Source organism: Pseudopodoces humilis, chromosome 17, assembly GCF_049639895.1.
Source record: "Pseudopodoces humilis isolate 2021_Gansu_Grassland_sample_001 chromosome 17, ASM4963989v1, whole genome shotgun sequence".
Lineage (NCBI taxonomy): Eukaryota > Metazoa > Chordata > Aves > Passeriformes > Paridae > Pseudopodoces > Pseudopodoces humilis.
Genome location: NC_142216.1, coordinates 8,949,893 through 9,020,646, shown reverse-complemented (window position 1 = coordinate 9,020,646; position 70,754 = coordinate 8,949,893). Strand labels below are relative to the sequence as shown.

At 46.3% G+C, this 70,754-nt stretch overlaps 2 protein-coding genes and 1 non-coding gene across 3 annotated transcripts; 1 reads left to right on the top strand and 2 right to left on the bottom strand.

The window, feature by feature from the left end:
• Positions 1–22,546: 22,546 nt before the first annotated feature.
• On the bottom strand, positions 22,547–23,077 carry NEUROG1 (neurogenin 1). Its single transcript, XM_005523746.1, has one exon. The coding sequence runs from the start codon at positions 23,075–23,077 to the stop codon at positions 22,547–22,549; it is 531 nt and encodes a 176-aa protein (XP_005523803.1).
• Positions 23,078–38,902: 15,825 nt separating this feature from the next.
• On the bottom strand, positions 38,903–47,257 carry CXCL14 (C-X-C motif chemokine ligand 14). The gene is made up of 4 exons (XM_005523519.2): positions 46,964–47,257; positions 46,001–46,106; positions 41,508–41,618; positions 38,903–39,995 (listed from the first exon to the last, which is right to left on the bottom strand). The coding sequence occupies exons 1-4, from the start codon at positions 47,025–47,027 to the stop codon at positions 39,980–39,982; spliced, it is 297 nt and encodes a 98-aa protein (XP_005523576.1). The 5' UTR covers positions 47,028–47,257; the 3' UTR covers positions 38,903–39,979.
• A 5,304-nt stretch (positions 47,258–52,561) lies between these two features.
• Positions 52,562–52,653, top strand: LOC148182951 (U6atac minor spliceosomal RNA). Its single transcript, XR_015774060.1, has one exon. It is a non-coding gene; the product is annotated as a U6atac minor spliceosomal RNA (small nuclear RNA).
• Positions 52,654–70,754: the final 18,101 nt, after the last annotated feature.

The window sequence follows — 70,754 nt, the reverse complement described above, 5'->3', positions numbered from 1 at the left end:
AGCATTTTCTGTCTCCTTTTTAAGTCATTCCCCAGTTGGTAGGGGATGACAGGGGATCCAAAGAATAGAAGCACTGCTGTCACTCAGTGGCCTTTCAGTTAGGAAAGAAAAGAAAATAAATAGCTAAGAGATTATTTCAGAGCTTTGCTGAGTGGCCTCAGCATGTGCAGGGTGGGACATCCTAAGTGCACAAATCATCAGCCCAGGTCTTGACATTTCCCCACTCAGTGTCAGGACTACTGCCTGAGTGATACAGAATGCTTCCATTCCAATGCTTTCCATTTAAGATACAGTAGATTTTCCACAGTCTTATGCTCAGTGTCTGCCAAACAGACTCTCCCTCCACTAGTTGCATTTTGGTTTATGCTGCCAAATTTAGATTTCTGTGCTTGGGCTCCCTTTGGCTGTGGGTGCTGCTGCTGGGGTTGTGCCTGGCAGACACTTGCCCTGGATGCTGCAGGTTTGGAGTGCACTGAGGCAGTCAAGCACAGGCCCCAGGAGCACATGTCCAGAAGTTTCATGTTGCTCTTTTGTTCTGTATGGGCATTTTGCCCATTTGCAATTTCTAAGCCCTGCAGATTCTCTTAGAGGTACAAATTAATTTCCTGTAACGACTGGAATTGCACAGGAGCATCTTTGCCCCTCTCAGAGCTGCAGTGCCATACCCAACTTGCCTCAGCAAAAACGAGTCTTTGTAGAATCTCAGAATGCTTTGGGTTGGAAGGCACCTTAAAGCTCATCTTGTTCCAACCCCCTGCCATGGGCAGGGACAGCTTCCACTAGGTCAGGTTGCTCCAAGGCCTGTCCAGCCTGGCCTTGGGCACTTCCAGGGATCCAGAGTCAGCCACAGCTTCTCTGGGAAACCTGTGCCAGGGCCTCACCATCCTCACAGGGAAGAATTTCCTTCTAATATCCAAACTAAATATACTCTCTTTCTGTTTAATGCCATTCCCCCATGTCCTATCACTATCTGCCTGTGTAAAAAGTCACTCTCCATCGTTTTGGTCAGCTCCCTTTAGATCTCCCTGGCACTGCCTCTTCTCCAGGTGAATGCCCCCAGCTCTCTCCGTCTGTGTCTGGAGCAGAAGGGCTCCAGCCCTCGGAGCATCTCCAGGAGCATCTCTGGACCTGCCCCACGTCCTTCTCGTGCTGAGGACCCCAGGCCTGGGTGCCGCAATCTGAACTTTTATTTATCCTCACGGACGGAAGTTGTTTCTCCTCTGGGCTCCAGTTTCTCTCTGTACCAGAGGGTGGTGCTCGATGCAAGCTCTGCCTCCCTCCTCCCGCTGCGCTCCGGACCGCCGCTCCGCCAGGATGCTCCTGCTCCTCCCTGGGCACCACAAACTGCTCGGGATGAGCCACTCGGGGAATATTCCCCCTAAACTCACCCTGAACCGAGATCTCTGAGTCTGGCCTGTAAAGCGTTTCTAAAGTTTTTACTTTCTACAGGTTGCTTGTCATGATCTGCCTCATACTAATCAAATTTAAGGATATATCATGTATTAAATATGTTTAGAATGATTGTTTCAGGTTTGCAAACTCTTAAGTGTTTATTATTATGTCTTTAGTTATTTTTAAAAAATAAATAACACAGAACCACAGAATGGTTTGGGCTGGAAGGGAACTTAAATTTCACCTCTGTCCAACCCCAGGTGTCCCCAGACAGGGACACCTGTCATGAGACCAGGTTGCTCAAAGCTCCATCCTGCTGCTGCAGGATCAAAGTCTTGAGCAAACCAGAATAAATTCAAATGCAGAAACAATTTCCCAGATTTCTGTCGAGAGAAAGATGGGCAGAGGATCTGACTTTTGTGGCCAGCAACCCATTATTTCCCTTACCCACAGTATTTCAGTGTTTCCAAGGACATCCCCATGATGTTCCAGCACAGGCAAAAACTTCCTCATGGTCATGCATCCTCATTATACCCATCAGTGTAATTAAGTAGATTATAAATTGTTATCCTATTTAAAAAGCAATTTTTACAGTGGAAAAAATTGATGCTCTGAACAAGCAGCAAAAGATTTCCATAGCTACACTGCTGTTGCTTTAACTAGACATCAATTCTGAGCCACCAGAAGAGAGTGAAGTGAAGCAAATGAGCACTTATGCTCACTGGAAAAGCTGCAGAATTTAATTCTGAAATTCTTAGAGATTCACTAAAAATGTGGATAATGAATTCCCAACCGTTTCAAAAGGCTGAGGATATCTAATCCCGCAGGCATCTTGTGTGTCTCACCTCCTTTCCCTACTTCATTGCCTCTCCACATATAAATCTGTGCTTCTGATGTGTGAGTTACAATTTTTGAATGCTTGTTTTGGCAATGTGTGATGGTGGGATGTTCCAGCATTGCCTGGAGGCCAGAGAGGGTCTCTCTCCTTGGAGATAGGTATAAACATGAGAGACTTGGCCAAGAACTTCCTGGAAGAAATCACTATTCTCTCAAGCAGAACTCTTTAAGGAAAAAGCCAGGAAGCCAATTTGGACATCTGTATGGTTTTTGACTGAGATAATTGTAACCACGGGACAGTGACCTGAGCAAACAGCAAAGCAAACCACAGATGATCTGATTAGTTTTCTGCCGTGGACATTTTATCTGTATGTTCAACACAGAATGAATGACCATGCTTCAAAGCCCTCAGAGTCTTTGGGGAAATCTTCTGTCATTAGTCCCCATGGTGATGTCAGTCAAGCCCTACCCTGGCTCCCAGGCAGAGAAATCCACACCTTCTCCCAGCCAGCCTCCTGCCTTGGCCAGGGTGAGTGGTTTCTGCAGGAGGCTTACAGCAGATATGATTATACTGCTAAGCAGCATTCCCTTGCTGCTGGAAGGCACTTTGAAAGTCTCCAGCCTCCTCTTATCTCTTTCCTTCCTTAGGGATAGACAGGAGAGCTTCCTTCTTCTTCTAATGGCATTCCTAGGCAGATCTGGGAGTCTCATAATCATGGAGGGACATAACTTTGTTGCTATTAAAATGCAAATAAATTGCATTTATTTTAGTCATTATAAATAATAAAAAAAAAACCCAATACATTTATTTTGGTCATTATGAATAATAAAATGAGGTGATAAAGTATGAATACTTCTGTATATGTATATATTTATACTTTTTTATGTGTCTTTTCAGGACTTAGAAACCTGAGTTTGATTATAGCAGAGTTTTTAGTATCTCTTAGGCTGGCAATGTAACCTGACCCAATGGGATGTGGTCAAAAAGGTATCCATGTCCCATGGATACAGAGATTGAAGGCTACACTCTTCCAGCTCATCATGGGATGGTAATGACTCCATTAAGCATTTAGTAAATTTAAATAGCTTGCTAAATTTCCAGCAACCCTTTGGCCAAGTAATATATTTTATATTTAACATAGGCAGCAGTTGCACCATTTAAATGCTTTCAACATGCAGGATCTGAAAATGCTGTGGGATTATTTTGCTTCCATGTCCTGCTTTTAATGTGCAAACTGTCAATGATGCACAAGAGAGAAGGAAAAGCCTGGGTTTTATGGGCTGGCAGTCACAGACTACCTGGAATTCTTGGAGAATTGGCAGGTCCTTCCCTAAAGAGCCTCACTCTCCCTTGAAGGTTATTTTTTGGCTCTTTATCAACACCAGCTTCAACTTTTCACTTCTACTTTGCCTTCAGAGGCAGTTATTACTAAATATTCAGGTTGGTGCATTTACCGGCTTGTCGCACAATATTGGCCTCAAGACAGCAGCTTATTTCCAGCAATTTTCCACTTTAACTTTGCTCCTTTTATGTCCTCCATCATGAATTACAGCTTTGGTCACCCATTTTTCCTAGCCTAGGAAAAAGTTGGGTGAGAAATGAATTATAGGCTCAAATTTCAGTGCCTTGAGAAGTCATTTGGTTCCGACTCGTCTCCAAAACCATGAGCACATCTCCTTTGTGTGTGAGGGCAGGCTGGAGTTTGGTGTGGCCCGGGAAGATCCCATTCTGACGGGTGCCATGACAATAAACATGTTAATTAAACTAATTAATTTAAAGGGGCAAAGGTTCAGTGGGCGGGTGGTGCTTTTGTATTTCCAAACCAGTTAACTCAGCTCAAATTCAAAGCTGACCAAGACAGATCTGCTTTGACTGGCAAACCCCAGCACTCTGCGGAGCCACAACCATGCTCTTTGTACAAGCCTGGCCCCTGCCAGGCCTCTGTGGCTGGGATGAGGCATGGCCTTAGGTTAGCAGAAATGCAATAAGATATCAAATTAGTTGGGGCTCTGTGTCCTTTTTGAAATCACTGGGAGACTTGTGATGCGCCAGGGCGCAGAGTGCTATTCTTCCTATCTCTTAGCGCCATTGTGCGGGGCTGAACAAAGCCAAGAGGTGTAATTTAAAGGTGCTGTGACCTCCCATGAGCAGCTCTCCCCATTGTGAGCCCGGTTTTGTTTCCTCTATGTGTTTTTTTTCTCCACTGAGATCTCCTGATCATAAATATGCATGAATAAAAGAGCCAGGGGAGAGGAGGGGAGGGGGAAGGGGGCTCATAACCAGCTTGGATAAAGTCCTTTTCTAAATTTTCCACTCTCGGCTTCCTGACGTCGAATGAAATAAGGGACCACACTGCCGGATTAGCTCAGCCGGAGTTCCTATTTCCAATTGTAAAAGCAGAACCCTGGCATCATAACAATCATTATAATTATCACTTGCAGAGGGGTCTTATCATATAACAGCTCCTTTTTATTCGGGATGGAGTGGGACCAAAGGGGGCTGGGGGAGATAATTCCAGCCACGGGGGTTTGCGTCTTCATTCATCACTTTCCAAACAAGCCAGTGGTAAATTGAGGTCCCTGAGCAATTTACAGATTACAGCTCTCTCCTGGTACAGGGACATGTGTGCACACACACACACACATGCCCGCTCCACACATCCAACATAGACCAGGTACGCTGTGGGTGACCACCAAAAAAAAGCATAAAAAACTCCCCCCGCCCTGCTTTTCTGCTCCAAACTCAGGCAGAAACGGACGTAACCTTCCCTTTTAAGCCTAGCAACTCCAGCCTGGCCGCACAGCTCCTCCTGGATTAATCTTTCTTTTTTTTGGCTCAGTGAATTGTGGTCAAGGCCATTGTAACGTGAGTGCTGCCGGGGCGCGGATTGGCTGGAGGAGGCTCAGAGAGGCCCCTTTTCACAGGGGACTAATTGCTTTAGACCACCAGTATTTGGGAGCTACAGATGTCTTCCTTAATTTGCCTAGAGAGCACAATCGGCCCCATCTGTTGCATTTTTTTCCCCCCTCTGTCTCTCAAGTCGCCTTCTTCCCCCTGTCTGCAAAGGCCTAAATTGAAAACTCATCAAAAAGTAATACAAGAGCAGTTTGGCTGGGAAGCTGCTGCCGTGGGGCTTTGCCTTTAATAAAGGCCCCCCTGCTACTTTTACACATGGGTTGGGGAGCAGAGAAAGGAGGAGGAGAAAAGCAGAAACAACCTAGAAGGAGAAAAAAAAAGCTAAAAACTAACAGCCAGATGGGATATTTGGAGGCTGGATAATTTGATGTGTCATGGCTGGAGGAGAACAAGGGGCAGCCCCTTGTTTTCTGTGTGTACACACAACAAAATAGATGACTTTTAGAGATGGGAAGGGAGAGGAGCTGGGGGCTGGCCGGGGGATCTGCACATCCCAGTATCGCTGGCCTGGGGCAGCGGTCAGTGCCCCGCAGTCCATGACTTTCCCAGTGCACACCTCCAGAAACAGAGGGAGATGGAGAAGGGTCAGAAGAAGGGATGGGGGAAGAGATGTGATGAGCCTTTTCTTTCCTGCAGAAGCCTTTGCCTTTCTGCAGAGACAGAAATTTGTCTTGGCCTGGAGTTGTCTTGGGGTATTTGTAGGCTGTGGACTGGTGATGCTGCTCTGCACCCACCCATACCCAGGAAATCAGAAGAGGGTGTTGCTCTCTTCTTGCTTGGTCAGTTCTTCATCTCAAATTCAGCTGTGGAAAGAAAGAGATGACAAGCCTAAAAATAATTTAAAACATTAATTGGAGAGGTTGTGGGGGAAAATATATCTCATGTTTCTTCAAAATTCCCATTTTGGCTAGCTCAGGATGCACAACTTATGAGAGTATCATAAATCCCCACACTCCTTAATGCAAGTAGAAATGGTGTTTCCTTCTGGCAAATTTGGAGCTGGTGCTCTGTGGGGACATGGTGAAGTCACCAGCCAGCCCTGACTTGCTGTGTGCTTGGTCTCTACCCCTGCACAGAGCAGTGGATTTGCTCACAGCCTGTCTGGGACAGAGTAAATGTTACCCCATCAGTGACATGAGTCAGGTGGGAATTTAAATCTCCTAGTCCCAGCCTGACAATATTGCCACAGGGACACCTGAAAACAACTGCCTGGGCTTGAAGGAACACCCCATTTCCTCACCTGTGATTTATTTCATGGAAACATTGAACCACAGAAGGGTTTGGGCTGGAAGGGATGTTAAAGATCGTCTAGTCCACCACCCTTCCCTTGGGCAAATGCTAGACCATTTAGGACTGAAGATTTTTCTCTACTTTCCTCTCTTGCCTTAAAAAAAACCTTTTTGGTGAAATAAGTCTAAGAGAGTGTGGCAGGCTGGTTGTTTGCTCACCTGTATGCTGAGAGAGAAATCCTCCAGTGATGGAGAAAGCCCCACACCTCCTGCTTCCACCCAGGCAGTGCCTGTGTGGCTGTCCCAGTGCCTGCTTTGCCAGGGATGGCTGCTGCAGGGGCAGCAAACATTTTGGTCACCCTCTGCAGAGGAAGGCAGGGACGGCGCAAGCAGCCCAGTGTGGCAGCTGTGCAGGTGAGAGGGGCTTCCTTACTGGGCTCTGTCCTGAAACCTGAGCCCGGGTGCCAGTGCTGTGACCATCAGCGCTTGATCAATCATTCCCATTTCCTGTCTGCTCATCAGGTATCTCCCCCCCCCGAGTCCTCGGAAAGGTTTTCTTTAGAAATCCAGTTAGGGAAGAAAAAAAATGTCCATTTATCTTGAAGGACCCTCTGGAAACAATGCAAAAGAAATCACCGGTGAAGTTTTGTGGTACTGTTGGGAGTCCTGCAAGGAGCAGCCTGTGATCTTGAGACCAGCAGGATGGAGCCAGCAGCTCCCATTCTGCTTCCAGACAGTGCCACCACCTATTCCCAGCTTGCTTACACCATCAGTAGCTTCTTTGTAGCAGAGGTTTCCTAAAAAGGAGGGAAAACAGTGTTAAACTTGCACCTGTGAGTGGAGGCAGGGGAAAAGGTGCTTTCACTGTTGGCTAGTGAGAACCACAAAGCACCCCACAGCCCCTGGGCTGGGCAGAGATGGGGAATGGGAGAGCTGCAAGGGCACTAATAGCTGGTTTTCATGTTCCATAAAAGGCCTTTCTGCTTGGGAGTGTGGAAATTCTACCCCCTGAGGAATAATGAAGGTTTATCTGTCTCAGTGAGGCTGAAGGAGGTCCCAGGTCCCCTTCAGTGCTGAGGAGTTCTTGGAGAAATATCACCACAAGCAGCCTTTATTGCCATCCTCACTTTTTTCCCCTTTATTCCTTTTTTTATTGCTTTTTGCTTTTCCTTGGATATCCCTGTTTAAAAACCATGTAAGGAAGGTTTTCCTAAGGGAAAAAAAAAAGTCAGTTTATCAAACTGGGAAAGCCTTGAAGCATTGGTGAAGAACAAAGGCTGAAGTACTGGGACTTCAGAGCCCAGGCTGTGTCCCAGGAGTGGAACCTCAGATGAAAAACCCACAAGCATGTCTCTGTGCTGGGGCTGATCACTTCGCAGGGCAGCCCTGTCCTTGGGGAGAAGATGTGAATGGCTTCCTTGAATAAGTCACTGGATAGCCTTGGCTGGTCTCAGGCTGGCTGCTGCTTCCTGCAGCTTGCTGTCTCACTACTCAAAAACTGGATACTCTGTTGTGACATTTGTTTTTCCTCTGATGCATGTCAGAAAATAAAACAGCTGTGTGCAGGCCAGCTGTGCTGGTGGGAGCAATGATGCTGCAGGCTGTGGGGTGAGAGGAGAGAGAGCCAGGCTGATGGGCACCTTTCTTGTCTGTCTGTGTTTCCTGTAGGGCTTTACATAAGGATCTGCAGTTTAAAACTCTCAGAAGGAATATGGCAATGATAAAAGGGAGCTCTGGTTCTTGTTGTCGAGGCAGCCCAGAAACTGTTGAAGAGGCACTGGAAAAGCCATTGAGCTTTTGTCTAATAACTCCTGTGATAATAATTAGCTCAGCCAAAGCAGATTTTAAAGGGGCTTTAAAGTTCTTGTTCAGTGGCTTGAAAGAAAAAAGGCAACCACAGTCTCTTCTCATCTGAACATCAATGTGAATCCCACAAAATCCCATTATTCCTCTTTTATATCAGCAGTTTGATTAATTCAGCCTTTTCCCTCCCCAAGGCAACAACTTTCCCCCTTTGTGCATTTTTCTTCCCCTCAAAATCTGAGCACCTCACCATGTACACACACCATACACAGACTCTGGACCCCTTCTCCCCTGAACCTTTGCAATTGGCACTGACTTCTTGTCCCCATCATGCCAGAAAATGAACAGGTGGAAGTAGAGGAGGGAAATCTGCCTGCAAGAGCATCCACATTCACCAGGATATTTTTCTTAAAAGAAGAAAGAGTTTGATACATTTAAAAGCGAAATACTCTCAGACTTTGCTTTAGTACCTGATTGGAGACAAAACCATATGGTCTAAAACTCACATCTTCATCCAGAGCTAAGTGTTTGCAATGGAAGATAAAATTCTGCTAAAAATCAATTATTTGGGTGATTTTTAAAGGGAGCCAGCTATGGAGGAGTGGAAGAAGAAATGCTGACACCAGCCCAGATCTGTTGAGCAGAGACCTGTCAGTGCTTTGCATCTACTGGAGACCTTCTAGACACCCCCCTTCCCAGGCTGACTGAGATTTAGAGCAGCTCCTGGGCATCTCTAACCTGTGCTCACCAGGATGAGGCAGAGAGCTCTGGCCACAGGGCTCCTCCATCCTCGTGGCTGATGCTCTGGAGAAGGCACCTCACTGGGACCTGTATCTACTGGGAACATGCCATGTTGGATGCACTTAAAGACAGAGACTTAGAGACAATCTGCTGCTCTTTGAACTCTGGGAGACACTAAGGCACCTTCCTCAGGAAAAATCTATAAATACAGAAAGATTCACAACCACCAAAAGCTCTACCAGTACAAGCAGGGGTGTGGGGTATTTCAGCAAGACTTGGTGCAAGAGAAGGGGTGGGGATGGAGGCTGACCACCAGCTGGTGTATGGAAGCACATCCCCATGGCACCTCTTTTCCCTTGTCACTGAATATGAGCTGAATATGTTCCTCCTGTGCAGGTTTTACACCAGACCCTCATTCCAGTTTGGCACGGCTTTAGACAGAAATATGGACTCTAAAGAGGTCATGAGAGGGGCTGACAGTCTTGCATCACGAGCTGTGGTGCCCAGAAAGTTTTGCCAGACTCGGAACTGGTGCTCTGTGTTCCCCAGTGTCTGTAGAGCCTGAGAAAAGCTGCAGTCCTGATGGCCAAGTAACCTTCCTAGGTTTAATACCAATGCAAAGCACAGCAGTTTGGAGCTGAGGAATAACCCCTCCAGCATGGAATACAAACTCTCCCCAGGCTGGAGCAGCTCAGGTTGCAACGCCTCAAGAAACAGAGGGTTCAAATACAAACAAACCCCATTTTCTTTGCAAAATTTTCTCTTTTGAGTGGACTAGAAACGGCATTCAACTGAAAGTGAGTTTTGCTAGTAAAATACACTAATAAACTGCTTTGGAGACTCATAAACTGTGTTGTGTTTTTAAAGGCAAATAATAAAGAAGCCTAATAAAGTGTTGGCTTTTTAACGGCAATTTTTTAAGCGGCCGGAGCAGAGATCAGGAGTTCAGCCTCTTTCCTTGTTCTGTTTGTGGTATATTTATCTTCATGAAGAGAATGGTAGCAGGGGGATTTATTTTTCTGAATGAATGTCTCTAAGCCCCTCATACCTCCAGGGCTTATAGTAAGGTTGGATCCAATGACAGGAGAGTCAACATTATAAGCCCTTAGAGAGGGCTGAGTGCCTTGTAGATAGTCTCAAGTGGATGCGCTTTCAGCGTGCCGTTACCCCGGCTTACATTAGCGGCTGAAGAGACTTTGTCTGTCCCCGATGCCCTCGGGTGACCCGCGACCCCTGAGACTTTGCTCTGCCGAGATCTGACGCTCGTGCGAGCCCCCGGCCAAGGAAATGGAGAGGTGCATTGTGCCGCGGAGAAAGAGCAACACAAACACAGGGTGTTCTCAAAGGAAACAAAAACCCAGTGGAAAAAACCCTCCCCAAACTGGCAGCGAGGGGCAGCCAGGGAGAAAGCGCAGGCACACGCGCTCTGGGCAAAGCCCCCCCAGAAAACTCACTGCTGGGGGGTTCTGCAGCCAAGCTGGGCCCTTCTGTCCTGGGCTCTCTGCTGGATTTCGGAGTGGGTGAGCAAGCTGAAGTGGGGTAATGGAAAATGGGTTGCCTTTGCATTCTGCATTTCTAAATATAAAAAGAAAATAGGCTGGGTTCGCATTTGGGGAGTGCTCTGGGGACAGAGATACAGTGTGGAAATTATGTGCTATATCCAGATGTCCCAAAGGAAGACAGCAAAGCTCAGCCCTGCTTGTGTCTCAGCAAAACATGCTGAAACTTCATTTGGAGTTTCAAATGTCAAAAAGGGACTGGAGCAGCCCAAGCCCCTGTGCTGTGGAGGATGGCAATCCCTGACTTGATTTCTTAGAGGGTGAGATGACCAACAGGTGGATCAGCCAGCCAGGGTGGCACTGTCAGTGGGTCTGGTGCTGTCCCAGGGACAGGGGATGGTGGTGGGAGCAGGCAGGATGGCTCAGGGGTCTGTAAACTGTTATGCACAGCCAATGCTTCACTTGGAACCGTTTTTAATGCCCAAGAGAGGCTGCCCTGCCCCAAGCAGTGGCTCCCTGAAGGGAGAGATGCTTGTGCAAACAGCCACATCCCTCCAGGACCTCTGTGCCGTTTGGGGTGTTGAGGGTCACCACCCTGCCTGGCCCCAAACCCATGCCCAGCTGCTGCTTTCTGCCTCACTGAGACAGAGATGTCCTCATGCAGCCTCTGGCTGCTGCACAGAGAATGTCAGATCTGTCATAAATCAGAAACCAGCAGTGGTGGCATCATGTTCCTGTCTCCTCTCTTGAAATCTGGGCTTCCTCCACCTGTGCCATCCATCCTGACTGGCTTCAGCCCCTGCTCGGATTCTGCACTTTGCAGCATCTCTGAGAGAAGCGATGTGCTCCATGTACTGCCTCTGTGGCACCGACAGGGACAGGGATGGGGAGGAGGTGACAATGCAACACCTTTTCATCACCTTAGAGAGGTGGGACCTGTCCCCTCCCAGCCCACCCAGCACATCTGAGCCTGGTCCATGCATGAGAACATTTTCCAGATGCCAGTGTGTGTTTAAAGTTTAAAAAGATGAGTGGAAAAGCCCATGTCATGGGTGCCCAAGCTAGAAGAAGAATTTCACTGTCATGAGGGAGTGCATTGTCCCCAGAGCTGGCCAAGTGGATTTGCATGCTTAATTCCCGCTAAGCATTTTTGAAGGAGTAATCTGATAAAATCTTCAACCTGCTGGTAGCATAAATTTAATCGGATGTCCCTCAGAAAAGGGCAGTGGGACTTCCAGCTCCCAGAGGTGCAGCCCAGGAGCTGTGGTGCCTGCCGTGACCCGGCTGGGTCCATCCCAGGCCAGAAGCCAGCGCTCCCCATGCGCCGCTGGGGAAAGATCAGCGCGGCTGGGCACAGACGGAGGAGAAGACTTTTATCCCATTGTTTTTCCCTGTGATTAATCCATCTAAAGTGCTCCTCTGAGCGTAGCCAAGGGCAGTGTAAGAAAGAAGCAGTTTGAGCTTTGTGGGGCTTTTCTCTTCTCCTTTTCTCCCCTCTTTCCAAGTGTGCTTTACAAACATCCTCCCCGCTCGCCCTCTGTATTTGCAAAAACCGTCTCCTTCTGCCCATGGCTCCTGATGAAGTCCTTGCAGAGTTCCTTGTCCACCTCCAGTCTTTTCAGCACGTATTCAAATTAACCCTTTTGTCCCATTCACACCCCCTTTCTTTGGCGGATATTGTGGCTTTGCCAGCAGCGATCCAGCAGCGGCTATTCTAATGTAATTGCATTCTGGCAATGCCTTGAGAACCTGATCAAGATCATCCCGCAAGTTTAATCCCTCCAAATTACAAAATGTTTACTATCAATCACCTTTATGCAGCTTTATTTCGTGGGCTTTTTTCAAGGAGCGAGCGGGACGTGTGTGTTGCCAGAGATGCCCCTTCACGTCCCCAGCTGATCACCTCAATGGGACCAGAGTCAAATGGTCAAGGCCATATGCGTATGAAAGCCTGGGCTGTGCTGCCAGCTATTCTCTCTAGCTCTGCATGGATTTCACACTTTCTATCCTGTTAGGATGCCTACCATTTACTTTAGCGTTGATTTTTTATTCCATTTCTAGGTCCTGTGTCATCTGGATTTAATCTAGTTAGCAGATTTTATGCCTAAAATTGCATTGTTAAAGGGAATTGTTTAAATGGGGACCGGTGGAGAACCCTGAAACCCTTGTGTCCCCCCGCCCAGCGCCGGCCACACATACCTCGACTGCTGCGGCCCTTGGCTTGGTGCGAGGGGCTAGGAGGTGGCTTTGCTTTCTTGAAAGCATCCATTGCTATTTTCAGAAGCACAAACAGATGCAAATGTCTCTGCAAACATTGCACAATGAGATGCAGGGAGAGGACAGCCTTTCAAAATCTCTGAATAGCCCTTCAAAGCAAGTCTAATTAGGGTAAGTAGAGGTAATAGGCCCACTTGCGTTTTTTACACTCGAATTTTTCCTCCCCCAAAGCCTGCAAGGCTCTTTTTCCCCTGTGGCTGGGGGGTGGTGGTGGTATATACCCTCTCCCATTTGTTTGTGCTAACAAATGTAGAGATGAAAAGAAGGGGGAGAGGTAGGAAGGGGGGGTGGTGGTGTAGAAAAATCAATCATTTGAAAAGTCTCCTCTGTTAGTTTTTTTGGTGGCTTTTCCTGGTGAGATAGATAGTGGCAGAGCACGCAGCATCCTGGCTGGGGCTGGGTGTGGGGCAGGCACCAAAGCAGAGCTTGCAGCTCGTGTCATGTGGAACTTCAGTAAGTGAAAAAGAAAAGCAGAAGGTATGGGCTGAATACTTGGGTAAATCAGTAATAGAGCTAAAGGGCATATGCCTGTAGGGAATATGTTGGCATAAAAGAGCTTTAAGAGGGGCCATTCATACTGACAAAGGGAGATTTGAATTGCTGCCTTCACAATAGCATGAAAGGATGGGCTTGGGGTGTTCTGAAACAAAGTGGAAATCATACTGCCCTGAACGGCTCTAATAAGCTTTTAACTATTTTACATTATGGCATTACCTCTTTTTTTTTTTTTTTTTTTTTTTTTTTTCTTCTTCTTGTGAGCCGAGTGCCAGCCCCACTTAGAAGTGTGATTTATACTTTTTTCTTCATGGTAACTTTGGAGGAAAATAGATGGGAACTGAAAGGCAGTAATTCAGCTTTTTCAAGACAAGGAGGGGGAAATGCCATCATTTCTGAATGTCCCAGAAATCACAGCAGTGCGCTGAGCTCCCTGGCTGCCGCCGGCCGCACCTCCGAACGTCTGGGCCAGGGATGCCGGCTCATGACACCAACCACCCGTCTAATTGTGCACATTAGAGCCCTGCAATCAGGCAGACAGCGCTGTGCTCTCGGTTACTGCACCGTGCAACTTAGGTGGGCTTCAGCGTGCTCTCCGAAAAACGCAGGAATTGCTTGGCAACCACCCCAGCTTCCGCCGCCAGCAGAGGTTCAGCATCTCAGCCGATATTTGGGGAGACTCGGGAGGCTGCAGCTCCCACCTCTGGCCTGGGAAGGAGGCATTTGCCTGGCCTGTGTGTCGGGAATTGCTTTGTGTGCGCTGGGGCTCCCTCCCCAAGCTCCCCCCAGATGGTGCGATCGCACGACTGCACTGTTAAAATAGAGCTCGTATAGACAATTAGCCAATTACTCACTCTGTCATTGCACTTTCTTCTTGTAACTGAGATGCAAACTGGACTATGTCTTCTTTGGTAGCTTCATTCATTGGCAGCATTATTTAACGACACTTTTGTCAGCTTTGGGTCTGCCCAAAGATTTCTGAACGTAGCTTTATGAACCCAGAAAGGGTGCCCCGCGGAGTGAAAGCAGACTTTGAGCCTACAGACGATGCTAAAGACAATGAATTTCCCAAAGTCAGGGAAAGAAATCCAGAGCATGGCCACCACAGGGCATGTGGCTCAGTCCCTCATTGTCAGCAGCAGTGGCTGTGGGGAGAGTAGCCCAGTAGCCAAAGGGGCTTGAGCATATGGATGCATGGGCCACTTTCTCTGCTTAGGTATCTGCTTAGATATCTCAGAAAAAATATCACTGCAAGTGCTTCTAGACCTAAAAAATGTCTTTTTAAAGATGTGAAGGTTGGGCAGGTGGAACAGATACTTTGGACCAGATCACTCATGATCCTCTCTAAGACTGGCCAATATTAAGTATATGTTCTTTAACAGGTGTTTGTCTCAGCCCAGTTTAGCTTCAGCACAGCTGTGCAGAGCCACAGCCACAGAACTAACGCAGTGGAAATGGTAAGAGAGAGAGGTTTGCTTTTGGCATTTTTCAGGAAAGAACAAATAGTTACCTACTGCCTAATGAAGAAAACTCCATAGTTCTACATATGTTTCTTTAAAACAGGACAATGCTTTTATTCTCCATAACTTTTTGGCAACAAGCATAATTAGTGACTCTTACCTCTGAAGTTCAAGCCCATACAGATGCAGGGAAGGTTCCTGGATTATATCTAAGGAAGGAAGGAAGGAGAGAGAGAGAGGAAGGAGAGAAAGGAAGGAGAGGGAGGAAGGGAGGAAGGGAGGAAGGGAGGAAGGGAGGAAGGGAGGAAGGGAGGGAGGGAGGAAGGAAGGAAGGAAGGAAGGAAGGAAGGAAGGAAGGAAGGAAGGAAGGAAGGAAGGAAGGAAGGAAGGAAGGAAGGAAGGAAGGAAGGAAGGAAGGAAGGAAGGAAGGAAGGAAGGAAGGAAGGAAGGAAGGAAGGAAGGAAGGAAGGAAGGAAGGAAGGAAGGAAGGAAGGGAGGAGGGAAGGAAGGAAGGAAGGAAGGAAGGAAGGAAGGAAGGAAGGAAGGAAGGAAGGAAGGAAGGAAGGAAGGGAGGAAGGGAGGAAGGGAGGAAGGGAGGAAGGGAGGAAGGGAGGAAGGGAGGAAGGGAGGAAGGGAGGAAGGGAGGAAGGAAGGAAAATAATTAATTCCCATCTGTTTCCTTCTTGAGGAAGAGTTTCTGTGAGATTTATCTGTGAATCCTCCAAGCTGGATCAGAGTGAGGCATGCACTGGACATACAGACTCACAGTCCAGTTTGGGGTGTACACAGTCACCAGCACCTTCCCTCAGCTGCTAATTCCCTTCCCTGTATCCCATATGGCTCCCTGCATCTCCCAGCAGCCCGGGAGAGCAGCGCAGGTGACAGCCCTGCTGGTGACAGGTAGCCCAGACCTTCCTTCCCTGGGACCACAGACCTCATTAGCTGCCACTTGATTTATCAAGAGGGCATTATGGCTTTGGAAGCTGACATCTTTTTGGATTGCAAATAGGAAAGGAGGAAACTGTACCCTGTGAAAAGATTGCTTAAATACTAATTAACCTCTTTTCTTAGATAATGAAAGCACTTCAGTGAGCTGGATAAACACGATGCGCATCAGTTGCTCTCCTGGTGAAGCAAGGGGTAATTTAGAGAGCAATATCCATTACTGGTGTTGTGACAGGAAGGGTTTTCCTTTCAGATTACAAAAGACTTGTTGCAGAGGAGATGGTACTCAAATAGGAAGGAAAAAAATACCATATTCTTTTATCTCAGGAGTTAAATCCCTTTGGTTTGAATACTGCTACCAATGAAGTAGTAAAACTGCATTTATATCTAGGGGTTGGCAAGTGAAAAAGTGAGAAAGTAAATCAAGGTCTTAGGCTTTGAAGGGAGGGATTGGTTCCCTTGGGGAGCTGCTTGTAGTTGCTGGTCTTCACTGGAAAGGTCTCTAGCTCTTCTAGGGTCTGAGCAAAATGATGTATAGATAAATATTACCTATTTTCTGTGACTCCCAGAGACCAAACTGGGAAAGCTACAGGGGAAGAGATGCTTCTTCTGGTCCATGTTAAATTTACATCTGATGGCCACTTCTCATCTTCCACACAGATAACAGCCCTACCTAGAAGGACATCGCTTCCGCTAATGTGAATATTTCAAAGGAGAAATCCAGGTGGGAAAGGACTGTTTAGAGTAGTTTGATCAACTTTTACCTGCAACTAGTGATTTGCATTATTTCTGACCCTGTCTTTGAGACTCTCTTATCTGTGCATTATCTTGAAGGCCAGCATGGGGAATCCAACATGAAAATAACCACGCTGGGAATTTTGTCCTCCTCCATTTAATTTGTAACATTTGCCTTCTCTGTTTGGCCTCATTTATCTAAACTGAAGCATTCATTGAGGGTCCTCAGATCTCTTGGTCTCTACAACAGGGACAGGAACAAACTTCTAATTCCACATTGTCCCTTGGCTATGTATCTCTTCTGACACCTCCAAAAGTGAACTAACAGCACCTTAGATTTGGGATTCTGTATTTTCATATTTGAAAATGCTGTCTTTCTTCAGGCTTGTCATCTCAATGGAAACTGCAAGCTGGAAAAGCACAATGTTCTGCCAGGTTTGTGCTGGGCTGTAGATGCCAGGTCTAGGGCACACATTCCTGCTGGAGGTACTCCTGGGTATGATTTTATAAAGATTCCTGACATCTGCCTTATAGAGAGGAGAAGAGCAATTGGTTTGTTTGTAAAAATAAGTCAAATTAACTCCTACAGAAGGAACATAATCCATTATTTGTGCAACAAACCATTAAGGCCTGTAATCACCCTGGATTGCCATTAGGCAGCTTTAAATGCTTTCCTAGAAGGCAATTTTGTGAAATCTTCAGGTTAAAGTAAAAGATTAACCTGGAATGTGCAGAATGTAATAATCCAAGAAAGAGACAGTGAAGTCCTGAGGACTCTGCCAAATCCCTGTTTGGGAAATAGAGGCATCATTCCCCTCACATGCCTCTATTTGTAATTAAGTATGTCTCACAGGCATGAAGGAAGAGTGGGGAACCATGCCCTGCACAGGCTGCTCCTTCCCTGAAGCACAGTGAATCTCTTGGATTGAAAGCAAGGGATCAGGGGGCTGAATAGTGCAAGCAAATGAATGAACTCGAGCAGGGGTGCTAGTGAGACACTCAAAGCATTTTCTTTCCAATTTCTGTGTTAGGATGCCAAATTTCTGGAATCGATTTCCACACTTGCATTTGGCAGAGTGCATACAAGTCTGTGTCTGTGGACCCTTACTCATGATTACTCAAAGAATAAAGTTAATCTCTTCTCTAAAAATCTTGCTTCCACAAGCTTTTACCCTTTGCAGAGCCATGCTGTGTGCTCCATCCTACTGACATTTGCCAAAGTCCCACTGATCTTTGCCAAAGTCCTACTGGCAGTCAATGAGTAAAACAAGTGGGGTAGGAGCTGAGCGAGAGTTTCTTGTACTTGTGGAATTGTACACATAGTGTGGAGAAGGGTGGCATCTGTCCCAGCCTCTCTAATGTGATATTTAATTTTCCTTCTCAAATAATCAGTTTCATAAGATTTTCTAGCAGTAAGATGGGAGGTTCTAACAGATGCTCTGCACAGTCAAATAGAGGCAAAAGTGGGAGAAGTGAATAACAACGAGTGCCGTGCCATCAGCATTTCCACGCTGACAGAGAAGAGCATTATCCATTGGGAAGAGTCTTTTCACTCTTGTCTAGTGGATCTTAAACTGGAAGACTGACAAGTGACAAATAATAGTGATGATAATGGAGGAGCACTGCTCAGCATGGGGAGCCTTGGTCTGCACCAGCAGTGCCTCACGTGAACCCTTTGCCATTTCTCTTGAGAGAACAGTAACCTCAGCATGGGGGGAAAGCTCCTGCTTCCAGGGGCATGGCTATTCCAGCCCCCAGCTCAGCCTCACACTCCTCATTACCCTGGGGATTAATAACAGGGCTGGGTCCCACAGGGCTTTTAAAGAGATCTGTACTCCACCATGGCCCTGTGACATCTGTGAGGTCTTCAGCAGTTCTTCACATTGACCATTAGGCCTTTTGGTTGAGGAAGAAGAGAGAACAGGGATTAGTTGTTCATGGACACTGCTACTGGGCTGCTGGGCGTGAACCCCGTTCTAACAAGTAATTTAATTTGTTAATCTAGACTTAAAAAGCTTCTAGCAGTGTTATTTGAAATGTGTGAAGTATGTGAAGTCTTACTTGAACTTCTGTCTTATTTGAAGACTATGCAAGTAAGAGGCAAAGTATCAGCTGAAAGTATTTATGCAGTATTTTTGCATCTCTGTTCCGCTCACATACAGTGCAGACTGTAAATCTGCTTGGTCCTTAGCAACTCTGCTCCTCCAGATGACTTCTTTTAATTGCACGTGCCACCAACAAAAAAAGCTCCTGAAAATTAGTTCTCACCTGCTTCTGCTTTGATAATCTCTACCTACTACACAAATCAGTCTTAATGGAGCATTTGAGCCCCAGAGATCTATAATTATAATATTAAGTTTCATGTGCTCAGAGTTGGTAGCACAGACTGTATTTTACAGATCATGTACAGATTGAGGCCCAATAATGAAAATCCAATAATGAATGAGGATCCTCTTGTTCATAACTTAACTCTAAGCATCATTTGAGCCTCACCACAGCAAGAATGATAGTAAGCACCACATGGCATTGAAAATACAGAAAACCACTTGTTATCTAAAACCTGCACAGAATTTTTGATTTGAAGTTATTTTCTCACCTGTTGAGCACAGGTAATTCACAGAGAATCTCCAGAGCTTCACATGAGTTGGAAAAGGCTGAAGCAGAGTAGTTACAGCTGCTGTGGGCCCTTCTCATCCGAGCACACAAGCATCTTGTAGCTGGTAGGGGACTGTTTCCCCACAGTAAATCCCAGCAGAGAGAAAGTGGGATAATCCCAGCTGTGTTTCGAGAAACTGAGCTGGATGTCTCCCAGCCAGCAGGGATTCCCTATCAATGGAGCCATCTCAGACTTTCTCTCCTAACTAAAAGGGAATTAAGAGAGACATAAGGACTTGCAGAACCTCCTGGCAGAACAGGTCCCTAATGCTTGCATGCCCTAGAGGTGGTTGAATGGATCCAACAGGGCTAAAGTGTTACCAACACCTATCAGCTGACATATGAAACAATGCATGTACATACATGCAATGTGGTTCCAAGATTAAAAATCAAGACTCTATTTCAGTTATTTCTGAAGTCAATAAGGATCTTGCCACTGGTGTCAGTGGGACTGAGATTGCTGCCTATTAATACAAATTTTTTACCACAGAACAAACTGGTATTTCCAAAAAAATTGCTAATGCTTTCATCAGCCCTAGTATTTAAGTCACGTATTTTTTCCCCCTGTACTTATGCAAGGAGATTATTTTAGTGCAATTAAAAATAGCCGCCTGTTTCCAGCCAGGGAAGCCTGTTCCAATTCACCAAACTATTCTTTTGATAAAAATAAATACAAACCCCCTTGTTGTAAACGGGAGTGCAGGTTGGTCCTGCAGCCTCTGAATATGGGCATTCCATCTGTCCCGTCGGCAGATTTGTTCAACTATGTCTGAACCTATCACCGCTCCGGGGAAAAACTGTTCTCTGACTCATGTTAATGTATGAATCTAATTGTGTCCTCACGCAGTTTGCAGCTTTCATTGCCCATTAGGAACATTAACATCATACACTGAGTCCTGCTAGATGTATGGTCTTTATATACTGCATAATGTCCACAGATCTCTGCTGGCAGCTAAGAAAACAAAAGAATAGAGGATATTTTGAAGTTCTGTGGAGATTTTTTTTTTTTCTTCTTTGAGATTGAAGTCCAGTGTCTTGGGACCCAGTGACTTTAGATGACCTTCCGCCTCCATGGACTGTACTAAATTTCAGCCCCTGGAGGCTCCTGCATACAAAACCTCCTGGCTTTCAAGGGCAGGTGCAAGCAAAGCTTCACTGCGTCACAGATCAAGACCTGTTACTGCCAGAATTAGATTTCACAAATCTCTTTTATTTAACAGATCATTAAGGAACTGCCGTATACTGGTTGATGGTGTCTTTAATTAATTTAAGTATTATGCTGCTATTAAGATTTCAAAAAAGTAACACTTTTCAGCATTTATAGTTACTGAGAAGCAGAGGTGGATGTGTGTCTGTATAGACATGCATATAAAAACTGTGTTAAAAAGTATTTATCTATATTGCAGGCTCAGGCACTCAAAAAGGAGGAAATGCTGATACTGAACTATCTGTGCAAACTTAATTTGGTTCTTCTCCTTCTAATTTTTGTGACAATTATATGATCCCAAACTACATTTTTGATAATACCTCCACCTTCTTCCCACAGGAGGGTTAATTTCAGGCAGAGCTTTTGCCTGTGTGATGAACAGCTTCTCAGTGTTCTGTCTGATGCTTTCAGTGTTTGCCTTCTGCCTTTTTCCCCACACCATGTATGATCATGTCCTAAAGAATTCCTTCCTGTACTTTCACTGCAGCCCTGAGCATCTGAGTGCTGTGAAAGCTCTGCATAATTAAATCCTTAAATTCACTGATGAGGGGATAGTGGAACCCCAGTTTTACAGATGGGAAACTGAGGCACAGAAAAATGAAAGTCAATTCATTCCATAATCCTTTGCAGTCCCATCAGAGATCTGATTTATTTGGGCTTGTACCATGTCTTCGTCCTTCCCCACAAGGTCCCTGCTAACTGCACCCACAGCTCCAGCTCATCCATGTTTTGGAGATGGCTGTAGAGACGTGTCTGAGCTGCCACGTTTTTGCACCATAAAACAAGGCAAGGAGGGTAAACCTTGTTTTTAAGGGTCTGTGTGCCCAGTGCAATATGGGAGCATTGAGCAATGCTAAAGAGAGGGAGGATGGAGTCAGGAAGAGTGGAAGGTAGGATTTGGGGGGTCAGAGGGCTCCCCCATTATACACAATTGCAGGAGAAAGGAAAGTTTGGGATTTTGCAACAGTGGAGCAGACTTCCCGGAGACGAGGGTACTCCTGACACCCTCAGTCTCTAGCTGAGAGCCAGAGCTGTGCCACAGCTGGTGCTGAGACCATGAGACAGCATCTTTGGCCACTCTTTTTCTTCTCCCTGCCAGTGCATGAACTGGGAGAGCCTCCATCCCACCTTGTGACTTGAGGAAAAGAGGGAGCTCATGCCTGTCAAGTTCTGCCAGTGTTACAGGTCCAGGGAAAGTTACAATCTCTGTAGAGTTTGGGAGTGTCAGGAGCTTTCCCCAAAGCTCCTGACACCTTGCAGCTCCTGCTGTGAACCACGGCAAGGACAGCCTGAAGCACCAGCACTGCTCCTCACCACTCTGCTCCTGCTGGAATTGCCTCTCCAGGAGACCTGGGGGCCAGCAGATGTTTGCAGGTAGCCGCATGTGTCTGTGGCCAGTGGGGTGTCAGAAGTGCTGGCTGCTGCCTTTTGGATCCCTTCCCTTCCACCCCAGCCTCCTTCTGAGGAGTGAACCCCTCGAGTTCAAGAAACAAAACTCCAGAGGCGCTGCCAAAATTCAGTACAAACGTTAAAAATTTTATTTACAGGGTAAAGTACGATTTCTTAAAAAAAACCAAACAAACCAAAACAAACCCCCCACTTTGATAAGAGGTATAATAATAGAATAAAGCTCTTTATGTACAAAAATACAATTTTCATATGAATGAACATCTTGAATAAATTAAACTGCTCTCTGGTCCAGTCACTGAATACCCCGTGTCTGCTCCCACTCTAAAGCAGGCCGGCCGCGCTGGGGGTCAGCATCTATAATGCATGAGCCTCTCCGCTGTCCGCCGGGTGCGGGGTCCCATCGGGGCCGGTGCTGGGACCCCCGGGAGGGGCTGAGCCGCCCCGGGGCAGGGCCGGGGAGCCGCGCTGAGCCCCGCGCTGCGCCCCGGGCCGCATCGGTCCTTAAGCCTTTTCATGGCATTGTCAGGGCGTTCAAACCAAATTTTCATGCTCGTTTTTCTTCGCTGGAGAGCTACAAATTGTAAAATTGACTTTTCACCTCGTCTGCGGCAGCAAATCTGTCGCTTTTCTTCTTCCCAGATTTTCGGAGTGGAGCGGGAGGCGAGGTGGGGGTCGGGGGTAAGGGCCGGGGGGAAGGAAAGTGATGAAAAGTGCAAAGGGACGAGGCCCCCCCCTCACCCCCCTCCGCCGCGGGCCCCGGGCCGAGCGCGGGCGGTGCGGGATGTGCTCGGGGCCGCGGGATGTGCGGGATGTGCGCGGGGCTCCGGGATGTGCGGGATGTGCCGCGGGATATGCGGGATGTGCGCGGGGCTCCGGGATGTGCGGGATGTGCCGCGGGATGTGCGGGATGTGCGCGGGGCTCCGGGATGTGCGGGATGTGCGCCCTAGCGGAGCGGAGCGCCCGGGCCGGCGGGCAGCCCGCGGAAGCCCCTTAGGCTGTCGGCGGGCGCGTAAGCGCAGTCCTCGGAGGTGGCGGGGCTGCTGGGGCCGGAGGCGGAGGCGCAGAGCGAAGGGGCGGACGGGGAGGCGCTGGACAGCCAAGACCCCGCGTCGCTTCCGGGGCTGGGGGGCGCGGCGGCCCCGCGGAAGGCGGGGGGAGGCGGGAGGCACTGCTCGGCCAGGCGGAGGGTCTCGGAGAGGGCCCAGATGTAGTTGTAGGCGAAGCGCAGGGTCTCGATCTTGGTGAGCTTGGTGTCGTCGGGGAAGGTGGGCAGGACGCTGCGGAGCTCGTCCAGGGCGGCGTTGAGGTGGTGCATGCGGTTCCGCTCCCGGTCGTTGGCCTTGACCCGCCGGCTGCGCTTCAGCGTGTGCAGCAGCGCCTCGGTCCGCGCCCGCGCACGGCCGCGCCGTCTCCGCCGCTCCCGCGGAGCGCCGGGCTCGGCGGCCTCGCCGCTGCTGGGCGCCTCGGCGGGCATCCTGCGGGAGAGAACCGGAGCCCCGTCACTGCCACGCGGGGCAGAGGTGGATGGAGGGAGAAGCGGAGGGGAAGGTGCGAAGCTGCCGGGGAAGGGGTGGGGGGAAAGAAAAAAAAAATAAATAAATACAAGGAAGAGGGTGGAGGTGCGGGTGCTTGGCAGGTGCCGGCGCTCCCGTACTCACATGGAAAGGCACTCCCGGGGATGCGGTTAAGCAATAACGGTATAAAAACACAGAGAGAAAAAAGCCGAGCCAGCCGCTATAGGGGAAAGCACGGAGCTCAGCGCCGTAAAAAAAAAAAGCAAAAAAAAAAAAACGAAAAAAAAAAGGCAAAGCCCGGGGAAAGGCGGGGCGGGGGGGACACGCGACCGCGCGTGGCTTTGAAGTGCTGCGGGCTGCGATCCGCTCGTGTGAGCGGCGGCTTTGGCACACGACGGCGCGGCCGCCCGTTCTTATAGCGGCGGGCGGACAATGGCCCCGTGGCCGCCCCGCGGGGCCGCGCCGGGGCGGCAGGTCGGCCCCGGGCGCCGCGCCCTCCGGAGCGTGCCCGCAATTACCGCGGGCGGCCGCGCATCTGCCGCGCCCGCGGGGGACGGGGGAGAGAGGGGGGGGTCCCCCCGCTTTGTCCCCCCCCGGGTGCGGGCAGGGAGGCGGCAGGACAAAGCGGGGCAGGGGGGTCGCGGCTCAGCGCGGGGGTGGAGGGGTCACCGTCCCGCTCCGGCCGGAGGGGCTCCAGTGTGAGTTTAAACCGCTGCGAGCAGGGGGTTTGGGGAAAGAAAAAGGTTAATCTGGATTTCCAGAGGATGAGCCGTGGATTATTCCCCCGCCAGATGCCGGCGGAAGATTTTATCAGGTTTTCCTTGCACCTTGCGGTTCTTCTACCGCCAAAGCAAAAATACTTACAAATGATAAAACTCAAAGCAGTTATTTCCCTCCTGCTTTTCTGACGTGAATATCAACACACGCTTTAGCTTTCACGTGCTTCGCTATGGAAAGGGTTTTGCAGGTGTTCAGAAAGTTAAAAGTTCCAAAGGACATAAAATAATAAGCTTCGGTGGTTGTAATCACAATATATATACACTGTATATACATATATACACACTGTATATACAATGTACAGATACATGCTTCTTTGTCTGGGTAAGAACAAAGAATTGTGCTGTTTTGATTGTAAAGTTTTTGCTGCTTCTGCTAGTCCCCATTCAGTGGTATATGTACTTGCTCACATTTTGGGAAGCTACAGTTTTGTAAGTGGCTAAAAAGTTTCCTAATTGTGACATCTGTCTCTTTGCATCCTGCTCTTCCTGCTTGGAAGAAGTCCCATTGTCAGCGCTCAGGTACTTGCCTCCCTGGAAGGTTTTCAGTTTCACTTCCCATCAAAAGCCATTTTCAGGTGCCTATGCCTAAACTCACATGTTTACTTACCTGATTTCCCTGTACACAAAATGTAGATGGATTCCCTCTCCTTTGATTTTCTCCAATGCCTTTGATCTTTGATAAACAGGGAAAACTGACAGCATGAATTATTGCATATCTCTGCATTTTAAGTTCTTAGCAGCGATTCTTTACTTGAACCTGAGCAAGGAGTTTGGTATGAGAGTTATCCCTGCTTTCCGCCCTCCTCGACCCACGACACCTGCAAACTGCCACAACCAACCTTCTTTGTGCCAAGAAGATCACGCACAGAAGTGAGCAATCCAAAAAGCCCTGGGTCATGAATATTAACGAATCTCAAACTAGAAGTAGTTTGGCAGCGGCCGAGCTTGCAGGATCAGCTCGCTTTCTGCTTTTTTACATCTTTATACGCTTGCAGACCAGGGCTATGCAATATAGCCAGGTGTGGCAGGCGATGGGGGCCTGGCTGCTCCCGGGAGGGGCTGCGCTCTCAATCACCGGACCTGCAATCAGTTTGATGTTTTTAGGGCCCCTGCATACATAAGTGACTTTCTGCACTAAGCAGTTCCACTTCACTGAGTTACTCATGTCCTTAAGTGACGGAACAATTAGAGAACTCTGTCAGCAGGCAGAGACCGGAGTTTCCAGCACTTACCAGAGAGCCAGAAGGGACCAAAATTTAAAGGTTATGGAAGCATATGGCAAAAAGTGTTCAACTTTTGTTACTGTGCATTTTATATATAGTGATATAAACTCCAGTGTTGTCTGCAACACTTTTATTGTCTTTTGTTTAGCTGTCTTTGAGCAGTCAATAGTTTATTCATTAAAATGTTTATGATTCCCTAGAGTTCCACAGACTTTGGCACAACCAATCACTTGTCTGAAAGTTTGCAGTGAAAGCGCATTATTCATTAGTCCTTATCCATCATTTGCAGTTTGTCATTTGTTATTCTCTTGTTTTAAAAGTTTGTGCTCCAATCAAGGAGGGGAGAGAGCACCATGTGTCTCTGTGATCAGTCACAGCCATGAATAGCCAGGGCTGAAGTGAATGTTCCACAAACAACCCATAGGCTGAAATTTGTTTGCATAATCTATTCACTGCGTACTTATGAATAACGAATGCATTCACAGAACCAGAATTGTTTCAGGAAGCCTTCGCAAACAGAAAGAAGTGCTAAATATCTTGGATAATTTATTCCCGATGAATAATTCAACCAGTTCTATCACAGGCAGTCTACTAATTTTGCAGATAAATTATTCAGCCAACACAGATAATAGCTCTTACACCTTATGGGCCTGCTCCTATGGAAGTCGGCTGCTGAAGTTTTGTGAAGTTTTCTGGGATAGGAAAAGAAAAATATTCCAAAATGAAACAGGACATGTGATTTCAAGAAACACACAGTGTGTTGCTAGCATCTCACTGATGTGATGGCCTTAATCCCGAGTTTTAGTGTTTGATATTAATTTTTCCACCTTAATGTAAATGTTGCTGGGCTCAGCTGCACTCATGGATGCTATTAATTTCATATTTTGAACTCTAAGGAAGTTTTCAGAAATATTTCATAATTTGCTTTGAGAGACAGCACTTTTTAAAAGTGAGAGACAAAAAGATTCAAATGGTATTTTTTACTAAGAAACTGCAAAAGCACAGCTGAATCAGCTCATCCTTCCATACAAGTGATGGCAAACTGCTCATCCAGAATTCAAATTGTTGTGGGTGCATTTCTGTGCAGCACATTTATCGCTTGTAAGCAGGAAGCTCGTTCCTCTGCCCTCATGTTGGGACATCATGCATAGGGTCACACTCATGGCTGGACTCCAGAAAAAGAAGGAATTGGTGAATAAAGCTGGAGGAAGGGCTTTTGGAGAAAATGTGCCACAAGGCTCCCTGCAGCTCTTGAGATGCACTCTTTCCTTCAAGGAAAAAGCCTGTCCATGAGAAGATGCCATTCCCTGGTAAGTGTTTGTTGTACCTTGCAAAAGTAAATAAAGCTCCATGTTATTCAACTACATATTTCAAACCAAACCAGAATTATGGTCATTAGAGCAGTGTTAGCATCACTCTTCAAGCATGGAAATGAGCAGTTCACAGTAAAACTGCTCCTACAATTGGAATGCTTCAGAGAAGTCAGAGGTACATAATTTTTTTTCAGGTCTTAAGATGCACATCATTACAACAACTCAGCAAACTTTGTCTTTTGTCACATTATTACAAGAGGGCTTGAACTAATGATGAGCTCTTGGGATGAGTGTCAAAATAACAAATCAACCAGGAGAATACTGCTTTTTTGCTCCCTCATTGTTTGAAAGCATGGCCAGAAAGAGAAAGCAGAGCTGCCTGTGGAGAATGCTTGAACTAAATTTGGAGAGCTGACATGGCTGACAGCAAGGCCATCACCCAGAGCAGAAAGCTGGACGCTGTTGCCTTGCAGGAGTAAAGGAAGGATCATGCCCCCTCACCCCTGGAGATACCCGGGTGGATGCAGCAGGAATTTTAAAAGCAGGTAGAAAAGCAGGAGATGGTTCGGTGGAGCAGCTTGTCTCCTTGTGCTCGTTTGGACATGGTGCAGAGCATGGTGGCTTCTGTCCAGCCTGGTCTGGGGACAGATGTGTGGGGGGGCTGCGAGGGTAGGGTTGGACATACGGTGCTGTGCTCCTGGGACCCTTCACCTGGCTGGAGTCACCTCACAGCCTCCAGCCCGAGGCTCACAGGGGGTTCAGAGATTGATGCTGTGGCTGCTGGCTAATGGACAGCCCTGGAAGTCTAATATTTGAAAGGGATCTCAACCTGCAGGGTGGCAGCATTAACCCCTTTTGGAGCAGGAACCAGTTCTGCCAGGGAAACACCTTGGGAGCAGCTCAAGGGCTTTGTCTGTAAAGTATTTGTCCCCTCTTCTACCTGCCTGTGGCCAGTGTGAGGCCTCGGGCCATGTGCCAGGGGCTGCCTGGGGTGGGGAGCACGGGGGCATCACAGGGAGTGTCCCCATGTACAGTGGGGTCCTGGCCTGGCAAGGCAAATCCTCTCTGAAATCCTGTGCAAGTGCCTGGGAGTTGCAGTCAGGGCTCAACCCCTCCTGGGGGACCTGCAGAAATAGTGGGAATGCTTTATTTTCAGGTTTTAAATGTGTGATGTAACATTTTGCTTCTCTTTTGAAGGGGGGGTTGAGTTGGTAAACGATTGTTCCCTGCAAGCACAAATGTATTTTGTTTGTTGTAATTAAAATGTTTTAATGAGACAACCATAAAATCAACCATTAATTATTTTTTTTCAAACAGTTCTGCTTCCTTTTAAGCTAGGTCTATTTAGAAATAGTTTAGAGAGTAGCCTGCAGTTTTATTCTTTCTGTGGTATTATACACAGGAGTGGAGAAGTCATTTATAAATAATTACACAATGTTTTGGGTCTTTGGGTTTGTATAATATATCAAAGCGATTAGTACATGCATTGTTCCATTGTAAATGGTTTTTTTTCCTTCCTTTCAGTTTCACTTGCCTTGTCTTCTATCTAAACCTTTTTCGTGAAATCCTTTGTCTTCCTCATTCTTTTAGCTTGTTACAGTGCAGGGACATTCTTCTTATTCAAACACTCACAGCATGAGCAAAGAAAGCTACTTCTGTCGCATCTTAAGTTTTACCATAACTTTCTGGCATTTTCTTTTCTTCCAATTTTCCCAGACCACTGATAGGGTAATGAAGAATTATAACATACATCAATTATTGGTGCTCACGGTGTATTATGCTCTGAATTCAGGGGGAGATAAAGAGAAAAAAAAAAGTGCCACTTTCTGTGGTTTTGAGGCACATGAGAGAGGACTCGGTGCAGATTATTTATAACATCTTTCTGAGCATCAATTATGTTTGACTCCTACAGCCACTTCCTTGTCCCACTGGTTTTATGGCCAGAAGGAGTCATTTTTGTGTGTGGTAGCTGCGGCATTTAACTTGTTTCTTTTATGAGGAGCCCAAACAATGCATCTTCAGGCCAAACAATCTATCTCCTCGAATAATAGTCCGAATGTCACTCAAGCACTCAGGGCTGGGAAATGTGTGATCATGGTAAAGTGCCACGAGAAGAAAGTGGAGATGGAGGGGCATGTGGGGTCTCTGTGGGGCTCCTCAGCATGGGCACCCCGAGGAGATGGGCTGGAGCCAGTGTGGGGTGCAGGTGCTTGGGGATGCAACTGGCTGCCCAAGGTTTCAGCAGCCCTAATCCAAGTTGTCCAGGGAAAAGGGCTAAACCTTCCTGGTGCAGTCATGTTGCTGGGCCACACTCCCTGCCTGGCCCTTCCCCAGCCTCCTGGCTACCACATTAACTGAGAAAAATGAGATTAGGGTGTCACCTCTGAGAAATGAGCCCTTTCCCCCCTCACCTATATAGTGCGGGAGCTTTTTCTTCTCTTTTTTTCCCCTCCCTCACAAAATTCTACCTCGTTTGTTGGTTTGTATTTTCTTAATTGAAGCTAGAATATTTAATCTAAAAGAAATGTACAAAATTTACTGACTGCCCTGCAGAAGAAATCCCCCAACAATATCCGAAACAGGAAGCTTAACTACATGCTGAGACACTCAGGTTTTCTTTTATACCTTTTATATCAATAATTCTGCTTAGGAGGGGCAAAGATAACCCGAAAGATTTAAGCACCATAATGTGGGGGGGAAATTGAGCCTGAAATGTTGTGGGGGGGCTTTGGGGGTCCCATTTGGCTGTGAGGATGGAGCCTTGCAGCCGGGGGAGGATGCTCCAGCAGCCTGCGGGTCCCCACCGCCCCTCGGCGGGGCCCGGGGGATTTGCTCCATTTGCATAGCAGGTGTTGGTGCCCGGGCCATTCTTCCTTAAGGGAGTTTTAATACGGGATAAATTACTGGGAATTAGGAGGAGGCAGGCAACAAGAAAAGCACTCATGGAGTCTTCTCCTGACCGCGGCAGAGGAATCGGAGAGAATGGCTAAAAAAGGGGAGAACCCCAAATTCAGAGGCTTCTGCCCCAACCCAGGGAGTTTGGGGTATGCAGGCACTGAGGGGGAGCTCTCCCCAACTTCTCCTGAAATTGAGGTTTGGACTCAGGAACGCAGTAATCCCAGGGCAGAAATATGATTACTGGCCTGAGGATCAATCTTTGATTGAATAGGTCAGGAAGGGGAATTTAAAATGTTAATCCCTGGTATAATCCCTTCTCTGGCATTGTACGGACAAGGGTTGTACCCGAAGGGAATTGCCTGCTTCCTTCCCCAGGATTTGGGGTGGGAGGGAGGGCAAGTCTGGGGAGCAACCCTCCCATGGATGTGCCACAGCCACGTGTCCCACATGTGCACCCAGCCACGGACACTCAGATGTGTGCAGAAACAGTCACACACAGGCACACGTGCAGCTCCTGTGACGGTACCAACTTTACATACATCAGTAAATGTATTTCTGCACACAGAATAGGAGAGGAATGCCGGGTCACTCGTACTCCCAGGGAGCCTTGATCAAAATTCTCTGTCACACCTCAGTTACTGCTCTGCCCTAGCAATTAGAGCACAATGTACATAAAAGAAAATTGAGATTCTTCACGTGGGTTTAAGTGGGGAGTAATTTTGAAGTGCATCCACTTGCAGGCTGTTGGGGCAGGTAGGAAAGGTTTTTCTCTAAAGGGACATCAGTATGAAACCATCCAGATGCCTTTCAAAGGAAATTGGATGTATTACTTAGATAAATAGAGGCAATCTATAGTAAAAGATTATCACTGAGGAAAAAGCTGACAATTCCTTAATTAAAAAGAAAAAAAAAAGCAGGTGAATTCACCCCAAACAAGAGGGCAGGGACCTGACAGTGCTTGCAGGAGCCCCAGAGCCTGGGAAAAGTGAGCAGGTGGGAAAGGAGAGGAGACAGCTCCAGCCAGCAGTCCTGGGCTCAGGTCCTGCACCCTGTCCCCAGGGATGACCCTTTGGGGTGCAGGTCCTGCCACCCTGGCCATGAGAGGGACAAGGGTGACACCCCAAGGCTCAGTGCTGCAAATTCGGCCATGCAGGGACAAGGGTTTGCATCTCAGCATACAGTACATAATGTGTAGATTTGCTCTGCTTTCTGGAATTTAAAGGAACCCTTTGCAGTGACTTAGATGGCCTCTGGTTATCCATTTAACTTACCATTTACGTTAGTATTATGTGTGCAATATATCCCTTAAAGTTCCCATTTTCTAGTGACAAACCCATGGGTATGAACATTGAAATTCTAGTCTGAATTCAACCCCTTGCTGGTGAAAACAGCTGTGAAGGTGAGGGAGTCCATCTTGCTCTCCATCACACTCACAGCCAGGTACCATCTCTCTCAGTAGCTCTTTATGACAATGCCTCCAGGGATAAAGAGAAAAGAGGAGAAAAATAATAGTGTTAAACTACAAGTGTAACAGCCCTTGAAAACTCTCAGGCAGCATATGGGTCCAAACTGCTGGGCTTGCTGGCACCAGTAAAAAATGGTGCAGCTGAACTGGGCAGAGAGTGAGAAGCAAAAATTCTCCAGGAAGACACTTCAGGTGCTGTGCTTTATTCCTGGAGTGGGACTGTGGAAGATCAGGGGATGCAGCTAAGTCTGACCCACAGTTAAGTGGAAAGAATAGTTTTCAAGGTATATATTAGCCCATATAACCCCTGAACATTTGTCTGCTAGTGTAGCTCTAAGTTTTAGGCCTGCTATTACATATTTTGGAATGGCTTGAAGGGGCAAAATGCTAAGTAAATACAGAGTACTAGTTCTAGTATTCAGGAATTCAGTATCCAGGAAATTAGACAATGGAGCAGCATGATTAAAGGAAAGTAAATGTTGTCCTAGGTGAAGTTTTTTTCCCTTGGGGCTGGATGTACTTCCACAATAAGAAACCCCTTTGAAACAAGTACTTGGCTAATGAGGGGAGACAGGTTTGGCTGATGTGTTTCTGCTGGCCCTCTGGTGAGGGGATGCCACTTTCTCTTCCAGTTTAAGCATGTAGTAAATTATGTTAAAATAGCTAATTATAAATGGAGAAGTGAATGTACTTCTTCATAAACCCAAGGCATAAAAGCCAAGGTATTTTTAGCTTCAGGTTTAATGTATGGCAGGTCTTGAGCCTGTTTCTGTTAACTGTAGTGGGAATTAGAGATAATTTCTCTGGAGCTGGTGCAGCTTCACTTCTCCAAAGCAGCTGTTGGAGTCAGGGCTCTGCCCTTCTTACCCCACAGTGCAAACAGGAGGGGATCCAATGGGGCTGAAAAACTGGAGAGAAATATCTTTCACTAGATCACTTTTTGTTGCTTGTCTTGGGGGCCTTGTGTATGTATATGCAGCTGGTGCTATCCCAAGGAATCTTTTTTTCCTTTTCTTCATTTTTAGCCCAGAAACAAATAGGATATGGCTTGGATTTCTTTTTATATTGTTTTCAGTGTTTGGTGTTATTTATCTTCATTAAACTGTTAATGACCCCAGACCCCTACCCCACAGATGACATGCCAGGTGCTAGGAATTTAGCACTGCGGCTATGGACTCCCCCCACATCTTCACCAGAAAAAGAAAAACAAAAAAGAAAAAGAAAAAAGGAAAAAAACCCCTCTTTCTTTACTTGTAGGTCATGGGAATTACCACAAGGTGTCAACCTCCACCAAGGCGCAGCTCGGAGCCGGTTCTGCTCTCACAGCAGTGGCTGGGATGGATACCTGTGCAGAGTCTCTGCTGGAAAACCCAGGCACCTGCTTCAAATGAGTGGGAAAATATCTCGTTTTACACGGAAAAAAATATTCTTTCCCCTCCATTCTTTGTTTTATGGCTATTCTTAATTTCTATTTTATTTTTTTTATTTCCACAATGAGCTTTAGCCAAATTCAGTGTTTCCCTTCATCCTTGTCTCCTGACCCTAGAGGAACATTTCCCAAACACCATGACAAACCCAAACTGACATTTTCCCTTTGTAGAGCAGCATTTCAAGGCATCATTATCTAGGATGTTCTGTGCACTTGAAGCATTGGGATTTTACCTTCTGAGCAACCCAAACCTCTGTTTCCTCACGGGACCATTCACTTGAGTGTTGGACTTGATGATTCCTGTGGCTCCCTTCCAACTCAGAATATTCTGTGTTTCTGTGTTCCCTTTGGGCTGCTCCTGTTTTCAGCCTGGGAGTGCCACACTTCTCAAGTGCCACTGCTTTCTGCAAAAGAAGTCCCAAGTGCCTTCAGATTGAAAGCAATCCCAAAGATTTCTTGCCTTTTTTAATTCCTTAACTTCCTGCAGCCTTGGCTGAGCATAATGTAACTTGTGGGCTGGTGGCATCGCTCAGAGCCAGACGTGATGGTTTGACACTGGTTGCTATAATGAGGAACTGGATTTTCCTGGCAGAACTGTTTTAGCTGTTGCACAAAAATGGAGAGGGAACACCCTGCCAGTCACTTACACTTTGAATTGGAGAGGTAGCACTTGGCAAACTGGTTCTTGCTGGGAGGAAATGGCACTTGACTGGGAACTGTGGGCCCAGGGAAGGAGCTGAGAAGCTCTGGGCTGGTTTGATTTTCCTGATGTGGTCGCAGAAGTGATGTCTGGACAGATAAAAAAGGAAGTAGAAGCCAACCACAAGGAAATATGTAAAGGCTGGAATTATGAAGGTAATAGAAATGGAGAAGTGTTTTTATGCAACACAATTGAATGGTCAATAATGAGGTAAAAATGCTGAATGGTAAAGACAAAAGACATTTCTTCTGGGATTAAGAGTGAGCTCAAAATTGCCAAGGCCTACTGGAAGTGGGGGGGGGGGGTGGTGGTGGTGGAAAGAAGCCTGTTGTAGCATTTCTTTTCCTTTAATAAGCTTCTTTTTCTGGGTGTCCTGAGTGTTCAGATGTAGCACATTTAGTGCCTAGTAACCCAACAAAGCTTTGATTGGTGCCTCTGCAGAAAGATTTTCTTTTCCTTGCAGGTTTCTAACCATGAAAAAAACCCTGAGATCAGTTGCTTCAGAATCCTTAATTAAACACAACAAAGAAGGGCAATTAGAGCTGTGTTTTCCTTTTGTCATCCAGCAAATCTTGCAAACCTCAAAATCCTTTTCTTCCTCCAAGATTTATGATGAGAATAAATCATAATTACTCCTGTAATTATCAGCTTTAAGTGAACATGAACAGGATTCTTTTTTTTTTTTCGTTGGAGGAGGTTCTGAAACCCATTCAGGAAGAATTCACTAACCTCTTTTATTGTGCAGGAGGAAAACCAAAAACACAGGCGTGGTGATTTTCCAGGCCTTGGCTGCCTACCTCTTTTCCTGTCACTTCGTGTCACGTCAGTTCTCCCTCCCAGGCCCTGCGTGCAGGGAGCAGCTCCTGTTGGGCTGGATGCCCTCCATGTGTGTCGTCAGAGCACTCACTGCCCAAAGAGCTGATAACACAAACAGGCAAAAGGGGAGAGAAAAATCAAAGGGGATTTGAGGACTTCAGAGGTCGGGAAAGGACCAGAAATGCAACCTGTCGCTGGGTGTTGAGAGAATAAACTCATTAAAGTTACATCACCACAGGCATTTCTTCCAGGGATCTTGGCTTTGTTGTGCTGGTTGGATGTAGCTGTGCTGGTACCCAGCACAGGGAGCAGGTTCTCCACTTGAGGCACTGAAGGTGACACTGTGCACGTGTGGGTTTTGCTGCTGGGAGGTCAGAGAGACCCACCTGAGGACAGGACAATGCAATGCCAGAGGAACAGCAACCACACGGGGTCCTGGGCTAGCTGGGTGGCAGGAGGGAGGACCTATGGGCAGGAAAACCGTGTTGATCAGAAATGCTTGGTGCTTTTAAAGGGTTTGGGGCAGGTGTTTTGGGAATGAGGCTGCCCTGAGTTGTGCTGCAGCCCAGTTTCCCGTGCTGGTGCGTTGGACATGGCTTCTGCAGACAGAGCAGCCTGGTGTTCTCTTTTCCCTTAGTGTACAAGTTCCAAATTGACAGGATAATATGACTGTGTGAACCTCTGAGCAGGGTTCCCTAAACCACAGCTGCTTTGCCTTTTTTTTTTTTTCTTTCCTTTTTAAAAGAAATTTCTTTGGAGGTGTTTCCTAAACCAAATGCAATAGTTGAAGTTTTTCTTGCAGAGCTGGGGAGGAGCATTCACAGTGACAGCAGGCTCCAAACTGATTTATAATGCATACAGCTGTAGAGGTGTTCCTTGGCTGACTGAGAAGGTTTTAGGTTGCCACTAGATGTCCTTTCAGCCCTGCTTTCCCCACTGCTCCTTCAGAACAGTCTGGGCTGGGATTTGAGGGCCAAGGAGCTGCTGGACACCAAAGTGCTGGTGAGAGAAAGGAAGGGGCCTGAATCCCAGGCTGCTGGGGCCTCCCAACCATCCTTTTGATCTCACTGGACTTTGCCTCAAGTAGTGCTGGCTCATAGAAATGCTGAAAACCCAACTTCTGGATCTGTACTCTACTGGATATTAAATACTTTAATACTTCTAGCATGACTCAGGGACTGTTGCTGTAGCGCTGGTGGACAGCAGAGGTGATGGCCCAAGGGGAAGCCTTGCAAGGTAAAAAGGATGGAGACCCCATTTAATGCAGGTGTTCAGCTTTCTCTCTGTGAAATTGCAGTTCAAATATCTTTGCAGGCATATTCCATAGAGATGCAGGTATGTGTTGTCAGAAAGCACAGCCAAAAATTATGTGAGATTTTCCAAGTTGCCAGGATGCCCCGGATTTGAAAACAATTCCTATTTCTGTAAGGTGTGTATCGATACCTACAAGAACTGGTGGTCACTCTAAGCGCCTGGAGCTGCTTGCAAATGCACCCAGTGTCCCACAGTCTCAGGCAATGGCAATCCCTGTGGCTTTTCTGGGCAAAGGAATTAGAGGAGAACTTTGCCAGAAATATGTGCTGGTTACAAGGGTATCTAGAGGCTCATGGGGTGCAGCCTTTCTAGGCAAACCAAGGAATTTCCAGGAAACACTTGACTGTTTGTGGTTTAGGATCAGAGGAAAATCAGTGACTAACAAAGAATTTCTGATGGAGCTAACATGGAGTTAGTGAGCACTGCAAACTGCAATCCTCAAAAATACCTGTATTTCCAGTTGTGTCCATGCACACCCCAACTCACTGAAGGGAACAAACTGGACAACAAATCCCAGCACGAGTGCCAGGCATGGAAGATCTACAGAATGCTCTGGCATGACCTTGGTACAGTCAGGGTTTTCAAGATGGGCTGTCCATCCTTCTGGATCTCAAGCCCAAAGTCAGTCCAAATCATCTTATATTTTCTGAAAGGTGCTGAAACAACCAGGAATAAGTGAGGTGTTCTGATGCTGGGCACATCTGGATTTCAGTGCTTCAATTTTGAAAACTAGCTTTGGAGCAAAAATACCTCAGCTGTGACTGGAGCTTCATTTGACTTAAGGGGAAGTGTGTTTTGGGGAGTGCAAGGCCCTCTGTCTGGGCTCATAAAAAACCTGTTGAGTGATGTCAGGGTGCACAGAGGCCCTTTACCCTTGAACAGGCACAGGTCCCTGGCTCTGGATCCCAGTGGGATGGCAAATCCTGGGGACAGTGGTGTTTTCATTCACATTTGTTCCTATTCTCTATGGGCCCGGAAGGGACACAACTCTGCTGTTGAATTAGCTCAGAGAGCGTTTGTGTTGCTGTAACACTGCCTTTGACTTCCCACTCAGGTCTCAGGGGTGACCAGTGCAAACTCCCAGCCCCAGCAATGACTTTACCATCCATCCCCACGTTTGCTCCCACAGCCCTGATAAAACTTTGGTGTGTAACCAGCACTTCCACCACATGGATGTGGCCTGGGGAAAGGTCCCCATGTGTGTAACAATCTGGTGTGGCCTTGTGCCTTGATTTAGGGAGCCTGTGGGAGCTGGGGCACAGCAGGACCTGCTGAGAGCCATCTCACACAGAGCACCAAGCAACCACCACTTCTTAATAAACTTTTCTGGCCATTGCTGACCTAGACCAAATATGAACAAGTGAAAAGCAAGTGGTGAAAGGCTCTGTGTAACATTACTAATCCCATGTAGTGCTCTCGCTGAAAAGGCCAGGCAGGTCTCCCTGCTATTGTGTCCTCTCACTGCAGCTGCTTGGGTGAGTCCTGTGCCTTTATTAAAATGAAATCTAACAGCAGTGTTTTGGAATGGGTGCAGCCTGTGAGTACCCAATGCCCAGGGGAAGGATGGGGTGTGTGGGCAGCTCTCCTGTGCAGGGCTTGGTGTTCCTGCAGAGTGCCAGTGAGATTTACTGGGTTTGCAGTTGTCTGTTTCTCTCTTTGGGGGCTGTGGGATGAGCTCACACGCTTGTGGTGCAGCACTGGTGCTCCAGTAAAGCACACTGGGGTCTGTGTGTCCTGCTCCGGTACCCCAGGATGAGGCGAGGCTCCTGCTTACCCTGCAAATGTTCAGGCTCTTGGGAAGGTAAATTGGTAACAGGGGAGCAGTCCTGGCTGGCTGGAGTGTGCTCAGACCATATTTCAGCAGCTTCGTTTTCAGTCTCAGAGCACAAATGTATGGTCTGCACGTGAGGGAGGCTGGACTCGAAGGGTCTCGCTGCTTCACAACCTGAAATCTGCTGGGGAAAGCAAAACCAAACCTTAAGACCGCTGCCAAGTCTCAGTGGAGGAAGTACCTACATATACATATGTATATTATATTTATTTAAATGTTTTAGCAGAGATGTTTCAGTCTGAGGGAAAGTGGCTGATACTTTGTGTGTGGCTGTAACCTTCTGATGCAGTATTTCCCTTTACAGCTGCATATCAGGAACAGCAAGGGGTTCTCCTCTTGTTCCTGGAAAATTAACAATCCTGCCTGGAGATGCAGGCTTATAGGCTTGGTAAAAACAGCTTAGACTCACTTTTTTCTCTTTAGGTTTTTAATTCTTGTTTCTGAGAGTTGTTTTGTTCAAAGTATTTTTGGTTAAAAGAAATAAATGTATTGAAACAAGCAATTTTTTATTTGCTTGTTTTAAATTGGTTTGTGATTTTGTTTTTTGTTTTGGTTGTTTTGGGGTTGTGGTGGGGTTTTTTTTGTCTCCCATCCTGCCAAATGGAAAAAAAAAATTGCAGTTGATTTTCTCTGTGTTTAGTTTTTGTAGAGGATGGTTGTTTTGGTGTGGCAGATGAACCTGGAGCTAAGTCATTTGTATATACCCTGTGAGGTTTGAGTCAGTGAGTCCTCTGCTTGGGCAGTCACATCTGTGCACACCATTCCCAGTGGAGCTTCACCACCTCTTATGCAACCATATCAATATTTCCCCAGGGAATATATTTCCCAGTAGTCACTAAATAAAATGAAACATTTTTTGAAGTCTACCGGCATGTTGAAATCTAATCTTCTCAAGAAAAAACTGGTGGTTTTGTTAAAATATGACTCAAGAAAGGAGGGGGGAAGCTTGGCTCAATCACAGGTCCTGGTTTGCCCAGAGATTGAGTTCAGATGCTTAGCCAGAAACAGCCCCCTGTGGCTGATACCCCCAGAGATTTAAGTTTATAAATACTCTGGGATATTTATCAAGATTTTTACTCATAGTTATCTGAAGCTTGATCTTTGTCCTTCTGCAGGATAGGAAACTGCTTTGAAATCCTCTTTCTCAAGCAGCTCTGCCAGGTGCTTACCCAGTAATTCAGGCTATATATATATATATATATAGATATATATATAGTATGTTTATTTCTTTTTCTTATTTTGTCTGTCTGAACTGAAGGAAGCCCTGGAGCTGAGTTCAGGCATTGCCCTGGCTCTGCAGGATGAGGCTGCTGCCACCGAGGTGGTGCCAATCCCAGGAGCAGCCCCAGGTACAGCTGCCCTTGCACAGCTGGGAGCAGGCAGGGAGGCCAGAGGTGCTCTTCAGGGAGCACCAGAAGCTTCCAAAATGTTTAAACTCCTGCTGGCTTTATCCTCCCAAGCTCCTGCTTTCCTTTCATCTGGAGAGTGATGTAGGGGCCTTGTTGGGTGCAAAGTCCCTCCCTGGGGGTGAGGGCAGAAACTGGGCAGGAAGAGGTGGTGGCTCACAGGTTTTGTTTGCCTGACTTTTGTTTTACGACCATTTCTAATCAAACCCAGATCTTGTCCAAATCACTTTCTACTTGGTTTTCTATGAACTGAAGTTGTTGATTTATGTTTGCTTAAGACAACACTAGAGCAGTGGTTATGGGCAAATGGCATCGCCCTCCTTTATGCCACAGCATTCCTCAGTGTTTGGCTAAAGTCCAAATCCTAAAATGAAGAAGGAAAGTAAATTGTACTGGAATAATGTTCTCTAATTCCAGTGTCATCAAGATGTTCTTATCACTAATCAGCTTCTCTGATGTACTGTTTCCCCCCTCCAAAACCAATCCAGCTACCAAGTGATTGAAAGTGGGAGGAGTTCTCTGATGGCTTAAGGAAATTTACAAGCAGTTGTAAAAATTTTTTTAAATATTTTTTTTATTACTTTTTTTTCATTTGTCTTAGAAAGAAATATGAAATCTGCATGCAACCTTCTAAATATTTCAAACATTTAAATAGCATATGATAATTTAGCAGTACAGTACATTATACAGCGAGATAATATAGGGAGATTTCCTAAAGTATATTTACAAATGAAAAGGTAGTTTTGTTATATTAAAAAGAGGAATTCACTGCTTAACATTGAAGTATTACATTCAAAATAATGAATATGTTGTATTGTGACTAAAACATACATAGGTATTTATATGTTTGCCCTATCATATTTTTCATAAAAAGGTACCTTTTAAAGGCTTTTTTTTTGTTGCTACAAATCTAGGAAAACATACACAATAGTCTTGAAGCTTAAGATGTCTCAGTACTGAAGCCACAAACTTTCTGTAAGTGCTTCAGGTGGAAAAAACCAACATTTTCTTAGTAATAAAAATGACCTAGAAATGCTTTCTAATGCATGAGAGGTTAAATGGGAGATGCAGGACGCTTCGCCTTGCAGCAAGACCTCAGGTCCATTAAAGAAGAGGTACACGAGTGATGCTCACGCTCGTTTGATGAGGTGCTGAGGGACCTCACTTCTGCAGGTACAGCCACAGCATTTCAGTGGCATCTTCCCCAGCAAACTCATCTTTGGTCCCTGCTCTGCCTGACTGAGGTGAAGGCTGCAAACACGAGCAATAACCCCAGCCCAAAGCTTTCACACTGCCAGGGGTGAGGGCCATGGCTGTACAACACCGTCACAAACAGTTCTGTTTGCCTAATGAGCTTATAAAGCTCGATTGCAATCATAGTGAAATATGAATGAATAATAATTAAAAACAAAAAAACTCCCAAAAGAACTTATTTAAAATGAAAAGCACGTGTTTTCCTAATTTCAGTACAGAGCAGATGGGTATGAAATCAGAAGTGCAACAGATGCTTGTGAAATCTGGAAGCCTTTTGCATACGGCTATAAAATGTAAAAACTGACCCTTGGTAAAAAGTGCTTCATAATAATATAGAATTTGTGTCTTATGTCTGCAAGAGAGAAATAATCTTCTGTAGAGCCCAGTCCTATGCCAGCCAAGGGAGTCCACTCCATTTCTTGTACCACTTTCTCTTATTCTTCGTAAACCCTAGACAAAAGGAAAGTCAAGACCAGGGTGTTTAAACTAGGAATTTAAAAACTCCATTTCAAATAACAATAATAATAATAAATAATAACCCAAAAATAATAAAACCACAAAAACCAGATTTTTAGCCTGTGCCTGAGTAATTTGGAAAGTAAGTTACTGACTTCATCAGTCACAGATTGCTACCTTTATCCATAAAGCATCTGGGAGGAGTGCTGGACTTTGACACTGTCATATCTCAGAGGCATGTGGGGAGTGACAAACTCTACCACAATTACCTGGGTAAATAACATGAAGAAATCCACTTTATTTGCTTTAAATGCTGGAAAATCCCTATCTCACATACAGATGTTGAAGCTTATCATGAGGTGTATATAGACAATACATTTACAATATCTGTTGTTTGCAATAATATTACTCTAAATCATTTTTCTAGATTGTTTCCTGACAGCACAACTTAATGGGCTTGTCTGTCTGCTTGTTTTCTGAGGGCACAAGCCTGGGGCTGAGCATCCTTTGTCATCTTAATGACAGCCTTATGTATAAAAAAAAAAGAAAAAAGAAACAGGAAGAGTGTAAATATGTGGTTATGCAATAGCCAGGGCTTCCCCACGTGCTCTGTTTGTGAAGCAGATGCAGGGAGCTGTCAGGGATTTGGGGAGATGGCCAAGGGCTTGCTGTGCCCTGACATCACCTGGGGATCACTGGCACCCCTGGGCCTGCAGGGAGAGCAGCCTGATGCTCCCTGGCCTTACTTGAGCACTTTTGGGGAGCAAATTCCCCACCAGATGGATGGGGGATCCACCAGAGGAGGATGAGGGTTTGATGGACCTGTACTGTGTGTGGAGGCTCTTTCTTGGACATGGCTGGAGACACAGCAGGAGTTGGGCTGCTCCCCTTGATTACAGATGGGCACATCACCCCTGGCATCTGGAATTTATGTCTCACTCTCTGTCTTCTGTCTATGACTTAGGAAAAAACCCAATCCTCTTTACAAGGGAGAAACTGTTTGAGATTTTTATCAGAAAATTATCATTTTTCTGGGAATGATACGCTAGTTAAAACTGTCAAATACCTGCGTCATCAAGTATTGATGAGGTTGAGGTGGTGTGATTGAAGTGTGGGACAGGGCTCCCTCTTTCCATCTCTCCTGACTGCTTTTCTCGTGACTGTGTGAAAGTTTAGCTTTTCATCTTGAATTTTCACCCATAGAAGCGAGGTGAGTGTATGTAAATAACTGAGAACGTCAGCTGATGAATATTTTAACCAAAAATAATTACTATTTATAGTCAGAACAGCCTAATGCGAAAATAGAAGCGAGAATTGCATGTGGCAGGAAAAAATTAATATCAAGAACACCCATTTAAAATTGTAATTTTGGTAATGAAATACATCCTCTGCGCTGGATGGAGCATTTGCCAGCGTATGCATTTTCCTGTTTTATCTACTTCTGAAAGCTGCTGCTTGCCTGACTTGCCTCCACAATCCTCACCCACTCAGCAAACTGGGACTTACCTGCCCTTCTCCTTCCATACTCGGTACCACTTGAGCAGCCTCACGGTGTTCTGGCGCTTGGGGTTGAGGCAGTGCTGCTGCTCGCCCCTGACCCGTGTCCACAGCGTCACACTGCAAGGCAAGGGCAAGGTCACAGGGGCCTGAGAGAGCCTGCCCTGCTCCCACACCCTGCCAGAGTGGGCCAGGGGGCTCACTGGGGCAGGGTAAGGCTTTTCCAGCTCTGTGCTTAGTGGCAGATATTTTGAGTTTACTGGGATAAGGTCAGAGCAGCTGTTCTCCCCCAGCGCAGGGCATTGAGGTGGTGCTGGTGAAGACATAGCCACTGGTTTTAATCAGTGGGTTTGCTCTGCCTAAGTGTTAGATATCATCATCTTTTGAGCCTAATTAATTTAATTAGGGCTCATTCAGACAACCACAAGGGCTTTGCATGAGGAGACAGTTCTGTTACACTCAACAATACTTCAACCAAGAGAAATGATCAGAACTGCTTCATTGATTATTTTTATATTTTTTTTTCCCCCTTAATTCTGGAGTATTTAAATACTTGCACATGGCAGAGTGCTTGTGTGCCCAACAGACAAGCTCTGAGCCTCAGCATCAGCCCTGGGGCCTTCAGCCTCCTCTGATCACCACTTGATCCTGCTCTCCTTGCTGGCTTAGTGTCCCCTTATTGTCAGGACCAAGCATGCTGGGAATAAAAACATGGCAAAAGTCTTTTCATCATTTGAGGTTCCCTCCTGGAGGGCTCAGTGAGTGCCACAGCTGAGGTGACGTGAGGGACTGGAGCTGGGTGCCAACAGGATGGCTTTCCAGAAACATCAAGACCGCTCCACTTTTGGGGCTCAAAATTGACCAGTTTTCTTGTTTTCTTATTAATTTTGTGATTAAAAAAACCCCAGAGAAAATCCAAAAATCAACCCACAATGACAATTTGTATTAGAATTAATAATTCTAATGATTTAAATAATTTTCTGGAAATACCATCTGTGAAAGGGAAAACCAATCATTGATTTAATTAAAACCCTATAGTGGAATTAATTAAATGCTGCTAGAGACATGAGTATAATGATGGCAGAAACCCAGAATACCTGTGTATACTGAAGGGTTTCTTTTCTGGTTTGGTTCAGAAAGGAAGACAAAATGCCCAGCAGACTTTCCCAGCTCACCCTCCTGGTGCCTCACAAATGAAAACGTGCTGCCTGCATGAACTGAACCGAGGGTCTCACCACCATTCCAACTTCAAGGTTTTACAAGGTGTTCAAGTAGGACTTTCTATTCAATTAACTTTCCTCCCTGCTCCCCTTTTCTGCTCCATCTCCAGCTAAGGTCACAAAATGTTAAGGTATAATTTCCAGGTTGTTTTCTGGGAGGATGTGGACTTTTCCCCAGTGCAAGAGAAATCAGTGGAAGAGCCTTTAATGGCTGCAGGCATCAGAAAGGGGAGGGTCAGTGCTAAAAATTATGGACTAACTCTGTTCTAAGGGTGTTTCCAGCCAACTCCTCTGAGAGCAGTGTGTGCTTCAGAAGTGGAGTTTTCCTGTAGCTTTGAATGATGTGAGTTTTAAGGGATTTGAGGGCAGAGCAAGGCTTCTCCATGCAGCAGCCACCTCCTCAGCTGTGCTGTCTGCACTGGCTGCTCCAGACCTTGCCTTGGGTTTCTCTTCTGACACACCACAGAGGATATTTCCAGAAAGTGATGGATAAGCTGAATTGCAGGAGAGGAGCAGGAGCACCTCTGAGAAGCTGCAAGCCCTACATTTTCACCAGGAGCAGTGAAGGACGCTGGATTTACCAGTCTGCAGACTGAGCAGGAAGAGATCCATGGTTTGCCTCTCAGGTGAACTGGCTCTTTCCTCAGTCTGAGATGCATTGCTTTGACATCACATATAGGTTTTCTGCTTTGATTCTGGAGGATGGACAGCAAAAATGTTCCCAAGGCAGCCCCATGGTCCTCTGCCATTTTCAGACAGTCCCTGATGGATGCAGGGTTGGGTGGCAGTGTGTTTGGGCACCCTGAGATGACCTGGGCCTGCTTTTGGCGATGCTGGTCTGGCAAATGTAAGGGAATGTGCCTTAGAGGTGCTGTGGGAACTTCTGCCTGAGTGAGGAGTTGCCTGGATGGGCTGCAAGAAGAGGCCGAGAGAGATGGAGAAGGGATGAAGCACCAGAACTTACACCTCCAGTAAAAGTCCTCTGGTGGGATTTGTCCCTTTGCTGCCCAGAGCTTGGTGGCTGGAGCCTTCACCCTGGTGTCTGAGTGTCCCTGTGCCAAAATTCTCCCCAGTATATCTGTGTCTCCAGGGCTGTGGAAAACACCCTGAGTTAATCTGTGACCCCAGCACCGTGTGCCCCTACACATCTCACCTGCAGGGACGGAGGGGCTGCACCTCTGCCTACGAATACCCTGTCTCCATGACCTCAAGGATCCTGGCTCTGGTCCTTTCATCCCAGGCTGCTGTGGGAACTGCCATCTGCCTTTACTGCCCATGGAGAAAGTGAGCTCATTTCCCATCAGCTCTTCTCAACCTGATATATCTCCACACTCTGGGATGGGGCAAAACACGAGTGGGCATGTTTCAGAACATTTCAAGTAGAAAGAGTTAAACTTCCCTCCTATTTTCTGCTGCTTCCCCTCATTCCAGGAGACAGATACACTCACAATTACTGCTAGATGTACCATGAATCTTGATAGGTTTTGACTAGACTGAGGACTCAGTTTAACTGTCTCTTACCCTGTGGCACATCTCTGCTGGGGGGTTATGGTCACAACCTCCCTAACTGCACCTCCCATACTCACTGTTTCTCTATCCAACATCATTTATATCATGTTTCTGCCATATGAGAGCTTTTAAGGAGGGCAGAAGTGGATGCAGCTTCAACAACTCGTTTTAGATGATCACTGCAGCAACAAAAACTCAGTTGCAGGAATTTAGCTCCTCTGTGCCATGTCCAGAGACTCCCGGATAAATTGGTTCCCAGAATATTAATTTCAGTGCTTTCAATGCTGAGTTCAGGCTGCACCAGGGTAGCTGGGAAGGCAGTGACGGCAGCAGGTTTGCCCTGCCTGCCCCACAGACACCCCAGTGATGAGACAGTGATGGGACAGTTCTGTCCCAGCCTCTGCTGCAAGCCCTGACAACCCTCAGCCTTGAGTAGTATTGCTCAATATCTGCCCTGTCTGGAAAAGCAACTGCTCCTGCACGGCATTATGGCTCTCCCAGATTTCTGATTGGAAGCAAAATGTTGCATTAATGAGATTTATTTCATACCCCCTGGTCACCATCTGCATTTGGGCAAATAGCTGGAGTGGGATGCCAAGGATTAGTGTCCCTCTATGACATCATTTTACTATTGAAAGGTCAGAGCAAACAGAGTAAAGCCGTGATGAGCTGATTCAGGCAGGGTTGCTCTGCAGGAATTTTTCCGTTCAGGTCACCATCAGCTGGTTTGGGCTTTAAAGATGTGGGTCTGACATTCCCTGAGCTCAGCATTGTTCACAGGGATGCTTCTCCACGAGCCCTGCGCTGAGCCTGGTGAGCCAGCTCCATGTGGGAAGTCTGTGGTATCTCCTGTGGTATTTGTGCCAGGTGGATGGGCAGATTCGGCCCCGTGGGCACTGCAAGGTGCTGGAGGTGGAGTGCAGCCCGCACAGATCCCGTTGTGACTGGTGAGTGTTCCATGGGGGAGCACAATGCTGGATCAAATCAGTCCTTGGTTGATGGTCCTGGGCTGATCTTGGGACCCTTTCCCCCCCTCTGAGGTGGCAGGGGGACTTGGTGCAGTCTTTCTGAATTATCTGCTCTTCTGCTTATCTTATCCAGCTGTATCACGTGCTGGCTGGATGGTGCTTTGTTGGGGCAATCTTAAGATACCCAAAGAGGACAGGAAAAAAGCCAAACCCACCCATATTTAAAATCTAAAACCCCCTTCTTTTTTAGCCTGTTATGTAAAAGCTCCAGCCTCAGCTTGGTTACCCACCACATCAGTTTGAGATTTCACAGCAGCATTGGTCCTGGCTCGCAGGGACACTGGGAGGAAAGCTTTCTGTTACATGCTGAGTAACCCCATCAGGTGATGGGGATTCCTCTGGTACAATGCAGGCCAGGATAACTCTTCCTTTCAGAAACCACCACAGACCAAACTCTGCTCATGTTCGCTCTGCATGCTCAGAAAAACTTGGGTAAATAGTTCGGAGTTTTGTATCAGGCAGCTTGGAGTGGAATTTGTCCCTATTTTCACTTGAACTAATAATAATCTTTTTAGTGCTACCCATTCTGGAAATACTTATTTGATTAAAAAAAAGTGTCAAAAAGTGATATCTGGGGTTTTGGTCAGAATTGCACCTTTTTTTTCATCTGATGCAGCAAATTACTGTTCTCACAAATTAGCATGCCAGGGCATGAGGAAAACAAAGGACAAAGAAAGAACTTGCAGATAAGGTGAACAGTTCAGCTGACAGGGAAACAGAAAGCAATAAATGAAGGAAAACTTACATAATCATCTCTTCCACACAAAATGGGTACCTCGGTTTTATTTCCAGCTTCCGTACATTAGAGAATCTTATTTTAGGACCTTTTCTTGAACATTTGCACTTCACGCCTACAAGAGAAAGCATTTTCTCATGCGCCTGCAAAGCCTCCTGCATACCAAGCGACCCTTCCCCTCCAGCCTGTGCGCATCCAAGAAAACTTCAGTTTGCTCTTTCAAGCCTTGGTGGGAAAAGGCTTGAAAAAAAATAATAAATTAAAGATTTTATGCTTAAAAAGAGATTATTTATTTTTTTCCTTTGGTATATCCCAGAAAAAAGTAGTGACTCTCTGAGAAATATGTTTTAGAGCACTATATATGTTCTAGGACTTTGTAAATAGCAGATTTTTTAAAGTGCACCTGCTGTGATTAAATATAATTGTATTTAACAAAATGAAATGAAAGAGACAGAACTCACTTTAAATGAGCATGCAAGTGCATGTCTGGGCTACTTTCTCATTCACTTGTGTCTCACTTGGACTTTGTAGGACTTTGAGTCGTTTCTCCTTGCATGGATGCTGTGGTGCAGTCGTAGCAAGACAAAAGCTGAGTATTTTTTTAACCATCACTTTTGTGCACAGCAGAAAACGCAGACTGTGCCACCACCTTACATCCAGCTCTGCTCTATTCGCCCTGAAAACCAGCCTCAATTTCAAATGAGATATTTGAGCTCTATTCCTGAATGACGAAGAACATGGCATGACCTGCCCCATTGTGAGCTCTGCCTCGCAGTGAAGACACAACTTTAACCCTTGTATTTTACCTCTACTTCACCTTTAAATAACTTGCAGCTCCCTTACTCACAGATTTCATACATCACACCTTTCCACCGTCCAGGGCATAGCTCAGCCCAAGCCAGGGCTATCAAAACAAACACAAATTACTGGAAAAGAGATTTACATGGGAGTAAGCCGAATAAACCGCTTTACCTTCTGCGCTGGCTAAGCACATCGCGATGAAGAGCAGGAGCAGAGCTGCTGTCAGGAGCTTCATTTTGAGATAGCAGGTACCCAAGGAGATGCCGGGACGTCGATGCGTTTGTTCTGCTGGGGTTCGTCCCCCCGATGCCGCTGTCCCGGGGCTGGGTCCCAGGGAGGGGACGGCGGAGCGGCTCCCGGCGGAGCGGCTGCCCGGCGCTGCCTGCGCTCTGCCGCTGCCTTCCCTTCTCCTCCTTTAAAGCGGCTCCCGCTGCCCTCGCTCCCTCTCATTAATATGCACAGCAACTCCACCGCTCCCTCCGCTTCCTCAAGCCCGGCGGGGAGGGGGGGACCGGCACCCCGGGGGGGGAACATCCCCCATCCCCGCCCCGAACATCCCGGAGGGACCGCAGGGATGGGGCGGCTGCTTCTGCCTCTGCCCAGATGGGACCTTCTCCATCAGAGGAGGGTTTGCTGGGGAGGGTGATGTGTGTATTTGTATGAATGGGGATGGTAGCTGGAAAACCAACCACTTGTGAGCGCTCCAGGGATGCCCGCGCTCCGCGGAAATTCCCATGCACCTTGGATATAAGATTTGCAGAAATCTCACCTGGGAAGGGGCTCTCACCTTTTGTCACAGATTGACTTAACTATTAATTTTTCTAGCTTTAGCAGGCTTCTAAATCTAAAGGAAAATTTAGTGAATCAAATGGGGGAAAATATTCCTAAAAGCGTTATTAGGTGGGTTCAACATGTGGAATGCTTCAGGAAATAAGCTCGGTTTATCGTCGCTTTATTGAACACTCGAACGATATTCTGCTCCAGGAAGAACAGTGTAGCGACACGCAGGAACTTCATGGATGTAAATACATGTTCCTCCTCCCTTGCAGAGTCTGTTTCTGATTTCAGAAACAGCTTAAAGAACATCTTTAAATCCAGATTCCAGATTTTTTTGTCTAAATGAAACGGGTGGAGACCAGAGCGGGGTCTAATCGCCTTCGCAGCAGTGTACTCTAATCCCGCCGCAGCCCAAAGCCTCCGCGCTCCGCGGCTCCTGCCAGCCGCGCTCCCCGCTCGCACAGCCATCCATCCCCGCTACCACAACCGAGCGAAACCGGCCTCCCTGCCAGCCCCGGCAGCGCCTGCGGAGCTCTCGCCACGCACTCCCAGCTCCACTTGCATTTTAAGTTTCCCACATGGCTTCGTTCCTGCCGGCTCCCATTGGCAGCGGCCATCCCGCTGCGCTCCCGGCCGGGCTGTTGGCAGGCAGCGAGCACAGCCCTACCGCACACAGGCTGCGCATTGCGAGCAGGCAGCTGCCGTGCTCTGGCCCCTGCTGCCATGCAGGACGTGCTGACACGCGGGGGACAGCCTGCCCGCTCTGCCCTGCCCGCACTGCTCTGCCTGCTCTGCTCTGCCCTGCCTGCTCTGCTCTGCCTGCTCTGCTCTGCTCTGCCCTGCCTGCTCTGCCTGCTCTGCTCTGCTCTGCTCTGCCCGCACTGCTCTGCCCGCACTGCTCTGCCTGCTCTGCCCTGCCTGCTCTGCTCTGCCTGCTCTGCCCTGCCTGCTCTGCTCTGCCTGCTCTGCTCTGCCTGCTCTGCTCTGCCTGCCCTGCCTGCTCTGCCCTGCCCGCACTGCCCTGCCTGCTCTGCCCTGCCCGCACTGCTCTGCTCTGCCTGCTCTGCCTGCTCTGCCCTGCCTGCTCTGCCTGCTCTGCTCTGCCCTGCTCTGCCTGCCCTGCCTGCTCTGCCCTGCCCGCACTGCCCTGCCCGCACTGCTCTGCCCGCACTGCTCTGCCCTGCCCGCACTGCTCTGCCCTGCCTGCTCTGTCCTGCCCGCACTGTCCGCTCTGCCCTGCCAACATTGTCCTGCCCCACTTCCCTCCCTGCTCTGCCCTGCCTTGCCTCTCCCTGCCTGCCATGGGGGAGCACCGGGGGCTGTGCACCAGGGACAAGCTGTTTTCTGCACGTCAGGGACAAGGCTGGGGGCACTGGCTGACGTGGCACGGAGCTTTTGCGGTGAAAGGCTTGTTTTGGGGTTGTGAGGCTGCTGCTGGTGCAATGGGGTGGAGGGCTGAGGTATGATACAGCTTCTGGTGTGCTTTCGGTATTTTTGCAGCGCAGCTCTAAACCAGCTCTAGCCGTTCTCATTGCACCCTGCTAGGAATGGTTTGTGGGCTGTGTTGCTAAAAGCCAACAGGACTCAAGAGAGAGGCTTGTTTCAGAGCCTGGGATGAAAACGGGCAGCTGAGGTATGGAAGGTCTCAGTTCAAACCTTTGAAATAAATTTCCAATTTCTTACACAAAAAAAACCCCAAAACCCCAAGGAAAGTACAAAAGTCTTTATTCAGAATTACTGTCAGCTGGTGGTGAAGATGCCTATTGGGCATCGGGGAGAAATGGCTGACAAGTATGAACGTCCAGAGCTGTAATTCTTCCTTGCTGCGTTTTAGGGGTAATTCCCTCCTTACAGCTTTCTCTGCACTGTGTGCAGGAACAGCCTCAGGGAGAATTGTGGTAAGGAAAAACCTTTTTCCCCTCCTCCTTTGCTAATAAGAATTTGGGTGCAGCTTTAGCTGACAGCAATTTGAACTTTTCCCCAAACCAGGGAACTCATGTACAGGCTGGAGAAAAATTAAAGGAAATTCTCATGCTTTCCAAAAGTGAATCCCATCTTCTTGTATGACTCTTTTCATGCTGAAAGAGCCAAGTCTGTTAAGCATGGAGTAAGCAAATTGCTGCTTTAGTTCCAAATTTCATGTAGAAATGGATGTGTTTGAGGTGTGTGTACACATATGGTGACTCTCACTGTGTGCCCGAGCAGTTCAGTGTCTTTATGCCAGGCACTCTTTTTGACAGTAATTATTCCTGAGAGCTCAAAGCTGCCTCTTGCCTGGTGTGACAGATTTTGGTGACCATGTACAGCTCTCCCTGACACCTGCTCTTTCTTAAAATGACAGTCACAGAAGAAGTTTGAGCAAATGATTTGAGAAAAAAGAAACATATGGAATTCACCACAGTCCTGCCCCAAAAGAAACTCCGATAGTTCAGATACATTTTCTTTGTAAGCAATCAAATGCTGACTTGCTCAGAATATACTGGTGTGCCTGGGGTATCTCCAGCAGATCTGCTAAGCCCTGCAAATGTGCTTTGATGAGCAGCCAGTGCTCCACAGGCTGTGGAGGGCTGGCCAGGTGAACACAGGGCAAGAAGCTGAGGCATCCCTTTCAGACCTCACAAAGCCACCCAGTTGCAGAGTATTTGATCAGGGTGTAGGTTTTGCACCACACAAAAGAAGTGTTTCAGAGCAGACACAGTCACCAGAGTCCTGCTGTTGTCCTTGGCTCTGCAGATGGGACATGCTCAGAGAGCCGTGTGTCCTCAGGGGAGCATCACTGTACCTGTGCACAGAGCGTGTCACCTGCTCTGTCTGGCTAATTACAGGGGCATTGTTACTGCTGAAAGCACTCTCATTTCATCTCATCCTCTCATCTCTTCAGGTCTCTGCCACAGCATAAGGCTCTGTAGAAAACCAAGGCTGAAGCCTGGTTTTGCCTCTGAGGGTGAGACCCAGAGGGACCAGAGGTGATTTGCACCCTGGGAGGGTGATTTGCGACATGGAGGGCGATTTGCGACATGGAGGGCATGGATTTGTCTCCTCCTGTAAAGGAAGGAAGAGTTTTAGCAAAGAGACTACCATTTGAAGCACAATCTTCACCATTTTTGTCCACCTGAAAGCTGAAATCATACATTGCTGAGCGCAATGTGTAGCTGAGCTGGAGCAAAATATTAGTGCTTGTAGACATGGGGACAACCCCCAAATGCACATTGCCCTTTGAAGGGGAAGCTACTGGAATGGGGCAGTTCACTCCCAAAATAAATGGTTGTGGTGGGAAAATGGGAGGGCTCCAGAAGAGCTGTTAAAATCTGCCAGGGCAAGGATGTTTGTGTCTTCATGCTCAAACAAGATTGAGTGGGGTCCATGCCCTGACTTGACCTCAGGTGAGGCTTTTCCTCCTCCTGTGAATGTACACAACTTCCTAAGCCAGCACACAGTGTCCTTTAGGTGTTCACCTGCATCCCAGGGACCAGGATATACACTATTACAGTCATCCCCGTTATTAGAAATATTTCAGTATTTAGCTTTGGATATGCTGATTATTTCAAGCACAGGGCAATCTATGATTTGGATTAACTGTCCTTCCAAATATCATAGTGTTTCATAGAGGGAAGATGAAGGTGCTCGTCATGGTGAGAAATCTTTGAAAACTGGCCATGAAACTGAAGATGTTTATTGCTGTTGAGGCAAACTGTGAATGGCTCATCTGAGTTTAATGTCTAAGAATATCCCTATCAGCTTGTCAAGGAGAAGATTAAACATTAGAAGTGAAGTGACAAAAATCCCTGCATATGGTGTCAGAATTTGGAGGAGGAATTAGACTTTAATGCTCACTAGAAATTTCAGCATTAAGGTGGAGGTGTACAGATGTGATGCACGTCATATTTTTATTTTTTTTTTCTGGGTGCTGCACTTCCTTTGTTATGCCTTTTTGGTGTTGTAACCATTCTGTGTGGGCCCTCAGCCCTTGCAACAGAGGAAATATAAAACTTGATTCCAAGCTTGAAGTCAGGAGTGAATTGCCTCAGTTTTTGGGAGGCTGTTGCAAGCCTGCTCCTGCCGTGCTGGATGGAGTGGAGGATGTGTTGCAGCCTGTGGTCAAGCCCATGTTTTCACCTCCAGCTCTAAATGACCTTTTTCTTTCTTCAATAGTCCTGAACAGTAGTTGTGTCATCCTTGCTTGTATTTGTCTATAATAAGTTGAAAGGCAAAGCTTTGGATTTCATCTTTAGTCTCTAGAAACATGAAACATATTTCAGGGAAAACAGCTGTGTTCCCTTCCGCGGAGTTTCACAATGGATGGATTCTGCAAAATAAGGCTTGTATTGTTGTTGCAGTCGCTGTATTCTTTTGATATTTTCTTTTTATTTTTATTTCCATATTCAGATTAAATTCTAGACACTGCTTCTTCCCTTGGGAATAGTTTTAAGGCAGCTCTCTTCCTAAACCTAAATTACTCATCGAGGAGGATTTTTTACTGAGATGACAACAAGGAGGTCGGATCTGCTGGATCTGGGACTGTTGTCATGGCTTGGAATTCTTTGAAGCTCTTTGTCATGAATCATTAAAAAAGGGCTGCAATATAATGGCAAAAGGTAGAACTGCCTCTTTTTGTAGGTGATTTGAGAGTTACCTCCAGATATGCACAAAAGGATTAATCCCAACTGTGACTTTTAACATTGAGAAAATAGTAAATTATGTTTAATTTCCTACTGACTCATTTCCTTGCATGTTACAACTTACCATTGGTTTTTATGTGCAAGCACAGCTTACACTTTACACAATTTTGTTAGTAGGCATTTCAGCTGTGAATGGCTGTAGGTATTTATTTTGTGCTTAATCACACAATGATTTGTGTGGCTTTCTTTACCATCCACCCTGATGCTTGCTGTAGTGTAGAAGGAATAATGTGAAGGTAAGAAAGGCAATTTGTTTGATCTGACTGACTCACGTTCGTGACTGCACTGGCCAAAGCCTTGAGAAGTCTCAATGGTGTTGTATGAGATGAGAGATGGTTGGGACAAGGATGGGGATGTCATGAGCCCTGTCCTGTTCGTGTGTTCTCCCTTTCCCAATTGTTTTTTAATTCCTGAGTCAGACAGAGAACTGGGGTGAGGACACGGTGTTAGTGCCCAGGTGTGCAGTCAGAACATCACAGCACTGGATAACACACCAGCAATTGGATGGAAAACCTTTCTTTTTGCCCCAGGACTGGAAACACATTGCGCCATCCTGATTTGCTGATCACATCTCTGTTTGTGTGGGGATAGTTTTGGGTCATCTGTGGGTGCCTGCTTTTCCAATGAAACATTTTAGGAGTAGAATAGGGTGTCACTGCATGTAGTGAATTACAGGCAGCCTCCCTCTGTGATATTAATGCCACTTCTCTCAAAAGGAGTGGCTCTGCTGTCAAGCCATCCATATTCAAATGCACAGAGAATGTGGAAAACTGAACCACAAGGTGTTTTATTTTTGCAAGACAATAGAACCAAACGAGATCAGCACCTGAAAAGTTTCTAATCCAGTCCCAGGTGGGGAACACTTGCTCAGATGGGGAGGGCTTGCTCTGATGGGGAGCTGTGACAGCAAGATCCACAGATGTTCAGGCATGAGAAAACCCATTCCTGACCCATTCCATTCCTTTCTGCAGCTCATTAGAACTGGGCATAATTTCAAACATTTCCAGGAATGGGAGGAGCGTGCTTCAGCACATCCTCTTCCAACACTGGCTCCATGGGATGAGAGTCCCTCAGGAGAGCTGCTGAGCAGGGCCCTGCTGAAGTGTCCACATTGTAATGGTTTTATGGGCCTTAATAAAAGGCAACTGAGACTGTGGGGAGAGTGCAGCAATGTTTGGTGTGATGGGGCCATGAGGGGCAGGAGCAGAGCTGGTGTGCCCTGCTGGCATTCTGGGTGGGAGCTGTATTGCTGGAGGGTGATGGCCACTGCAGTAGTGACAGCAGATCTGGTGCCAGGGACATATTTGCAGCTCAGAGCCCTGCAAGGTGTCACATCCAGGTTTCTGCTGCACCTCAAGTCCTCCTTTGTAACCCAGGGAGTGGCATCCAGGCATGGAGCTGCCCTGGGGTTCCCACACATGAGGAAATGACTGGGAAGGGTGACTGCCCCTCCAGGAAAACATGATGATTACCTTGATGTATTCAATGGTTATTCTCTCTGGTGGCTTCTGGCATCTTTTTTATTGGATTTATGGCTTCATCTTTCCAAAAACCCCAACACTGTGGCTGTGTAGTAGAGCACTCCACGGAACATCCTCTCAGCAGCCTTTGAGAGGTTTGTTTTTGTGCTTGTTCCCAGTGACTGGGAGCTGTTTACATTTGCCCACAGAGTAACCACAGCAACAAGACTGCCCAGCACCAATAATTAAAGCCATTAGATAAAAATGATCATAATACAGTGATTAGGTATGGAGGGAAATCATCTCACAGCATCTCCCATGGTGATGTGCAGGAGGTGCCACAGGAGAGGTGTGCACGCAGGGATGGGAGTGCCAGGACCAAGCACTGCAGCACACTGAGACTGGCTTGGGCACAAAGCCACGACATCTGTAGGTGCCCATAAGGCTCTGCAGGGCTTCTCCCACCCCCTCAGTGCTTTCTGTAATGTGCAAAAATCCCTTGCAAGCTTAATGAAGCCCACTCTCCTGCAGACAGGAAGGGTGCTCCTTATCTCTGTTCATTTTCTGCTGAGCTGTGTGTTTGTAATGATGGGAATTTTTCATACGCTGATTTTTTTCCTCCCCTTGGGATAGAAAACATATGTAGTGTCTTTAAAAATAAATAAAATTAATGGCTTAACAATACAGACTTTGAATATTTGATGGAACATTAGCAGGCTGCAATCAATCAAAAAAAGATCTTTTTCTTCTGAGTAATAAATATGTTAATTATTTTATCTACTCACATAAGAGCTTAATTACCATAGCACTTGGGAAGTGGGAAGAGGGAGGTAGTTGTTATGCATAGTGTTCCTAAGAAAATCAGTTCATTCTGCAAATAAACCAGAATTTCTGCAAGCAAACCAAGAGACGTCCTACTGCTACAGCCAAGCTGTGCACTTCTCCTGGCAGTGGTATAACCAGGAGGGACTTGGTGGGGAGCCTCATTGCTCCGACCACCCCCCCTCCCCTCCAAGGCTGGATTTTCCCACTTTTCCCAAGTTTTCCACCTGGTTGCATGCTCAAATGTGAGCATGCCTTGCCACCCATCTCTTCCCCATGTGTGGTCTGGGTGGGCTGCAAAAGAGCTGGGCTAAGCACTTCACAAACCCACTTTGCCAGCAAACATTCTGGGGTTCATCACTACCTAGGAGCAGGGTGCTTTGAGCAGGCTTGCAGAACATCACAGGGAGAGACCAGCAAGAGAACAGCAGGGACCACTGTGCAGCATCCCTCTCCTCATTACACCCTGCTAACCCCTCCCTGCTTGGCCATGCTGATGGTGCCTGCATCAAGAATAGCTGAAGCACAGAAGATGGCACATGGCAGAACTGATGTGGTGAAGAAATGGGTTTTTTTGTTGTGGAAATTAAATGAGAAATCAGCTAGATAGAAAGACAGGGCTGATAAAGTCTATAAATGCCAAGGACAATGATGGCATGGGGCTGGGACTGGGGGCTGGAAAACTGGTGGTGCAGCCCCTGCTCTTTGTAGGCTGTCTTAGGTGTCTTCCCCAAACCCAGAGCCCCAAACCCAGGGCTTTGCCGCTTTCACTCTCTAGGACAAAAATATGTCCGGCTTGTGATTCCTTCCAAAGGCCCTTGGCAGCCTCTCCTGGCAGTTGGCTGTTTCTGAAAAGGCAGGCAGCTGTTGCTAAAGTGATTTGGAGGCAGAAGTGGTGCTCTGGAGCCCTAGTGCTCCAGGAGAGGATCAGCACCCAAGGTTGTTCCCATTGTGGATGGGCCTGGCTCTCTGCTAGCAGCTCATCTTTGGAAGGAGAAGATGGGGATGATGTCCCCCTCTGTCCTTCTTCATCCCCTGTGTCAGATCAGTGCTCTGTCCCAAGGAAAATTTTGGAGAAACTCAGCAGCCAGCATTTCTTTTGATGCCTGTGGAGGATTATGCAATTATCTGTCCCGTTCCTGAGAGCTCCCTGGAGCTCAGTAGCTTGGAAGAGAAGTCTCAGAGCAGCAGAATTTTCTAGACATCGATGTGGCTTTATGGCTACTCTCAGAGATCAGGGTGCCTAAGAGTTAACATGAATTTCAATCAAGAAGACATTAAGAAGAGCAGAGGGAAAACAGATTAGCTGTCCTCTTGCCTTGCTCTATAGCATGAGACAATGAGAGAATGTGATGAGATCAATGGAAAAAATAAAAGGAAATGAGAAATCAAAGGAATTGCTGCTTTACAGCTTATTTCATATGGTGAATTGGGAAATTTGCCCTTCAGGAGATCAAATACTCTCTTATTTTTTTAACAGACTTGGATAACTCCTGACTGCAAACATGAAACCCGTGATAGAGACTGGTCCCCTGCAGGGATTCAAAAGGAAAAAATCCACTTCAGGTACAAGTGGTGGGACCCTGTTGGATGTCCCCTCCCTGGTGCTGCCAGAAACCACCCAGAGCTGTGGCATCTGCCAGAGTGTGGCTTCCCCCAGGGCTGGAGGGCAGGGTTATTGGAGCTGTAAGTGCAGGGACAGCAGAACACCAGGGGATTGCTCTCAGCATTTCAGGGAGGCTGGGCTGCACACACCTCCCCTCCCCAGGCTGGTTGTGGAGCAGTGTAGCAGATGCTCAGAGCCAAGACAGAGAAAAGGAACTCTGTCCTTCCCTTCCAACATTTCAGTGGTTGAAACATTTCAGTGGCTTCTGGAGCCACAGTCCTCATGCCTTAAAGCAGATCTAGCTGATCCTTTTTGGGACTTCAGGTTAGCTGTGGGCTTTGGCACTTTGTGTCCCAAGTGACTTGCCCTCAGGGAAAGAAGTATTCTCTATGAGTTATCATCCCAGCAGTAGCTCTGGTTCCCTGTTTCCTAGGGCTGTGATTTTGTTTCTTCTTTTTTTAAAGCATTTTGCTGTGCCCACTCCAGGCCATTGCTGAGCTCTGTATGGTCATACTCTCCCTGTCTTCTTCTGCAACCACCAAGGCTCTGCCCAGGTGAAAGTCAATGGGAAAACTCTTGCACTGGAGGCTGAAAAGGAACTTTTTGTGTTCTTGTGTATACGGGTCCTTGGGGCAGCCAGTAGTTGGTGATCAACTCCAGCCAGCACAGGCCTTTGATGAGCAAAGATTCAAGGTTTTTGCAGCCACACACTGCTGCCAAAGTTACCTCCTCTTTGGGAGTGAACAAGCACTCCAGTTTTCCTGGTTCCCTGATGTACAAGCCCTTGGTCTGATGTCCTGACCAGCTGGCTGGTAGAGGCTAAGATGAATGATTAGTCCTTGTGCTACTGCCAGAGTTTCTTGAGGCTGATGTCTCTCTAATGAACATCTTTACCTTCATAAATTCTTAATTAACATTTGTATCTCTGGTACTTTGCATATGCTTGCTGGTGATATCCTCTAGATTAGGCGTGTTTCTCTTCCAGAGACACCCTTCCAGGTGTCTGAATGGCTTTTTCTTTCCCCCAGCAGTGACTTTGGCTATGCCAGGCAGTGTGTCTTCCCCTTGGCACAGTAAATTTCCCATAGATACGGCACTTTGATGACAAAGGAGCCACATTTTAGCAGTAAGAATACCTTGGCTTTAACAACAAGCAGTTTAACTCCAAAACTGAAAGTCCCCAGTGATATGGAGAACAATAAAAAGAACTTTTAAGCTTCAGTGCTCTCTGTGTCTGCAAGCAGTGGGTGCCAGCAGAAAGGAAGCCAGCTCCAAACAATCCCAGCTTTGCCCCACACTCAGCTTCCAGACTTTGAACATGTTTTTTTTGGTATCTTATACTTGAGATTTTCTGTTCTCTCTAATTGCATTTAGTGCCTGGCTTGGGAAAGGCTGTTCCACTGCAAATGCAGCTGTGCCCCTGCTCCCTGCACAGCCCACCCCTCTGCTCTGGAGCTGCCAGGTGGGACAGCTGCCTTGCAGGGGCTGTTTTTGCCAAGGACATGTTGAAATAATTGGCTGGTTCTTCAAAGGTCTGCAGTGCTTCTTGATGTTCCTCACCGGAGCAGGGCAGCGGAAGAAAGTCGCCTGGGAAATGCTGTCTGGAAGTGAAAACTGAATTCTTTAATGCTCTTGAAGAGCAAATAAAGTTTCTGAGAGGCAGCCCACACAGCCTTTAGACCTGTTTGAACCCAAACAAGCCCATGTTGTACCCAATATATTAATTTCTTTAGCACGTAAATTGCTCCAAATAAGCTATTGGGTAAGGCTGGATGCAGGAATGAAAAATCCAGGACAGGTTTGTCTTTCCCACAACACTGGCCTGAGCTTGCATCCATCATTGCTTTAGTTGGTCAGGAGGGTTATATCAGATAAGAATCTTACTATTAATTTGACTTGTATGTGTAGGACAGGGTCACCTTCTTTTCTTAAAAAAATCTCTTAAAATGGTTCAGTTCAAGGTAAGGAACCATCTCCTTACCCTTCCATTCAAGCCCATGATTAGGTGTAAGGATGTTTGAAGTTTCAGGGTGTTTCTTGGAATTTTCTCTTTTTGTTTGTTTTATAAACTCTGGATGCAGAAGCAGCTGCCATTCACAGCCATAGCACATCTATGTCACTTTTAAGGCCTGTTGTATTAACTTTCATTCCCTCAGGGCTGACCTCTTCCACTGAGTATAACACACACCAGGGATTTCCATCACAGCCCTGTACATCATCCCTGGCCTCATGTGTGATTTTGTTGGATGTAAAACTTGGAGTCGCAGACAATCTGGCTGATGAGAATAGAAGTCAAAAAAGGCGCTGTAATATTTTTCTCAATGCAAACCACCACTGTTTTAAGCTGTAATTTGTGCTTCTGTCTGCACAAATCCATCTAGAGCTAGAGCATGATAAAACAAGTTGCCCTTTAGCATTCTTTAGCTTCTGTTCCTTGCTGCTAGGAGACAACTTTCAGGGTGAGGCAGCTGGATTTACACTTATGGAGAAAAGTTGGAGTGGAAAGAAGCAAAATGACAACTGTGGTGCAAATTACAATAATCCTAATGACTGAGGCAGCAGTTGGGTCTGCTCCTGCATGCCCAGACCGTGGTGGGGGATCATATCCCTGCACCAACCCAGGCAACCCAACCCCTCAAGTCCACACAGGGCAGGATGGGGCAGGCACGTGCTTTAGTGTGTTTGTGCTTGAAAAGGATCCTCCCGTGCTCTCCTGGCCTCCTGACAGGCCCAGCTCATGCTTTGAATTGTTAGACTCATGGAACCGTAAAATCATTTAGGCTGGAAAATCCCTTTAAGATTGTTGAGTCCAACAATTTTCCCAGAACTGCCAAAGCCACCACTTATCCCAAGTGATGTTCCCAAGTGATGCATCTACACAGCTTTTAAATCCCTTCAGGGATAGTGACTCCACCATTTCCCTGGGCACCTTGTACCAGGGCTTGATAACCATTTTGGTGAGGAAGTATTTGCTTGTATCCAACCTAAACCTCCCCTGGCACAACTTGTCACTGCTCTTGTCCTGTCACTTGTTACCTGGGAGAAGAGGCTGATCCCCTGCTGGCTACAATCTCCTGTCTGGGAGCTGTAGAAAGTGAGGAAGTTCTTCCTGAGTCACCTTTTTCTCCAGGCTGAGCCTCCTCAGCTCTCTCAGCTGCTCCTCACCAGACTTGTGCTCCAGACCCTGCCCCAGCTCTGTCGCCCTTCTCCAGACGTGCAAAGATCGCTTGGCACTGCTCCTTACCAGACCAATAAAAGAGATGCAATAGAACCAATTTCTTATTTAGATATCAATATTCACCTCTCTGATGTCATCATGATCATCCAGCTTGCTTGAAAGCTGACAGAAGCCAACCAAGCAAAAAAAAAAAAAAAAAAAAAAAGAAGTAGAAATAGCAACTTCCCCTCCCTAATTTTCATGATGGAATTTGCTGGACGTGGGGTTGATGGGATTGACAGGGCAATGCTCATCGTTTGGGGAATGTCTTGAACAGTATAAACCACATATGAGATCTTCAGGGTGTATAAGCCAGCGTAACTCTATCAGCTGAAACTCTGCTATAGAGTATTCTGGTTCTTTTCAGTGCATACTTTTAACACACTCACCAGCCAAGTCTTGTGTCTTTCCCTAATTCATTCAAGAAGCACGTTATAAATCACCCTTGATTCTGACCCATGAAGGAAAACTAACTTGACAAATCCCTTTCTGTATTAATTTTGTCAAAACATTGTTTATGACAATGGGTAGGTTGCTGATAGCTCTGGCTATTGTTGCCCAGCACCCTGTGGGTTTGATAAGCACTCAGCTGGAGTCCATGTGGATGTCTTTCCTCAGCTCTTTGTTTCTCATGTTAAGACTTGTGTCTTAGAGTGAGGAACCTGATTATTAAAAAGCACCATATTATATAGTAAGACAAATGTCAGTGATGTTAAATACCTCCATAAATTTTGCTTCTCTAGAGCAGATCAAATGTGCAATTATTTGAGGTATGATGAAGGCATCCTGCACTGAGGCAACATTTTAGTAACCTGATAACATGAGCAGTTCTTGCCATGTGCTTACAGAAACGAGGTTGTGGGATTGCATTGACTCTCTCTTCTCCCACAATAAATATTTCAACTTTATAGATATTTTCAGTTTAATTTAACAGAGGGTTTATACCTGATGGGTTGCAGGTGGCAGTGCTGGGCACCTGTATCTGATTTTTTCCATGACATGTTGGAGATGTGAAGGTCTGATATTGGCTGTGCTGTGCACGTGGCTGTTCACCTCCACAGGAGTTTGAAGTAGAGCCTGTGGCCCTGCCTGGAGCTTTCCTTTAGAGAGATGGGGGATGCATGCATTAAAAAGAGTCCTAAGGGATTTTTCTGCATATATTTGTGCTTTCCTACCCTTACAGAAGAATTTTTTCTTCTATTCCCAGGGTGTTGTCCACTGTATCACTCTTTGCTTGTCTCCACCATGTCACTGCCAGGATCTTGAAGCTCCTGGGGCTGTTTCCAGCCCACACAATGCTGGGCTGGCAGCACAGAGCCTGGGGAAAAACCCAGCCTGGAGCACAGCCTGGGGCTTCAGCTTTCCATTCCCAGCTTGTGGCTCAATGTGGAAAATGTGTGCTGCTCACTTGTCTTGCTGTCTCTGCCTGTAAATCTGTAGTGCCAATTAGTGTCCAAAAATAGGTGGAGTGTTAAGGACTTCAAAGGTCATAAACTATTAGATATATAAATATTCAATGTAATTCAATAATTAACATGAACCATCCTTGTACATGTAAGTATTTGTTTTCCAAGACATAGGCTCACAATATTCTAATATTAATATTATTAGATTATTTAGATTATATTAATAATATTTAGATTGACTACTAGGAAAAATTTCTTCACCAAAAGGATTGAAATAGGATGCCCAGGGCAGTGGTGGAGTCACCATCCTTGAGGGATTTAAAACACACACAGATCTAGCCCTTGGGGATGTGATCTGATGGGGGGTTGGCAGTGCTGGGTTAATGGTTGGACTCAATGGTCTTAGAGGACTTTTCTAACCGAAATGATTTTCTGAATAAATGATTAAATATATATATATATGCAGGTATTGCAGTTCTGTTCCAAAGCACATGTCTGGGTTTCTTTCCCAGTGAAAAACAAGGTTTGTGGGGACAAGGAAGCAAAGATGAAATGTTTATATCAGGGCTGGGAAGTGCTTCTCAATCCTGTACTATGAGTTTGTGGAGAGAAAAATCACACCATCTGATTCCTTAAAAAAAAAATCCCATTGTGGATTTCTAAGGTTTTGAAATTGTTTAAACAGGGTGAAATTTGCATAATCAGTGTAATAGCCTCAATAAACCTTTTGATCCTTTGGCATGCAGGAGTTGCACTCACTGTGGGTTTGTCCCCATGAAGTGCAGTAGCTGCAGCTCCTCTGTGCAGGTCTGTGAGGAGGCACCAGCCAAGGAAAAACCTACTGAGGGTCAGTAGAGAGATGAGAGCCCCAGGGCTCAGTGGATTCTGACAGCTATGATTTATCTCACTCTATTGTAGGGCAAGTGAAACCGGCCCCACACCTCTGTTTTCATGTCTCTAGCACAACCTCATCCAGCTTTTGCATTTTGTCCCAGTGCCAAGTGCTGTGTGAGCCCCTGCTGTGCCTCCCTGCCATTAATCACCAGAGCCTTTCCCTGGGCTGCCATGGGCTTCCTTAGAGACTAAACCCTCCTTATCATTCACATATAATCTTGTTACAGCTTTATACCTGCTTGCATAATCCACTTATCAGCCAATAAATCTGAACAAGACCAAACAGTGGATAATGGTGGATTTGCTGGTTCCTGCTATTGATTCCTGGGCTTGGGCTGTGGCACTCAGGCAGCTCCTAAACAATCTATTTTTGCACTGATGCTTAAAGCAAACACCTCGCCCCAGTTCTCCCTGCCATGAACATGGGTAAGGTTTATTCTCCAGCCAGTTCCACTTGCTGTTCTCACCTTGGGATGTTTCCTGTGCAGCCACCCTCATTCACACCTTGTCCCATGGGTGACAAACCACCCTGCCCTCTCCTGAGCCTGGGCAGAGCAGTCAGAGCAACCTGATTGCGGGATCTGCATTTCTGAGCCTTCACACTTTTCTTTGCCTTGGTACATTTATGCTGGCTTTCAGAACAAAAGTAGATTTTTATGAGAAAGTTGAGTTTTCTCTATGGTTAAAAAAAATCCAGGTTAGGGGGGGCTTCCATGACCTCGGTCAACACGCTCGTGCTGAGGCATCAAATAACTCCCTCCAAAACAATCAAAGCAGGAAAATTCAAGGCTGACAGTTTTCTGTGAGTTGTAGGTGAGCCGGGAGCTAAGATTTAAGTGGAAGATGAAGGAGTTCATTGCAGTAGTTTTGAAATACGGACCTATAAATCTCCAATTTTCTACATGCACAGCCCAGCATATTCCTGTGTATTTGTTTTGTTGAATGTTAAGTGGTTCAGTTTTCCTGTGGTTGTCTTAATTTTTTTTTCTCAGTGGAGTTTAATTCAACGCAAGCTCTACTACTTACTCATTTTGTTCATATTTCTTCATTTAGATGCTTGTGCAGGAAAAGGTTAGGAGCAATCAGAAAATGTTGGAAGCAAAATAAATGTTCTCTAATCTCTCTTCAAGCCCAGACTGAAGTGTTATTAGTACTTCTGGGCTTGTCTGGATTAGTTTCTTAAGAAGCTAAAGCTGAACAGATCTAACTAGATTATTAATTTAGTAAAACACAGCCTTCCAGGGACTAAGCCAAACGAGTATTGTGTTGCTTTGTTTCTCTCCATGTACTCATGGCTTCTGTGGTGGATTTGTCTTTCTTTAAAACAGGGAATGATGTGAGCAAAGGGACTGTGAACCTGCATCTTGTGGGTACCACAGGGCAGGAGTGGGTGAAGGGCATCTTCAGCCTCTCCCCCTCCTCCCCACGATGCTCCTTGCTGTGTGTTTGGGTTAAGAAATGTGGGCTGCAAACAGATCATGTCTTACTGCATTTGCAACAATATCTACTTGAATCTTAGCCTATGGTGATGGATATTGTCACCCAGAGTAATTCTTTCATTCCTGTGAAATCTGCTGTCTTGTACTTTATCCAGTGAGGAGATACTGACACAGGAAAACAGGATGATTTTCTGGAGTGTTGAAACATTTAACACAGAGTTGCTCCTCTGGACAGGGGTGACATCTGTGAGCAAGTCCAAAGGTTTCATGGTTGGGCAGCTGGGCTTGAGATGCTGCACCCTTCCCAAATTACCTGGGAGGAAGAGGGCTGAGCCAGGAGCAGTACAGGAGGACTACAGTACAGAATTGCCTTTTGTAATACAGGGGCACGGGACACACTAAATCAAGCTTGCTTTAAATTAAAAGGTTTATTTCAACTTTGTACCTGGTGCATAGATAACTGAGAGAAGTCACGGGCACAGGGGTATAAATGGGCTGGAAATGGAGGTATACTGACCTGTGGAAATGAAATTATTGGTTACCAGTGATTTTAGTCCCAATTAAAGCTCCAGAAAGTGCCCAGTGAGGGATGTCTGGATGCTGGGACACTGTTGAACTGTGTTCTACCTGCCACCCTTCTCCCTTCCCAGCTCAGCACTGTGCCCTGCTGTGCCTGATGCCCAGGGAGGGGATAAAAGGATGGATTGCTCAGTGGGGTCATATGCAGTGATGCAGCCCCTGAGCACTACTTAAACCCCTGGGGTTTAAATACATGTTGTAGCCTCACCCATCACTTGAAGGAATGCACAGAAAACAGGGCATCCCCCAGAGAAAGCAGGTGATGAGCAACGTCCCAGGATGCCAGAGTTTCCTGAACTTGAACCATGTCTAAATTAAAAAAAAGCCCTTATAGCAGAGGCATTGAGGGTTAGTAGTCAAATATTTAATAAACAAGGAAGGGATAGGACTAAACGGGTTTGGCTGCTGCTGGAGTCCATAAGAAAGAGCAAACTGGTTCAATGGGCTCCCTCTTTCTGTAGGAGACAGGTGGGCAGCTCCTTCCCTGGCACCCTTGGTGCTGTTCCAGCATGGCCAGTGTCACCCAGACTGCAAAGTGGCTCTGGTGTCCTTGGCCTGAGGAAAGCCAAACCGTGAGATGGGCTGGATCCTTCCCCCTGTTCTCTGAGCACGGTGGATTGCAGCATCTGGTTGCAAGTGTGAGAGCAATTCCTTGTGGGCTTTAGTATTGGTGGTAGGAAAAAGATTGTATTTTGTGAGGCTTCCATAAGTGACACCTGCACTTCAACAGCTGAAGTGCCCTGAGGCAGATCATGTCTCGTTACTTGAGGGGCTTTTTTAACCCTTTCCACGAGGCTGGCTCCTGTGGCTGATGCACGATGGCAATGTTTGGAACTTAGGGCTGTTGTCAGATAAGGCTGAACTTATGTCTCATTTCTCTCCTTCCCTCCCAGATAACTCCTTTAGGATGGATCAGTTTTTGGAGGTGTCTCTCCTCATTTCCTGTTTAAGGACTGTGCAGAGATAGCTCAACTACCACCACGCTCTTGTGTGAAATGTCTTATCTTAGGTTCCTCACAGAGCCAAAGTTCCCACTGAGCAGCCACTCAGCATGTGTAAACAGGTTAAAATCTCAGGGGGTTGGGTCACTCAGTGGAAAAGAAAGCCTGCTCACATTTAGCGACAAAATACTTTCACAAGTGCAATGGATCTGCCAAAGAAAATAGATTCAAGCTACTAAGGAAGAAATCAGAAATTTCTTGCTGAGATTCAAATAGCAAAGCCTGGAAACATGAAGCAATTTGTCTCTTGTATGAGCCATATCCAGAATCAGCACCAATAAATCTAAGCAAGTTTAAGCAAACAGTGAATTTTTCTTGGTTCTTTTTCTGTTTCCATAATTTTTGATAGGAAAATGGAGTTTACACATAACCCTGACACTGTTAGTTTTCTTCCAGCTGCTTTCTATTTGTGAAAGTGTGTGTGTCATATTTATCTTGTACTCTTTAAATAACCACAATTTTATTAGTTACTCTTTATAACCTCTCTAAACATAGTACTATTTTGGGAGGAATATGACAATTTTGCATAAAAACCCATGAAGTGTTATATAAAATGTGAAAGGAAGGGAAGGCAATGGTGATAAGTGGAGCTGAGCAGAATATTTCTGGATAACTTTGTGAAGGAGAATGTCCCTTTGCAAAATCAATATTTGCAATGGGCAAATTTCAGTGCTATGAAGTATTTTTAATTTCCTTTTGGAAAAATTAAATTGATTTCCTAGCCTTACCGTAAAGGCACTTCTCAATTCTCTTTCTGGCAGGAAGCAATGTAGATAAAAGGCTTCTAAGCAAGCATGTAAAAATACTAAAAAAACCTCACCCTAAGTTCTCCTAAAATTGAATTGGACTATTACATAGTTTTTATTCTTGTTTTACTCCATGTCCTAACTTAAGATGAATATTTTTGAAACATTACACATTTTTGTGGGGAAGGACTTCCATGGTCTTGTGTTAAAATAAACAAATGAAGATGTACATTAGTTTCCTACTTTTAATAATACTACCTCTGTGTGGTAACAGGGTTGGATTACACTCTGGTCTAAGCATTTAATCTAAGCTTTCAACATACAAATGAGCTCAAAAATCTTTCTGTGTTTAGAGCATCACAAGTTAATTACATGGCTAATTTTGGCCCCAGTCAAATGCTTTTCTGGGGCAGACAAAAATTACCAACTTGATGTGTGGAAACAATGGTTTGGTTTTTGCCTCTCCCTAACATTTCTGGGCATGGTAATGAGGACATTGATACTATTTATGCAACAGAAAGATTATTGTCCAATTTGAGACTTTTTGGATTTGTTTTTTCCTTTGATTTCTGAACAGACTTCCAGAAAACTACATTAACAATGCTGAAGGTATTGCTGTGATTCATGACTTTTTTTTCATATTTTCCAGTAAAAAAGTGCTTAATCCACTTAAGCCCCTTCAAAATTAATTGGCACGTTTAGCAGTTTCCAGTAATAAATATTATTCCATCTGTTCCATTGTTTCCTGCTGAAAAGTTGTTTTGATTTTAGTTTGTTTCTGATGGTTCCCCCCAGCCTCTGTTTGGGGAAATGGTTCCCTTTGAATTTATTTTGTTTGGAGAGCGAGTGCGCCGGCAGCGTTTCCCTGCACTGGGGCTGCAGCTGCCTGCGCTGCATCCGCAGGGATGGCAGGAAGTGCATCCACAGAAAAATGGTCCTTGGTGTGGTAACGTCACGGGATGTGATCAGATGATGGAGGGTCTGGAGCACAAGTCCTGTGGGAAGTGGCTGAGGGAGATGGGGTTGTTCACTCATGAGAAAAGGATGGTTCAAGGGAGACCCGACTGCGCTCAGAACTGCTGGAAAGGAGGATGTGGGAATTCTTCTCCCAGGCAACCAGCAACAGGACAAGGGGAAATGGCCTCCAGTTGCACCAGGGGAGGTTCAGGTTGGATATTAGGAAAGATTTCTGCACTGAAAGAGTGGTTAAACACTAGAAGAGGCTGCCCAGTGTAGTGGTGAAATCACCATCCCTGGAAGTGTTTAAAAAATGAGTAAATGTGGCACTTTCCAGTAGGGTTTAGTGGGCATGGGCTGTATTCAGCTAAAGATTGGATTTAATGATCTTGGAGGTCTTTTCCAACCTTGATGATTCTATGATTCACTGAGTTTCTGTGGGCAGCAGCAGAGCTGAGGGTCGTCATCAAAAAGTGGTGATTTTGGAGCAAAGCAGTTGTATTTGCACATGGTGATTTTCTGGACTTGTATGTGTCTCTGCTCACCTTCCATGCATTCCTAATTTCTGGTTTGGAGTATGGCAAACATCTGCTACTCTGCTTGTGAAATATCCACAACTTTTCATTAAATGATAGCCACAAGGTATTGCTGAGTGTTTTCCTTGTTAAAATATTGCACAGATGAGTGGGCTGTGCTGTCCCTCACTGGTGACTGCGGGGTTTCTGATGGCATGGAGGCATGCTCATAAATCCAGGAATTCATGGGCACATTTCTAGTGTTGAGGATCACCACAAATCTCTTCCCAGAGAAAAACAAATCACTGATTGGGCACAGCTTTTAGTTCTGACAGCTGGGGTTTGATTACTTGATGCTATTCTTGAGCTGTATTTTTCTCATTCATACAAGTGTGTAGCAATAACAAAGTGATTTTGTAAGCATCTTCCTCCATGTGTAAGTTCTGCTTCAAACTTGGTTTACATATTGATTAACTGTGGTTCTGATTGATTTTATTTCACTACTTGGGATCCCAGGGCTTTTCTCAACTCGCCTCTGGAGAGTTTAGAGCTGGAATAAAGCACGTATTTTGTATAGATGGTTTCCTCCTTCCATGTTAACATTTAATTGTATTTCCCATGAACACACCTTACTGTGGAGTTTATTCTCATCTCAGGATTTCTTGTAAAATTGTGGCTTGCTGACAATGTGCTTGGGGTGTTGCAGGCTGGGAAGGTCCCCTCACTTTGCTGAGCATTTGCTTCCTGGACCAAGAGGAATCAGATCTTCTCCCACCCACCCTGGGCTCCCAATTTGAGCACTGCAGCTCTCACTGATGATTTATTTTAAGTCAATTCTTGCAGGTGGTGACAGGGGACTTTGGGTGATCTGTGTGCTTAATATAACAAACAGAATCAATATGGTGTGTTTTTCTTGAGTTATAGGTTGATTAGTGACTCCTGTGTTGTACGGTGCACAACTGGTATAAAGATTTGAGCTAAACCACACACACATGTATTGTCAGCAATTCATTTCTGAGAATTTGCTCATATTATCTTTTCCCTTTACAAAGTGTCATACAGCTTAAGCTATCAACATGGCAAAAAACTGAAGTATCTATTGGGGCTATTTTATTGGGGTTTTTTTTTGTTTGTTTGTTTTGTTTGTTTTTTTTTCTGGGATCCTTAGAAGAAATTAAAAGATAGATATGGGAAAGCGAATTGTGAATTACAGACTTCTACCCACCTGGCTGACTGTTCAGCCAAAGCTGTGTGGCTGTCAGGGCTGTGCAGATGATGCCCTTTGCATCTCTATCCCAGGACCAGCTGCACTGTCCCTGCTGGCTGCTCTTCCTTCTCCCGTGGTCCAGGGGTGAGCATCGGACACTGTGTCACAGAGGTGCAGTGTTAGTCTTTCCCAGTGAACATCTGGTCCTGCTTGCTATTCCTAACCTCCATCCAAATTTTGCAAATGTCCTCAAGTATTTTGGAGAGCTCATGGCTGTGCAGGAGGAGAAGCACCTTGGTGAATAACACCATGTGCAGTGGAGCAGCGGAAATGGCCAGTGGATGAGGTGAGTTTCGGTGGGGAAGACAGAAGCAATCTGAATGAAGACTTGGAGGAGTGGGATGCCTGCAGATGGGCCAGCCCCTACTAACACTGGGACAGCCCATTGCCCATGGAGAGCTGGGATAGGTTTCTAGGACAACTGATGGGCTTTGGGAACAGGGAAAGAATGGAGCCAAATCTTAAAGTCAGATGAGGAGAAAATGAGTAACATCTGCTGAGACGTGTGAAAGAGCCATTTGTGCTCACTGCAACCTGAAGCCTTTCTCCAGCAGCTACAGCAGCGTGGGCCAGCTCGCTGTCCCCCTCACAGGCTGGCTGGCTCAGGGGTCATTAGGGATGATTTATGTGCTCATTACTGCCACAGCTCTGGACACTGCTCTGTGCCTCACTGGTGTGCCCCCCAAAGCCTCAGCACCTGCACAGGGGCATCACTTCACCTCTGTCCTGTCCTGAGGCTGCAGAGGGGTGAGGTCCTGGGGATGTTGCTGCTGTACAGTTATTAGTTATATTAATGGCTCATAAATAACTGGCTACTGCCAATCTTTCACTCCTGACACCGTGGGTCCACAGATCTGCACATCCTCTGCATCTCCCCAGTCCCTCTCCCTGCTGATGTAAGGGTAAATTTCCCCTTGACTCTGATGGGGCAAATAACTCCCTACTTCTCTAGCTGGTCCCTCTGCTATTTTAACAGATCAGCTTCTTGCCTCTAATTAGGCTATTTTTTGCAGTGCAGAATGTGGTTGGAAATGCTGGAGCTGGAGGTGGTGAACAGTCCAGAAGGATTGCACCTGTGCTTGCTAATCAGCGGCCGCTTCAGCGAGCTGAAATTAGGAAAGCACACAAAAGAGCGAGCAATTTTGAAAATGAGGATGAACATCCAGAAATTTTTAAGAACAATTATGTTTTCACAGCTGTGCTGGTTGCCCCAAATGCATAGAAATCAAGTCAAAATAAAAACCTTTTCTCCTCCGAAGAAAATTAACCTTCACAGTTAAACTCAATGAGAAGTAAACTTACTTACCCTCCAAATGAATAATATAGTCTTAAAAAACCTAGCAGCAAGTGATGCTGTAATTATGTTCTTTGAATTAAAATTTGTCAGTCCAAGCAAAATAAATAGAAACACAGGCAAAGCAGTAGATATATTAAACTTGGAGTAAAATTTGTCCCTGGTATGTTGTTTTCATGCTAAAGCTATGCCAAAGTTAATCTACTGTAATTGTGTCTATTACCAGATTCTAGTACAAATAAAGGAGACAACCTGAGGCCTGTTGATATAATTCTGTCATCAATGTCTTGTTGCCACCATGGAAGGACTTGGCTGGATCTCATTTGCAGGAATCAGGCCAAGAGTTACTGAATTACCCAGCAACTGTACATTTTGCTTTGAAGGCACACAGTGAATGTTTCCCTGTGGCTCCCACTCCATCACTGCTGCTGAAGGTCTGGGGAGGGGAACACAAAAGCCTTTCCCTTTTAGGGACATTTGAGGTGGTCAGTGGGTGCTGATGGGCCACAGCCAGGTGGGATGGGGATAAAGCTGAGTTTGCTCTGAGGGGATTACAGGGCTGGGATGGTCCCCAGGAGTTAGGCTGAGCAGCGGCATCCAGTGGATGCAGTCCCTCTGCACCAAGGTTTGGCTTAGGCTGGGAGCAGAGTTTAATTTGAGCTCTTTCCTTACTCTAAGGCCATCCTTTGGCTAGCAATATTTAGGATTAGTATGTATTTCTGATATAAAAACACCCTATGCAGTGATGCAAGGAGAGAGAGGGAGCTGTTTCTTACACAGGTGGGAACTGATCCTATGAGTTTAACCTTCAAGCATGTTTGTAAGGGATTCCCTTTCCTTCCAGTTCTGCCCTGCCTGCCTCTGACATCCTGTTCAGTGCCTCCTTGGGTGCCTTTCTCTGGGACACCCTCTGAAGACAGGCTTTTTGGTTATCTTGAAGAAGCATCAGCTTCTTTTCCCCTTTTGCTACATTTCTGTGGGTTCCTGCTTTCCTCTCCTCCCTACATGCTGCTTTTGGATGCTCAAAGGTTTTCTCTGAACAAGTCTGCCAAATCCCACGCTGTCAGCAGGGTAACTGTGGTGATACCTCAGATTTGAGGCATTCTGAGGGTCTCAATAACTTTTCAAAGCATGACCTAATCCCATGCCAGTCAGTATACAAAACTTTTTTGGGGGTGTCTCAAAAAAAAGCTTGCTTTAAGTTCATGCAGTTAAAAAAGATGCTGGGGAACAGGGCAAATGGAGCTCTCTGCAATCTACATGTGTCACCAATGCAACAGAAGTAGAGAAAGAAATAGTTTTA

Excerpts from the sequence above, each read along its gene's own strand:
- NEUROG1 (XM_005523746.1), bottom strand. The coding sequence starts at position 23,077 with ATGCCCGCCGAGGCGCCCAGCAGCGGCGAGGCCGCCGAGCCCGGCGCT.
- CXCL14 (XM_005523519.2), bottom strand. The coding sequence starts at position 47,027 with ATGAAGCTCCTGACAGCAGCTCTGCTCCTGCTCTTCATCGCGATGTGC. Across the intron at positions 46,107-46,963 it reads GTGCTTAGCCAGCGCAGAAG|GCGTGAAGTGCAAATGTTCA; the intron begins GTAAAGCGGTTT and ends TTTCTCTTGTAG. Across the intron at positions 41,619-46,000 it reads TGTGTGGAAGAGATGATTAT|TGTGACGCTGTGGACACGGG; the intron begins GTAAGTTTTCCT and ends CTTGCCTTGCAG.